We start from the raw sequence: 72089 nt of genomic DNA, 5'->3' as shown, positions 1-72089 counted from the left end.
GCCATAGGTCAAGACGGCCAAAATCAAGTCGTCCCACTGGCATTTGCTTTTGTGGAGAGTGAGAACATTGAAAGTTGGACATGGTTCTTCAGGCAGTTGAAAATATCAGTTGTTAAGGAGAAGCCCAATGTGTGCATCCTTCATGACAGGCATGCAGGTATACTCAGTGCGATAAGGACACTGACAAACCCAAGCCCTGAGGAACAAGTTCCATGGCAGGACTTGCAGAGCCGTTGGTGCATGCGCCATCTCGGGGCTAATTTCTTCTCGCAGTTTAGAAATAAGAACCTGATGAATCTGTTCAAAAAACTCTGCAAGCAGAACCAGTTATGGAAGTATAATTTGATACGCGACAGACTTAATGTGTGCACGCAGAGACACGTGAGGGACAGGAAAGCTGCAAGAGATGCAGCGGTGAGGGCACATGTTGAAGCAGTAGCTGCACAGTTGGCAACAGGAACAGCGGCCGTGGAGGAGGAGGCTGTTGGGCTATGTGACCTGCCAGGCTTTGACCCACCTGGTACTAGGAGAAGGCTCGGGAGGTCGATTAAAACCTTCGAGCAGTGGATAGAGCATGAGCCTCTGCAGAGGTGGTCTTTGCTACATGACACACATGGATCAAGGTACGGTGTCATGACAACGAACCTCGCGGAAACATACAACTTTGTCCTCAGAGGAAACCGGGCATTGCCACTTACAGCCATCGTTGAGGGTATTTTCTATGGCACCGTCAAGTATTTCAGAGACAGACGTCAAATAGCAGAGCAGCATATCTTGAACAACCCAAATACACGATACTGTGAAAGAGTCACGAAGTACATGGACAACAAGATGCAAAAAGCTAGGTCACACACTGTAGTCGCCATCGGTAATCAAGAAAGAAGGTTTGAGGTCCGCTTAGCCAACAACAAATTCGGATGTGCAAATGAGTTGAGGACGCATGAGGTGAAAATTGGCAATGAAGCCTAGCCAACGTGTGAGTGCACATGCAATAAACCGAAATTGCTTCACCTACCTTGCTCACATGTACTTGCTGCTTGCGGGCAGCTTAGAATGGACGCAATATCGTTTGTGTCTCCATATTTTCTGAAAGAGGCTGTCCTCAATACCTGGACAGGTGAGCTGATGGGTTTTCGATCAATGGGTAATTTCAACAGCGTCAACCCCGCCGAAAGGCGTTACATTCCAAACCCAGAGCATATGCGTACAAGTAGAGGCAGACGGCAGTGTCAGCGCATCCGAAATGATATGGATGAATCTGAAGCAGGAGGTCCGACTAGGCAATGCATTCTATGCAATGAATTTGGCCATAGGGACACTAATTGTCCCACTTTCGTCACTGGGCGTGGACGAGGCAACCGGGGAAGAAGAGGAGGTAGAGGTAGTAGAGGAGTAAGGGCGAGAGGAAGAAGCTAAGCTAGCACTAGTTTGTTCGGAATTTATATTAAGTGTGCTGTGGCACTATGTTCTGAATTTGTATTAAGTGTAGCACTATGTTCTGAATTTGTATTAAGTGTGGCACTATGTTCTGAATTTTTATTAAGTGTGGCACTATGTTCTAAATTTTTATTAAGTGTGGCACTATGTTCTAAATTTTTATTAAGTGTGGCACTATGTTCTGAATTTGTAATAAGTGTGACAGTATGTTCTGAATTTTTATTAAGTGTGGCACTATGTTATGAATTTTTATTAAGTGTGGCACTTTGTTCTGAATTTTTATTAAGTGTGACACTATATTCTGAATTTTGTATGTGCAGGAATGTCGGGATTGTGGTTGCTGAATGGGGACATTGATAGGGGTCATCGTGCTGCGATATGGTATGAGCGCAAGCTTGAGCCTCTGGTCACTCGCACTCCTAAGGAAAACTGGAAGATACACTCAGGATGGCTTCAGCGGTACGTGCTTTATTAATTTGCACACTGACATGCATATTAATGGTTGAAATGGGAGACACTAACTGAAAAGTTCTCTGATGAAGGTTGAAATGGGCCGACCTTTTACCTTTCGCGCGTCTGGTTGAGTCTATCCCGGGTGAGAAACGCGTCGCCATCGATGGGTCTTTGCTGAGCTGCTTAGTGGACCGTTGGAGGCCAGAGACCCACACGTTTCACTTCAGATGGGGAGAGATGGCTCCTACTCTGGAGGATGTGTCACTTTTGCTGTGGCTTTTCGGCAAGGTGATGTTCACGGAGAACCATGTCACCACTATTAGCGCCCTCTACATCCCTATGGCACTCGAGATAGCGAGCGCTCAGACGGCGGATCAGATCAGACAGAGGAGTTGGGGTTCGGCGGTGTTAGCGGCTACATACCGAGGTATGTGCAACGGTTGCCAGCTTACATCGAGAAAGCCAGCCCTTCTTGGATGCCCTCTATTCCTACAGCTGTGGTCGTGGGAGAGGTTCTCTATAGGGCGACCAGATGTACGTGTTCATGAGCCTATAGACGCCATGTTTGATGTTGACGGCATCGACATGCCTACTTTCGGTCTGTGTTGGACTCGTCGCAAGGTATGCACCGTGTTGTAGTTTAATGCAACTTTTTCTGCACAAGAGATCGATCGATGCTAGCGGCTACTAACTTTTATTCTCTGCAGAGACGCTTTGCTAGTGATCAGACCAGGAAGGCATACACAGCATTGAACGAGCAGTTCGATGCGTACACCGGGGTCATCTGGCAGCCCTACACGGAAGCAGCCATACAAGCGAGATACCCTGCTGGTATGTCTGTGCTATGCACAAGGGACCGAGATTACTGGATGACAAAATCGAATATCATCTTCGATGTCTTCGTCGAGGAGATGGCACAGCAGAGGGTTATGAGGCAATTTGGTCTTCTGCAGTTGGAGCTACCTCCCCCTATAGAGAACCCGGTGCCAGCACACATCCACAGGTATTAACCAGTTTTTTAGTGTTGCATTTTCTTTCATAGTACTCCATTCGAAGCTTTAGGTAATTGTTGAACACACACCACAATTTTAGGACGACAAGGAAGGGCATGAACAGGACAACTGCTGACTGGCTAGTTAGACTAGAGCCGTATGTTATAGAATGGGAGACAGCAAACACAAATCTATGGCACGAGAATCACAATTTCGATCTCGATGAATTCAATCTCTATTTGCGGCGCTACATGACCGGAACACGGTTACGCATTGTTGAGTACTCCCACCCAGAGGAGTTACCGGATCCTACTCCGTCGGATATGTACCCGAGCTATGATACTTCGGGCTCTAGGCAGTACGCGGTAAGATATTTTTTCTTTACGTAATGTTGTCACATACTTTGACGTGCAAGAGACAAACATTATTAATCGTCATGGAAATTTGCAGGCTACCTTGACACGCGAATTGTACGACGACGTGACCACCTTTGGACGATCACTATCGTCTGGACCTCTTCTTCATCATCGTCCAGTGGTACAGCCCTTCTTAGAAAGAATTCAGAATAAGATACGGACTGTGTACGAGGCTATCACGTGCACCCGGAGAACCGATGTTGTTCAGCACGAGCAGGAGCAGCCGCGTCACTCCATGCACCGACATCAACCACGTCCACGCCTAGCACAGCAACTGACAACCAGGCCACCCCGTCCTGACCAACCTGGCAGTTCTACGTGGCACCCGCAGCACTATGGTCCCACGTCGAGCTTCGTGTTTTCTCCACAGCCACAGCAACACGGTCCCTCGTCGAGCTTCGTGTTTTCTCCACAGCCACAGCAGCACGGTCCCTCGTCTAGTTTCGTGTTTCAGCCAGAGCAGACGTCATACCCAGCAGGTATGTGTCTTCATATTTATTGTTTTCAATATTAATTGACGCGACCTCATTCTTCATGATGAAACGTTCCATCGCGTAGGGGCCTATGGATATCAGGCGTCTATGTCGGCATCACATGATACGTGGGGGAGTGATCAACATCCCGAGGACAACATACAGGCTCAGATGTCGCAGCACACCCAGTGGATGAACATGTTTTCGACTCCTCCACAAGGCCCCACACAGGATACACAGCATGACCAGGGAGAGTCTGAGATTCCTCCTCGTCACATTAGGGCACCCGACAGGTTGGGATGGTCCCCGATTCCAGATCCGCCTCCCCGCCAGGCCAGACGTCGTCACTGACGCTTCTATGTATCAGTAGAGACATTACCATCTATTTCTGTGTAAGACTTATGTCTATTCTATGTATGAGACAAATGACTATGTACTTATGTACAGGACATATGCCTACTCTATTTTAGTACTCTGTTATCGGAACTACAAGATCATATGTAGATAGAACATAATATTCATACAACGAGACATTGCAAACAATTAGATAGAACTACATCTAAATTAAATGGTACGTAACTGAACTCACAACATACAGCATAAAAACTACATGAAGTCATCATCGTCATATGTTCGCGCCAACTTTTTCCCGCCATATGTTCGCGCCAACTTTTTTCCGCCACCCGTTTCCCGCCACCCGTTTCCCTCCTCCCATTTCCCGCCCCGTTTCCCGCCACCCGTTTCCCGCCACCCGTTTCCCGCGACCCGTTTCCCTCCTCCCATTTCCCGCCAACCCTTTCCCGCCATACCGCAGTCGTTCTTTCCCGCCATTTTCTCCTCTCTACCTATAAAACCCCCTTCAGACGGAGCTGGATAAGCATTGCAGTGTGCTGGTGGTGAAGTTGGGGCACTGTGGTGGAGGTGAAGCTGTTGTTCGTCGTTCTTCGTTGGAGCCGGAGCACCGGCAGTTTGGTGGCCGCCGTTCGTCGTTCATCCTTCGCACGCACGCTTCAAGGGTATATTTCAGCCCACATTTTATTTTTCGTAGGTGCTCCGGTAGTATTTGTTAATATATTTAGATGTCAACTAATTAGTTGTGTAAAAATGTGTAGTTGCTCCGGTAATAATCCGTCCTATATGTGGATGTCAAGTATTTAGGAGTGTCAGTATATGTAGGAGTCCAGAAAAAAGGTCCGTAATATAGGCAGTCCAGTCAAATATATTAATCTGTCAATATTTGTAGTTGCTACGGCAAATATTCGTAATATAATTGTAGGTGGGTGAATTGTATTAGTTGCTCCGTTAATATTCTGTAATATATAGCTTCGTAATATATAGACATGTCTAATATTTGTTAGTGGGGATATTAAGGGGTAGGGTAGGTACTCAATGCGATTTGTGTGTTGCAGATGGCTGAGGGTACTCAGTGGGTGCTTAGCCCTATTGTTCATGTCCAAGGCTTGTCTCCAAGTGTTGTGCAAGTTAGTGAAGTGGACCTCACTTTTGATTGGTTGAAGACTAAATTCATGTTGAAGCAAGGGTTGAAGGAAGACGATTTTGTGTACTACGTCAGCAGGAAGCATTCAGATGGCCCTGGGGAAAGAAAATTGATTGACATAACTGATGATGGCAAGATTCAAGAAATGCTGAGCGAATGGGAATGGAAAAGGGTTGTTCAGTTGCATTGCTACAGGAAACCGAGTTATATGTGATGAATTTGTCATTCGAGATCCGCCTCCCCGGCAGGCCAGACGTCGTCATTGCAGCTCCTATGTATCAGTAGAGACATTACCATCTATTTCTGTGTGAGACTTATGTCTATTCTATGTATGAGACAAATGACTATGTACTTATGTACGAGACATATGCCTACTCTACAAGATCATATTTAGATAGAACATAATATTCATACAACGAGACATTACAAACAACTAGATAGAACTACATCTAAATTAAATGGCACGTAACTGAACTCACAACATACAACATAAAAACTACATGAAGTCATCATCGTCATCCTCGATCGATGCAGAACTCTTGCCCTTCGACGATGAAGAACTCTTGCCCTTCGACGATGCAGAAACCTTGCCCTTCGATGATGAAGAACTCTTGCCCTTCGACGATGCAGAAACCTTGCCCTTCGATGATGAAGAACTCTTGCCCTTCGACGATGCAGAACCCGGAAGCGGCGGCATGAAGATATCATCTTCGTCCTCGCTCTCCTCAGTCCATAAACATGGATTATTTGTTGCAATCCTTCTGAAAGTTTCACTCTTCGGCACCACTACCTTCTTCCACCTGTCATGCAACCTAAGAAGTTCTTTACGTACCTCCTCATAGGTCCTTTCAGGCCACCCAGACCTACGTAATTGGTGAGCCAACTCATTCATTATGGTGTCACTACCGGTGAGTTCGTCCCATGGAACTATCCTATTATCCATCCTGAAATCGGTAGCTAGCCTCAGAAGAGTCCTGCTCATCCCAGGGTGAAAACTACGATCGAAAGGATAATGGGACATCTCAACTACACTACACTGCAATGCTTATCCAGCTCCGTCTGAAGGGGGTTTTTATAGGTAGAGACGAGAAAATGGCGGGAAAGAACGACTGCGGTATGGCGGGAAAGGTTGGCGGGAAATGGGAGGAGGGAAACGGGTGGCGGGAAATTGGTTGGCGGGAAATGGGTGGCGGGAAATGGGTGGCGGGAAAGGGTTGGCGGGAAATGGGTGGCGGGAAATGGGTGGCGGGAAAAGCGCAGTTTGGAAATGTCGATAACTTCCAAAACAAATGTTCATCACAATGGAAAAAGGTTCCCGCCTTTCAAAAAATGCATGCAATTTTTTTGGAAAATATGAAAAGAAATGGTTCGTGCCACTAAATGAATGTACGTCACCTTTGCTGAAAATATTCTCGTGTTTTCAAAAAATATCCATGACATTGTAAAAAATGGTACTCCCTTCATCCCATAATATAAGATGATATTACAATCAATATACTCACATATCACGTGGGTTAACAAATGTTTAGATGGATCATGACATTTTAAGAAAATATTCGCGTGTTTCTAAAAAAAGTTTGTGAAAATTTCAGAAAAGCATTTTAAAAAATGTTGTGTGGTTTAAAAAAAGGTATTTCCATTAAAAATGTATTTGAAGAAATGTTACCATGTATTCATAACGTGTTAAAATATATACTTTTAAAAAATATCATCATGTATTATTAAAAATAGGCATGCACCAGTCGGCCCACAGCAGGCCAACTGAGCATAGTCCCACTGCAGGCCTATCGGTGTACTGCAGGCCGACTGGACCCTGTCGGCCAACTGCAGGCCGACTGGGCTTGATCTGGTGGCCGACGGCCCAATCGGCCAGCAGCAAACTAATGGGCCACCAGTCGGCCTGCTGTGGGCCGACTGGGCTCAGTCGGCCTGCAGTAGGCCGATGGTGTATTATTTTTGAAAATTCTTTTTTTTTGCGTATTATTTCTGTAATTTAAAAAAGATGTATTATTTAAAAAAAATTAGCTCCAATACATAGGGATTTTCCATAAAGCCCCACGCTCACTTTTTTTTTGACGGAAATGCTAACAGCGTTCATTAAAGGGTACGTAGAAGAAATGGGATTCCAGGTTATACACGTTGAGTCGAAGTACAGTAGCCGAACACCAGGCACCAGAAAGGAAGCCCTACTAGGTTAATCTGGCTCTAATGGTCTATGGACCGGGTTGAAGACTCTGGAGCGCATAGCCGTAGGCCTTGTGCCAGAGCCCCATGTCGTTCCTAATCTGGAGCAGGACCTGCGCCGGCGTGCAGCTTGCGTTCCTTCAACGTGTTCGACCATACAAGTGGAAAGAATTCTGTAGGAGCCGCACAAAACAGTTTTTCTGCTATTAAGAGCAGGCTGTGGTCATTGTGTTTGGAATGGAGATACAGAATCACATATGCATACAGTGTTATACTCAAATCCTGACCATTTTGTGATAAGCATATATAGAAAATGATGCTTGGGTTAGATCCTACACGTAAGAGTGTCAAATCCTTTAAAAAATAGACAATGCTTGTCGGGATCCCTAATCTGTGGCTGCTTAACATCGCCTCGCGAACAAGATGGCCTTAGTTGCAGCGCACGATTGAGGAGGAGCCTTGGCGAGAGTTCAGCATCAAAGATGCAAGCGAAATCCTGCCATTCTTCCATGCCAGTCACTAGATCCATCCAATAGACGAGCAATGGCCTCCTTCATCATGCTCCTTTCTTCAACTAGGGAATATTATATCACATGAGTAATTGTTAGGCTGTAAATGTTGGTCATTTATAAAGGGTGTGGCTAGGTCTCATCGACTGAGACTTAACCAAATCTAAGTCAAGTAGATAACATATAAGAAAGAAAAAAATGTACGAATCTTCGCGTGGGATCCCACGAATATAGTGTCGACTGAGACTTGGTTAAGTCTTAGTCGATCGAGATTTAGCAATCCCGCTTCTAAAACTCTAACTTCTCCTTATTTGATAAATGAGGCAAATCCTACAGCTCCGCTTCAGAAAAATAAGATTCATCCTCTGAGGATGAAAACTCTACTCTATTTTAGATGGATTAGTGGCTTCCGTAAGGTCGCAGCTGCCAAGTGGCGCCACACCTCTTTGCCTATGTCCACACGTGAGCCGCTCAATCCTGCACAACCAGGGAAGGTGTGGGAGATGGCTTGTGCCTAGTGGAGAGCCGTTCGCCCGGACATCCACGTTGATGCACGTTGTGAGTTCATGTTGTTGTCTAGCCTACTCACTGAACCACGGCGATCACCGGAGATAAGGAAGAAACAAGAAAAAGAGAGGACACGAGGTTTCCCGGCGCACAAACGCCTCCGGCCGCACGAACAGCCCTTTGTATTTCTGGCGAGCTCGAACTCTGACAGACACACACCACCCCACCGTGAGTGCACATACACTCCCAGAGGCTACATCATCTCTCTAGCTCTCTCCACACTCTACACAACACCACCAGCCACTTAAATATGCAAGGCCACGCACAGCCTAGCCGCCTCCATCGGCCACTAACAGCACTTACTAACTACCACGACGCCACACCTCCATGCACTAACCAACTCAGCTAGCATGCATACTAGAAGCGCTCACGCCCAGCCTTGTAGCTAGCCCACTAACTAACCAGCCATGCATGTAGATGGAATCCCGGCCGCTACTCACGCACGAACGTGACTCGGCCAGGTCGCTGCATGAGGCCGTGATCAAGATTAGTGCTAACAATTTCCCTCATAATCTTGACCGGTTCGCCATCGTCGAAGTTCTTGCTGCTGCCGTTGTTGTCGTCGTCACGAGCGTGACCCAGCCCGCGGACCCGACCTGGCGCACCGACGCCAGTCGCACCGTGCTCCGTCACGACTCCGGCGACACACGCCGAACTCCTTCTCCTCCGGCGACACACGCCTGACGTCCCTCGACGCCCCGCACGCCCCGCGCGCACCCGACGCGCCCGACCGCCCCAGTGCGTCCCGCACGTCCCGCGCGCACCCGACGAGCCCGACCACACCAGTGCGTCCCGCACGCCCCGCGCGCAACAGACGCGCCTGACGAGCTCGACCATACCAGTGCGCTCACCGCGCGCCCGGGGTCCCGATGCGCCCGACGCGTCCTGTGCGCACCCATAACACGCACCGGTCGCGCCCGGCTCGTCGCCGCGGCTTATTGCCCTGCACCGCCGCGGCCTCCATGCCGCCATGCAGTGCCTCCACGCCGCCACGCCGTGTTGCGCCGCCGCGCCACCACGCAGCGCCTCGGCGGCCTCCGCGGTCGCCGCACGTACGACGTCACCGCCCGCCGTCTCCGCCACGCGCCATGACAGCCACAGCGCCGCCCACCTCCATGGGCCGACACACGGCCCGGAGCTCCGCCACGCAGCTGCCGGCGAGCGCCGCCATCGCTGCCACGCCTCCGGCACGGCAAGCACGCCAAGGACACCAAGCTCATGATACCAAATGTTGTTGTCTAGCCTACTCACTGAACCACGGCGATCACCGGAGACAAGGAAGAAACAAGAAAAAGAGAGGACACGAGGTTTCCCGGCGCACAAACGCCTCCGGCCGCACGAACAGCCCCTTGTATTTCTGGCGAGCTCGAACTCTGCCAGACACACACCACCCCACCGTGAGCGCACATACACTCCCAGAGGCTACATCATCTCTCTCTAGCTCTCTCCACACTCTACACAACACCACCAGCCACTTAAATATGCAAGGCCACGCACAGCCTAGCCGCCTCCATCGGCCACTAACAGCACTTACTAACTACCACGACGCCACACCTCCATGCACTAACCAACTCAGCTAGCATGCATACTAGAAGCGCTCACGCCCAGCCTTGTAGCTAGCCCACTAACTAACCAGCCATGCATGTAGATGGAATCCCGGCCGCTACTCACGCACGAACGTGACTCGGCCAGGTCGCTGCATGAGGCCGTGATCAAGATTAGTGCTAACAGTTCACATGGTGGAGCAGAAAGACACTATTCCGCTTCAATATCACTCCGTAAATGCTCTAGTATGGGCGTGGGAAGATGACCGTTGCTTCTCGGCTCGAATGGCCTACTGGGCTCTTTTTGGTGGACGTGTGGCAGCAGCAAGAGCAGATAAAATTTCGCGCTCACGTGCACCCATGACATGCAAGATGTTCGCTTGGTTAGCCCTGCAGGATAGGTGATGAACTTCCCCGAAAAAAAAAAAGGTGATGAACTGTGATTTGCCGTAATGGTGGTCTTCTAAGATTTCATACTAGTCACAAGTACACTTTGGACGCGATGAAACGATGTGGTCTTCAATAAGGTCCCCTCTCTACAAGTGTGGCGTCGCGGTGCATCAATGATGAGGGTATCAACTGGAGTACCGCATCTCTGCTTATTAGTGTAAAGCAACTTTGCTTCTATGCATGAACACGGTACAATGACGGGTGCTTATAAACACGCACAAACATTCATCCTTATAAACGCACACACCCTCTCCACATGAACACCTACAAGATACAAAGCCGCACTACATCTTGAGATTGCTGAAATCACCGCAGGCACCTCATGGTCAATGGAAACATCTACTCATTTGCTTATTGCATTAATAACATTTCCCAGCATTTCTTAAACAACTTGGGCTAGATATAACCTACTCTTGGGCAATGAAGTAAGGCAGCCGATACAAATGTTTTTTTTTAGGGAAGGCCTAGCTTTATTAAGAATTAATAATGAGTACATCGTTCACAAGCTCGCTGACAATGAAGTCAGGGGGCTCTTCCAACCAACTAGATAAAGTCTTATTACAATAAGAAAATTTAGCTAGCACATGCGCCGCTTTATTCGTCGAACGAAAGCAATGTTTATAGTTGAGCTTCCCAATCATTGATGCAACATCCAGGCACTCTGCAAAAATCGCCGAAGCCTCATCCCACCATCTCAATTTGTGACGTCCGGATAATTAGGCTACAGTAATCCCACGTTAACAATGCCACGTCACCACGGTTACTGTTGTTAATCTCGCGTTAGTTCGAAACCGATTCAAATTCAAAGTTCAAATTCAAGTTAATCAAGAAAAGTTTTCAAACAATAAAACTAAAATGTTCGGGTTGTACCAAATAATGCATAGGTAATTATGGTAGAGAAACCACCCTTTTATAAAATATTTAAATACTCAGATGTGAATGAAACATCAGCATAACCAATTTAATAAATGCCTTTTATTATTTATAAAATGTTAAACTATTTTATTTAGCTCCTCAAATTAATGTTGCAGTAATAAATATAGTAATTCTAATTTAGAAACCATTTGTGTATTTTATAAAACTATAACCATTAAAAAAATAAAAGAAAATAGGAAAGGAAAAATAAATAAAAAGTAAAGAAAAAATAGCAAAAGAAAAGAAAACAAAAGGGCTCCCCTAGTCCATACTGGGCCAAATGGCCCAGCTGGCCGCCGAACCAACCGGCCCAGGCCGGCCCCCACTCCCCTATAACCCATACTGAAACCCTAACCCCACCGACACCCACTCCCCCCCTCCTCCCCCACTCGCTCTCTCCCTCTCCCCCCGATCTGGATCGAGATCGGGGGCACGACCTCCACGCGCCCGACACCGCCGTCCTCTCCGCCGTCGCCCGTCGTCACCGCAACCTCGCCGGCCTGCCTCCTCCTCCTCGCCGGTTTGCCTCCTCCACGTCGCCGTCATCCTCGACCCCCGCTGCCGAACCCTACGGCCCCCTGTGAGCCGCTACCCCCCCCCCTCTCCTCTCTCCTCTGCCTTGTTCCCGGCCGACGCGCGCCCTCCCCTGCTCAACGCACGACGCGCCGTCGTGCGCGCACGCGCCCGCCCTCATCTAGCGCCACCATGCCGCTCCCCCGCACACTGCTCGGGGCGCGCCCACCCGCGCCCCGTGGCCGCTCCCTGCCTCGCCCACGGCCACCGCTGCCACGCTCCGCCTGCGCCCACGCACCACCCGGCCCACGCGCCGCGCGCCCCGCCAGCCTCCCCGCGCCCATGCCGGCTCCACCCCGCAGCCGCCGCCTGCGCTGCCGCTCGCGCTAGCGTTTGCTCACCGCCGCTGCCCGAGGCCCCCGCTTCGACGCTGCTCGACGCTCCTCCCGCGCCCTCCCTTGGCCTCGCCCGCCGCATCCCTACAACCGGCCGACCGCGCTCGTCTCCGCCAGCACCGCTGTCGCCCGTGCAGCCCGCTCCTCGCGCGACCCCCGTTGTCCTCTGCTGCAGTCCGCCGCTCGGCCGGCCTCGCCGCAGCCCCGGCGCCGGCGCCCATCTACGCCACGCGGCCTTTGCCCCGACGGGCACCCGCACCCACACGCCCGATAGCCTGAACCGCTAAGGCCCCCTGGCCACTGACAGTGGGGCCCCACCCCCCTCGGAGCGATTTATAAAATAATAAAAATAATAATAAAATTTAATTAATTAATTAATTAACTAAATTAATTAATCATAATTAGATTAATCTAATCAATGATTAACCTAATTAACTGTTAGTTAATTAATCAGTCAATGACAGGCGGGACCCCCATGTCAGTTTGATCCAGTCAACACCTTTGTTGACTGCTGACGTCATGATGACGTCAGCAATCACTATTTTGGATAATGTTGATTTAAAATAATTAAATAAATTCTAAAAATGATTTAAATCTTTTAAAATTAATATAAAATAAACCGTAGCTCGGATGGGAAAACTTTGTACATGAAAGTTGCTCAGAACGACGAGACGAATCCGGATACATAGCCCGTTCATCCGCCACACATCGCTAGCATAGTGAACACGCAACTTTTCCCCTCCGGTTCCTTTGTCCGAAAATGCGAAACACCGGGAATACTTTCCCGGATGTTTCCCCCCTTCGCCGGTATCACCTAGCACTGCGTTAGGGCACACCTAGCACCGCGTTTGTCATGTTATGCTTTGTGATGCTTTGATTGCTCTGTTATTTATTGTGTTCCCCCCTCCATTACTTCTTTCCGGTAGACCCTGAGACCGCTGCCGGTACCCCTGTGATCGACTACATCGACGACGAACCCTTCTCTTGCCAGAGCAACCAGGCAAGCCCCCCCCCTTGATCACCAGATATCGCCTATTCCTTCTCTCTACTGCTTGCATTAGAGTAGTGTAGCATGTTACTGCTTTCGGTTAATCCTATTCTGCTGCATAGCCTGTCATTGTTGCTACAGTTGTTACCCTTACCGGCAATCCTAAATGCTTAGTATAGGATGCTAGTATTCCATTAGTGGCCCTAGACTCTTGTCCGTCTGCCATGCTATACTACTGGGCCATGATCACTTCGGGCGGTGATCACGGGCATATGCTATATACTTTATACTGTTACATTACTTATGATACTGTTCGGAAATGGGAGCTGAAGGGGCAGGTGGCTCCATCCCGGTAGAGGTGGGCCTGGGTTCCCGACGGCCCCCGACTGTTACATTGTGGCGGAGCGACAGGGCAGGTTGAGACCACCTAGGAGAGAGGTGGGACTGGCCCTGGTCGGCATTCGCGGTTACTTTAAAATAACACGCTTAACGAGATCTTGGTATTTGATCTGAGTTGGGTCGTTGACCTTATACGCACTAACCGCCACGTGGGACAAGATATGGGCAACCGACGTCGTGGTATCAGCCGAAGCTCTTTTTGACGTCAGCGACTGAGCGGCGCGCGCCGGATTGGACTGGAACGCCTGCACTTGTATTAAGGGGGCTAGGTCTGCTTCCAGCCGCGTTCGCAACGTGCGGGTGTGCAATGGGCGATGGGCCCAGACCCCTGCGCGCATAGGATTTAGACCGGCGTGCTGATCTCTCTGTTGAGCCTAGATGGGGCTGCGACGTGTTGATCTCCCGAGGCTGGACATGACCCAGGAAAGTGTGCCCGGCCAGAGGGATCGGGCATGTTGGGTAATGTGGTGCACCCCTGCAGGGAAGTTGATCTATTCGAATAGCCGTGTCCATGGTAACAGGCGACCTGGAGTTGTACCTTGACCTTATGACAACTAGAACCGGATACTTAATAAAACACACCCTTCCAAGTGCGAGATATAACCCGGTGATCGCTCTCACACAGGGCGACGAGGGGAGGATCGCCGGGTAGGATTATGCTATGCGATGATACTTGGTGAACTTGCCATCTACTCTCTTCTACATGCTGCAAGATGGAGGCTGCCAGAAGCGTAGTCTTCGATAGGATTAGCTATCCCCCTCTTATTCTGGCATTCTGCAGTTCAGTCCATCGATATTGCCCCTTTACACAGATACCCATGCATAAGTAGTGTAGATCCTTGCTTGCGAGTACTTTGGATGAGTACTCACGGTTGCTTTTCTCCCCCTTTCCCCCTTTCCTTTCTTCCTGGTTGTCGCAACCAGATGCTGGAGCCCAGGAGCCAGATGCCACCGTCGACGACGACTCCTACTACACCGGAGGTGCCTACTACTATGTGCAGGCCGCTGACGATGACCAGGAGTATTTTAGGAGGATCCCAGGCAGGAGCCCTGCGCCTCTTTCGATCTGTATCCCAGTTTGTGCTAGCCATCTTATGACAACTTGTTTAACTTATGTCTGTACTCAGATATTGTTGCTTCCGCTGACTCGTCTATGATCGAGCACTTGTATTCGAGCCCTCGAGGCCCCTGGCTTGTATTATGATGCTTGTATGACTTATGTATGTTTTTAGAGTTGTGTTGTGATATCTTCCCGTGAGTCCCTGATCTTGATCGTACACGTTTGCGTGCATGATTAGTGTACGGTCAAATCGGGGACGTCACACAATTGCCCGGTGCAAAAATCAATCACAATTTGTGAGTCAGATTCCGCCTCTACCCCATTAAACCCCAAAGAATTTGCCAAAGAGATGTCATCACGCATTGCCATCGCCTCTGTTGTGGTGGCATTCGCTGCATAGTTAATATACTTACACTGTGCCGCAATAAAGCCTCCCTTTTCATCTCTTAGTATTGCAGTAGCTCTCATCTTCAAAATAGGCAGCGTCAACATTTACTTTAACAAAATTGATATCAGGTTTAGTCCATGTGCTCTCCGTAGACTGGCATGTCTTAGGACAAGTGCTCTGGTGATTGCTTCCAATGCCTAGCACTGAAAGGGGCCATCTGCTTGGAGGGGGGCATGATTCATTATGGGTAATCCTCGGGCGAACCCACCATAAATACCAGCATCCAATTGCTATTACTTGTTTAGTATCAAGGCTTGGGCAAATCGGGATCACTCTGTCTGGACTTAACAAGATGTGTTCAAGTATAGCCGAACCTGCTCAGTCAATCTGTACTGCGGCTGCAATGATTTCTGTCAACCCCAATCGCTTCCACATCTCCTTAGCATTTGATGAGGACATCAATACCATTGTTACACCCACAACCCCTGCTACTATACATACTGGACCGATTACTAGAGCTCGCGCACGCCAATTAAATTACCAGGTACTTCCGTTTCTTGGTAATGATTCTAATGTTCATGAGAATATGATGCTGCCTAAATTGGATACATTTGTTTTGCTTACAAATGAAGGGCCTAGCTTGGAGAAGGATGAACATTGGAGCAAGAACAAGCATGGAGTTGATGGCATGCGCAAGGGAGACAAGAACAGAGTTTCAAGTGATGATTTCAGGACTTTGAATCCACCATAATGAGTGCATGAAGCCTTGGACGAAATATACAAGATGCCACTTCATAATTTTTGTCCAGAGGCTATTCTAGGTGCTGCGTCACCTTATCTTGGGCCAGGCCCATGTAATTTCGAAATACTTCAATATAGGCTGTTTTTAGAGTCCGTATGTGTGGGGAAACAAGAGTTAGGGTGGGTTTCGGACCCCTCCTCCAAGGGCCACGAAATCCCCCCCCTCTTCCTCCATATATACAGCCCCTAGGGCATCATTTAGACTTTGGGTTTTGTTTAGATTAAAAGTTCGCCATAGCCGCAACTTCGCGTACTTCGTTAGTGTTCAACGACCAGACAAAGGCGTCACAGAACCCCACCTTTGATCAATAAAGCTTTCCTCTTATATTCGCAATATCCAAATTGCAATCTTAGTTTCTTGCTTGTTCTTCGTTTGCCTGCAGGAAACAGACCTTCGTGGTCAGGTTGATCATGCTCCGGCGTGGTCAATAACCTCTCGGAGTTGGTTTAGCGATTGCTAAGGCGCGACGTCCTCGCACGTTCGTAGTCGGATCGTCAAAGTCGACTTCCTCCAAAACGATAGCCACCATCTCATCGAAAGACGGGACACCTTTGCCTCTATCAAGTGGTATCAGATTTCCAGGTTGCTCGGTGAGATTTACAGTTTTTCGTAGTTAAGATCGAGTCTGTTCTTCATACCTATAGTCCACGAAAAAGCCAAAAAAAATATTAGGGTTAGTTCATCTTATCCGAACCAATCTGAGCCTTTGCATAATATTTTCTGTATTTGCTTTGTTGAATTTGCGGTTGCATCGTTGTGTCAAGTTGCTGGTCCTAGCGTCTAGTACTTTAGAGTTTCGAGTTCTATTCACAAGTTGTCACGCCGCCGCCGCACCATCGTCATCACCGCTGCCATATACCACCATTGTCATCACCGTTGCCATATACCACCATCATCATCACCGCTGCCATATACCACCATCGTCATCACCGCTGCCATATACCACCATCGTCATCGCCGCTACCATATACCACATATCCACCGCCATCACGCTAATCCGAGTCCACCTCCATCACAGATTCGCCACCAGTCCATGTTCCATTGCCCTGCAAATATCCGCCACCAGTCCGAGTTTCCACCAGATTCATCTCCGCCACCAGTCCTAGTCCGAGTCCAGTAATTATTGCTTTGTTCTCGATTTCCAGATCACGCGATACTCCGAGTCGTGACAGAGTAGGATTCCCCAACTTCCGAGCCATCCGCAGAAGAAAAATAGTTCCAGTTTAAAAAAAACTAAGTCTGGAAAATTCTGGCTAGGCAGTTTTTAGGACATTTGTAGACTTTTTCAAAAAAAATTGTTGCGGAGGAAAAAAAAGTGAAAAAAATAAAAAAAATCAGAGAGTGCTTCTCCCTTGTTTACGTGCAGCGCCGTGATTTTGTTAGTGTTCTAGGCTCGCGTCTCTACTATGGTCTAGCCTAGGACCAGCACAGTACCGTCGTTGAGCATTTATTCAACTTTGCATCTCTGAATTGATTATTGCTGACCCTTTTTGCTACCATATTATAAGCCTTCCCAGCTCCACATACATCTACATCGTGCGTTTGACTCTCCCTGGTAATCGCTCTATCCAAGCTTTGAGAGTTTCGACTACATCGGTTGCCGATCACCGCCTGCTGCTGGGTAAGAACTGGTAAGAATTTGAGATTTGCTTGACGGATTTGTGACACCCACCACCACCACCACTTGTTAGTAGTCTATAGGATCATATTTTTGTGTGTTTCTATTGCTGCTAACCATGCCAGGATCACAAGCTGACGAGATTGACTGGGAGAACTTAACGAACAAGGAGCTTCATGATAAGTTTCAGCAAATGATGACTCAACAGGTGCAAGATGTGCTGAACAATTTTGAAGAGGCCATGGAGAAGATCACTGGCCTTGAGAAGACGTTCGAAACAAAGCTCGATAACAGATTTAATGAACTGCTTTCGCGTCTTCCACCACCGACTGCACCTGCCGCACCTCTGCAACAACAACAACAACAACAACAACGACGACTACCTCCACGTCGGGAAACAGCCCTCCGCCGAGCGAGTCGTGTCCCTCTTCAGCCTGGCCAAACTGCTGGTGCTGCTGTTGATACTTCTGTGGTCCTGCTGCTGATGTGGAGGAGGATGATTATGCGGGAGATTACGAGGATGAGGTTGATCAAAATCAGAACTACGTGCAACCACCAGCGCCACAACCACCAGGTCGTCCACACGCAAATAATGGAAATGTTAGGGCTCCCCCTCAGGTACGAGATCATGACCATCTCCCTAAACTGAAATTGAATATTACACCATTTGAGGGTAGATACGTTCCTGATATATATCTTACTTGGGAGTTAGAAACTGAACAATGATTTACATGTTTACAATATCCTGAGGAGAGACGTGTTCCTGCTGCTGTTTGTGCTTTCACTAGCTTTGCATGTGTTTGGTGGTCTGAACATTGTAGATTATATCCTGTTCCAGCTACTTGGGCTGCTTTGAAAACTGCTATGCGTACTCGTTGGGTTCCACCATATTATCAACGTGAATTACTTCAAAAATTGCAGCGCTTAAGACAAGGAAAAAATTCTGTAGAAGAATATTATCAAGAATTACAAACTGGCTTGATTAGATGTGGTATTGTTGAGGAGAATGAAGCTATGCTTGCATGTTTTATGGGTGGATTAAATAGAGATATTCAGACCATTCTAGAGTATAAGGATTATAATAATATCACTCGTTTATTCCATCTTGCTTGTAAAGCTGAACGTGAAGTGCAGGATCGACAGGCATTGGCGCGAATTAACTTTTCTGCAGGTCGACCTTCATCATGGACACCACGTGCATCATCTACTTCCACTGCACCATCACCTCCTTCAGGTGCCACCTCCAACCGTGATACAAGAAAGCAGGCACAACCACCACTATCTGCCAAGAGCACACCTGCCGGGCCTGCACAGAGCTCTTCTTCTTCCATGGCGTCAACAGGGCACACAAGTGATATTATTTGCCGTCGTTGTAAGGGAAGAGGACATTTTGCGAGAGAATGCAAATCTCAGCGTGTGATGATTGCTACTGAGGATGGTGGGTATGAGTCCGCTAGTGACTATGATGAGGAGACTTTGGCTCTTATTACACATGAAGAACACGGTGGAGATGATTCTGATCATGAGACGCAAAATACATGGCTGCTGAAGATGCTGGCAGGTATGAATGTTTAGTTGCTCAACGTGTTTTGAGTGTGCAGGTTACACAAGTTGAGCAAAATCAGAGGCATAATTTGTTCCATACAAAGGGAGTTGTGAAGGAACGTTCTATTCGCGTCATCATAGATGGAGGGAGCTGCAACAACTTGGCTAGCATGGAGATGGTGGAGAAGCTATCTCTCACCACAAGACCACATCCACATCCTTACTACATCCAATGGTTCAACAACAGCGGCAAGGTTAAGGTAACACGTACTGTTCGGGTGCATTTTAGTATCTCTACATATGCTGATTATGTTGATTGTGATGTGGTACCTATGCAAACATGTTCCTTATTACTTGGTAGACCATGGCAATTTGATAAAAATTCTGTACACCATGGTAGAAACAATCAGTATACTCTTGTTCATAAGGATACAAATATTACTCTGCTTCCTATGACTCCTGGTTCCATTTTGAAAGATGATATTCATAGAGCTAATAAAGCAAAACAGGAGAAAAATAAGAGTGAAAATCAGATTGTGGCAAAATAATTTGAGCAACAAATGAAGCCTAATAATAAACCATCTAGTGTTGCTTCTGAAATTAAATTGAAAAGTGCATGTTTACTTGTCACCAAATCTGATATTGATGAGCTAGTTTTTAGCAAATCTGTTTGCTATGATTTTGTGTGCAAAGAGGCATTATTTTCATTCAAGGACGTGCCTTCCTCTTTGCCCCTGCAGTCACTAACATTTTGCAGGAGTTCACTGACGTCTTCCCACAAGACGTGCCACCGGGATTACCACCTATTCGAGGGATTGAGCATCAAATTGACTTAATTCCCGGTGCATCGCTACCTAACCGTGCACCATACCGTACCAATCCAGAGGAGACGAAGGAGATTATGCGTCAAGTACAGGAGCTGCTCGACAAAGGTTATATACGCGAATCTCTTAGTCCTTGTGTTGTTCCTATTATACTAGTGCCTAAAAAGGATGGTACGTCGCGTATGTGTGTTGATTGTAGAGGCATTAATAATATTACTATTCGTTATCGTCATCCTATTCCTAGGCTAGATGATATGCTTGATGAATTGAGTGGCTCTACAATATTCTCCTAAGTTGATTTGCGTAGTGGATACCATCAAATTCGTATGAAATTGGGAGATGAATGGAAAACAGCATTTAAAACTAAGTTTGGTTTATATGAGTGGTTAGTCATGCCTTTTGGGTTAACTAATGCACCTAGTACTTTCATGAGACTAATGAACGAAGTTTTACGTGCTTTCATTGGACGATTTGTGGTAATCTATTTTGATGATATACTGATTTATAGCAAATCTTTGGAAGAACATTTGGAACATTTACGTGTTGTTTTTATTGCTCTACGCGAAGCACGTTTGTTTGGTAACCTTGGGAAGTGCACCTTTTGCACCGACCGAGTATCTTTTCTTGGCTATGTTGTTACTCCACAGGGAATTCAAGTTGATAAAGCCAAGATTGAAGCTATTGAGAGTTGGCCGCAGCCCAAAACGGTCACACAAGTGCGGAGTTTTCTTGGACTCGCTGGTTTCTATAGGCGTTTTGTGAGAGATTTTAGCACCATTGCTGCACCTCTCAACGAGCTTACAAAGAAGGATGTGCCTTTTGTTTGGGGTACCGCACAGGAGGAAGCCTTCACGGTATTAAAAGATAAGTTGACACATGCTCCTTTCCTCCAACTTCCTGATTTTAATAAGACTTTTGAGCTTGAATGTGATGCTAGTGGAATTGGATTAGGAGGTGTGTTATTACAAGATGGCAAACCTGTTGCATACTTTTCTGAAAAATTGAGTGGGCCTAGTCTGAACTATTCTACTTATGATAAAGAATTATATGCTCTTGTCCGGACTTTAGAAACATGGCAACATTATTTATGACCCAAAAAATTTGTTATACATTCTGATCATGAATCTTTGAAACACATTAAAAGTCAAGCAAAACTGAACCGTAGAGATGCTAAATGGGTTGAATTCATTGAGACTTTCCCTTATGTCATTAAACACAAGAAGGGTAAAGAAAATGTTATTGCTGATGCATTGTCTCGTCGTTATACTATGCTTTCACAACTTGACTTTAAAATATTTGGTTTGGAGACCATCAAAGATCAATATGCATGATGCTGAATTTAAAGATGTATTGCAGAATTGTAAAGAAGGTAGAACATGGAACAAGTTCGTCGTTAACGATGGATTTGTGTTTCGTGCTAACAAGCTATGCATTCCAGCTAGCTCCGTTCGTCTTTTGTTGTTGCAGGAGGCGCATGGAGGAGGACTAATGGGACACTTTGGCGTGAAGAAGACGGAGGATATACTTGCTACACATTTCTTTTGGCCAAAGATGAGACGGGATGTTGAGCGTTTTGTTGCTCGCTGCACTACATGTCAAAAAGCTAAGTCACGACTCAATCCTCATGGTTTACATATGCCTTTGCCTGTACCTAGTGTTCCTTGGGAGGATATATCTATGGACTTTGTTTTAGGTTTACCTTGAAAAAAGAAGGGGAGGCATAGCATATTTGTTGTCGTGGATAGGTTCTCGAAAATGGCACACTTTATACCATGTCATAAAAGCGATGATGCTGTTAATGTTGCTGATTTGTTCTTTCGTGAAATTATTCGCTTGCATGGTGTGCCAAATACTATCGTTTCAGATCGTGATACTAAATTTCTTAGTCACTTTTGGAGATGTTTATGGGCTAAGTTGGGGACTAAATTGCTTTTTAGTACTACTTGTCACCCCCAAACTGATGGTCAAACTGAAGTAGTCAATAGAACATTGTCTACTATGCTTAGGGTTGTTTTGAAGAATAATAAGAAAATGTGGGAAGAATGCTTGCCTCATATTGAATTTGCTTATAATCGTTCGTTGCATTCTACTACTAAGATGTGCCCTTTTGAAATTGTGTATGGTTTCCTACCTCGTGCACCCATTGATTTGTTGCCTCTTCCATCTTCGGAGAAGGTTAATTTTGATGCTAAACAACGTGTTGAATTGATCTTAAAAATGCATGAGTTAACTAAGGAAAACATTGAGCGTATGAATGCTAAATATAAACTTGCTGGAGATAAGGGTAGAAAACATGTTGTCTTTGCACCTGGAGATCTTGTTTGGTTACATTTGCGTAAGGATAAGTTTCCTAATTTGCGCAAATCAAAGCTAATGCCACATGCTGATGGTCCTTTTAAGGTGTTAGAGAAAATAAATGATAATGCATATAAACTTGAGCTGCCTGCAGATTTTGGGGTTAGTCCCACTTTTAACATTACAGATTTGAAGCCTTATTTGGGTGAGGAAGATGAGCTTCCGTCGAGGACGACTTCATTTCAAGAAGAGGAGGATGATGAGGACATCAATACCATTGTTACACCCACAACCCCTGCTACTATACATACTGGACCGATTACTAGAGCTCGCGCACGCCAATTAAATTACCAGGTACTTTCGTTTCTTGGTAATGATTCTAATGTTCATGAGAATATGATGTTGCCTAAATTGGATACATTTGTTTTGCTTACAAATGAAGGGCCTAGCTTGCAGAAGGATGAACATTGGAGCAAGAACAAGCATGGAGTTGATGGCATGCGCAAGGGAGACAAAAACAGAGTTTCAAGTGATGATTTCAGGACTTTGAAGCCACCATAATGAGTGCATGAAGCCTTAGACGAAATATACAAGATGCCACTTCATAATTTTCGTCCAGAGGCTATTCTAGGTGCTGCGTCACCTTATTTTGGGCCAGGCCCATGTAATTTCGAAATACTTCAATATAGGTTGTTTTTAGAGTCCGTATGTGTGGGGAAACAAGAGTTAGGGTGGGTTTCGGACCCCTCCTCCAAGGGCCACAAAATCCCCCCCCCCCTCTTCCTCCATATATACAGCCCCTAGGGCATCGTTTAGACTTTGGGTTTTGTTTAGATTAAAAGTTCGCCATAGCCGCAACTTCGCGTACTTCGCTTGTGTTCAACGACCAGACAAAGGCGTCACAGAACCCCACCTTGATCAATAAAGCTTTCCTTTTATATTCGCAATATCCAGATTGCAATCTTAGTTTCTTGCTTGTTCTTCGTTTGCCTGCAGGAAACAGACCTTCGTGGTCAGGTTGATCGTGCTCCGGCGTGGTCAATAACCTCTCGGAGTTGGTTTAGCGATTGCTAAGGCGCGATGTCCTCGCACGTTCGTAGTCGGATCGTCAAAGTCGACTTCCTCCAAAACGATAGCCACCATCTCATTGAAAGACGGGACACCTTTGCCTCTATCAGCATTAGAACACAGAAATAGAATATGGGTTATGTCTTCTGCTCCTTGATGGCAAACTGGACATGCCCCATCCGATCCGACGTGCCTGTTATTGAGTATCGATCTTAAAGGGATGATTCCATGTAGTATCCGCCAACAGAAGATTTGGACTTTACGTGGGAAGTTCTCTTTGTCTTCGAGCTTTTATTCCTCAATCCACTTATTCTGTAGCTTCCAGACTGATCTCCATACTGATGGTCCTGTGGAGCTTCCCGGGTGAAGAGACCTATTTGCATGGCCTCCAAAAATATGTGACCACTGCACATGGTAAGCGCTTCGAACTGAAAAGAACCCTCTCCTATCCGGGTGCCATGCAATGTAATCGTCAAAGGCTTGGTAGTGTATTGGTATTTGTAATATCCTGCGAACATCCACTGGGTTGAAACATTGCCTTATGAGCTCTTCATCCCACATCCCAATATTTGGGTCAATGAGTTCATTGACCATTGTTATTAAGGTGTGTCCTCTCGGGCTAATAATTCTTCTATCCGGAATGGACGGAATCCATGGATCGGACCAAATATGAATATTCTCACATGTACCAATCCGTCAAATGTATCCACGTTTGAACACCTCAAGCCCTTTCATTATACTTTGCCACGTAAATGATGATCCATTCTTCAAAGTAGCTTCAAGGAGACTAGTATTAGGGTAATATTTCGCTTCCAGAACTCTCGCACATAGCGAGTTTGGGACTGTGATTAATCTCCAACATTGTTTAGCTAGCATAGCATGGTTGAAGCAGTATAGATCCCTGAATCCCATACCTCCTTCACTCTTGGGATAACAAAGTTTCCACCATGAAAACCAATGCATCTTTCTATTCTCTTCATCATCTCCCCACCAGAACTGTGCAATAATATCAGTAATCTCTTTGCAAATTCCTTTTGGTAGGGAAAAGAGTGACATAGCAAAGACAGGGATAGCTTGGGCTACTGCTTTTAACAGAATTTCTTTACCTCCTGTTGACAATTGTTTCTCCATCCATCCAATTAGCCTCTGTTTAATTCTCTCACAAAAGTGTTTAAAACAGTCACTTCTGTCCGCACCCACCATTGCAGGGAGTCCGAGATACTTGTCGGATAGTGCCTCAGTATCAATATATAGCTCCTGACAAATCTCTGATCTAGAAATAACATTAGTATTCGGACTGAAGAAAATACTTGATTTTGCCAAACTTACCAATTGTCCTGAATTTTGGCAATAGGTATCTAGCACTTGCTGTAAGGAAGCTGCATTTAACACATCTGCTTTCATGAGAATAAGAGCGTCATCAGCAAATAAAAGGTGTGATACTGATGGTGCATTTCTGCACACTCTAATTCCCTCAATGCCACCAGCTTCTTCTTCAAACTGCAACATGCTAGATAAACCTTCTGCGCATAAGAGAAATAAGTAGGGAGAGAGAGGATCTCCCTGTCTTATATCTCTCGTAGGAATAAAAATCTCAGTCTCTTGAGAATTAAATCTCACCTTGTACCTCACAGAATTGATGCAAGACATCATCTCTATCCACTCGCTATGGAATCCCAGCTTTTGCATCATAGAAATACCCATTCCACACGATTATAAGCCTTATGCATATCCAATTTCACAGCACATAAGCCTGACTGTCCTGCTCTCTTGTTTTTAATCTTATGCACGCACTCATACGCAATGAGGATATTGTCAGTGATTAGTCTCCCAGGAACAAAAGCACTCTGAGTTGGTGAGATAATTTCAAGTAAAATACTTTTTAGGCGTAAGGCAAGCATCTTAGAAATAATTTTATAGAGAACATTGCATAAGCTTATAGGTCTGTATTGAGTTACCACTTCTGGATTATCAACCTTGGGTATCAACACAATCGATGTATCATTCCATTCTGCTGGAATTTTCCTGGAGTTTGTAGCAATCAAAACCTCTTGTGTGATCTCGTCACCAAAAAGAGCCCAATACTTCTTAAAGAAAACTGCATGGAGTCCATCTGGTCCCGGGGCCTTCAAATCCCAATACTAAAAACAGCTTTACGAACATCATCAAGGGTAAAAGGGGCCAAGAGCATTGAATTCATATGTTCGGTTACCTTAGTTTCAACTTTCGCCAATAATGCCGGGTCAGTTTGGTTCACCTCAGACGTGAATAAGTTCTCAAAATAACTCCGGATATGTGGGTTCAAATTAGCATTGCCTTCCAGCCATTCACCATCATTATTTTTTAACTTTTTAATGAAGTTCTTCTTCCTTCTTGCTGATGCGTACGCCTGAAAAAAGCTTGTGTTGCGGTCACCCTTGTGTAACCAATTTACTCTTGACCTTTGCATGCACTGGATCTCTTCCAGCTCCAAAAGGTACTCGATCAACTCTGCGAGTTCTTTCTTCTTGGCCTCGTTATCATCGTTCATCGGACCCGTGATCACCTGTTCGAACTCTCTCTGCGCCTTCCGCGGCCTTTTCCTTGGTCGCTTCAAAACTCGTTGATCCCAGTCATGAAATTTATCATGCATGCGATTCAACTTACTGTATATACAGTCCGCATTAGGCTCCGCCCCAACACTGGACCATGCTTCCTGTACTATATCATCAAAGTTTTTTTCCCTGAGCCAACTAGCCTCAAATCTCTGTGGTCGTGCTGCACTTGTTTGACTTGGCTGTATATAATATTCAGTGTTCAACAAAAGTGGTCTGTTGTCTGAGTGATTGTACTGCAAATGTTCCACTGCAGCATGGGGGAAAAGCTGAGACCAAGCTTCACTCCCTAGTCCCCTGTCTAGTCTTTCTCTGATTCTACCCCTCAGCCATGTAAATTGATCTCCTACATAACCAAGGTCTCTTAGCTCGCAGTCCTGTATTGTCTGGTTGAACGCATGCATATATTGCTGTGGCCTAGGATTACCTCCCTCCTTCTCATGCAAGTAACGTATCTTATTTAGGTCCCCCATGAGCAGCCATGGCAGATTATGAGCTTGATGTAGTAGCCTCATGCGGTCCCAAGTTTTATATTTATTCTCCCAACGAAATTCACCATACATCCCAGTCATCCTCCAGGTCTGGCTGCCTTCCTGAATTTTCACATCGATGAACGTAGGATTCAGCCCCAATCACTGAATATTAACCTCCTTCTTCCAGAGTAATAACAATCCACCTTTCCTCCCATCACTAGCACAAACAAATTTTTGATCCATCTTGAGTCTCCTCCTCAAGCACTCTGCCGGATAGCTATCAAGATGTGTCTCCGACAAGAACATCACGTCGGGATTACATGCCCGCTGGACGTCCAGCAAAGCGCGAACTGCCGGGGCATTCCCGAGCCCCCGACAGTTCCAACATAATAGTTTCATTGCTCCAGCGATCACCCTTGGAGCGCCGCCAAATAAAATCACAATCTCGTCAAAACCTATCCCTCACTGCCGGCAAGCCGGGGAGAGACAGAGAGAGAAAACCTGCCGACGGAGGGAGAGAAAAACCTGCCGCTGCCAAAGCAGACGGAGGGACAAAGAGTATGCCCACAGTCACTTCGTCGGGGCAGAGAAATAAAACCCTAGCCGCCAGGCCGAGGGTGCCAAAAACCTCACGTGGTAGTCATGCAGCCTTCAACATGGAGTCAAAGAGCGTAGACGTGCACACGGAGGGATGGTTGACGCCAGCGTTGTGGCAGCGCCACAGCCGGCGCGGCGTCCAGACCTAGGTCTGAAAGTCAACTGGATTGGGTGGTTAGCGATCCGGATGTTACAAGGCTACTCCCTCCATTTCTAAATATAAGATTTCAATATGGACTACATACGGATGTACTCCCTCCGTTCCTAAATATTTGTCTTTTAGAGATTTCAAATGGACTATCACATACGGATATATATAGACATATTTTAGAGTGTAGATTCACTCATTTTGCTCCGTATGTAGTCACTTGTTAAAATATCTAAAAAGACAAATATTTAGGAACGGAAGGAGTATATAGACATACTTTAGAGTGTAAATTTACTCATTTAGTTTCATATGTAGTAGTTCATATTGAAATCTCTAAAAAGACATAAATTTAGGAACGTTGTAAAATCTATTCACACAGTTCTGTAACCACCCCAGATGCTAAGACAGCCCATCTCCAGGTAATCAATTTCAACGTCCCCATTTCGCCCGCCCGCCAACAGAAGTCTACTGCTACATGTTTTTGTGTTATATATAGCACCTAGCGCATGAACAATCGATTATACTAGCCAATCTTCAGGACTGAGTGATAGTACACTAGCATTATGAACCTCCCACACAATTTTACTTGACTACTTGGTGATTTGAAATCAAGTTAACAAACATATCATATCTTTTGGTTGCCATAGTTAATCGGGAATATGAATTTTAGATTCATAGACCATAACACCAAGAGCCCAGAGACAGTTTAACATAAAGGTCTGCATTAAATTCAGGAAGTACAACAAAATACATCCAATTTTCTGTTCTAGCACCCACGCTGAGAAAAAAGAAGAAATGGCGCAAATTCTTAGCATGGCTGCTTGTCCGAACGGAAGCACACAAGATCACTCTTCCATTGCATCACCATCAGCGACCTCTGGCTTCAGCTTCAGCTGCGTGATCTTTGTAGACAATACCTCTGCAAACAAGAGAAGGGATATCAAACTTCACAACGCTCAAGCATCACTATGTATGTAGCCTGTGACATCAATCAGTCACTTACCGGTATGCCCCTTGTTGAAGCTGTATCCCTTCGAGCTGACAAAAGTCCTTGGGTTTGGTAACTCGTGGTTTCTCAAGTACTCTGTGTTCCCCTGGAATTATTTAACAAGAAACTAGATTAGCAAAGCAGTGAGGCTAAAAAATGCACACTATCAGTTCCAACTAAAATAATAATAGTATATTCCAGCACTTTAATCAATGCTAATGCATTCAACTAGTACTTTCTGAATACAATAGGTAGCGACACCTCAACTGCATATCCCCTGCTGCTAGTTACATACCCTGACATCTTATAATTTTCCCAAAAACTCTAGCACATGGTAGAAGAAACTATGCAGTGGCATAGATAATTATGTTGAGAATTTGACTTACTACTCCCTCCGTTCCTAAATATAAGTCTTTTTAGAGATTGCAACATGGACTACATACGGAGCAAAATGAGTGAATCTACACCCTAAACTACGTCTATATACATCCGTATGTAGTCCATACTGAAATCTCTAAAAAGACTTATATTTAGGAACAGAGGGTTTTACAATGAGAAATGTATGTCAGCCATGTGCAATGAAGGGCCAAAACAGGAAGTAGGTTGGAAGCTCATTATTTACTTTCAAAAAAATAATGAATAGTGTTTGTCATCTCAGGTAACAGAACAAAAGTTACATAATTACATACCTTGGTTATCACACAAACATCCACGTTGCTGCCACTTCCCAAGTCATTGAAGATACCAGCACGGATTGCCTCGGCTACAAGTGCAATTCCCTCCTCCCTCTGCAGGATAAAGTAATCGGTTGGTACATCTCGTTACAAAAAATGATACACAAAGAACAAGCACTGTGATCTGCTAAAGCAAAGTCACCACCCGTGCAATACTAAGATATCCACATAGTCAAGTGCACGAACTGTTGCGTTTGTTCACTTACTGTGAGGCCTTCTCTGTACTTCGACTCAAACACTGACATTGCAGCAAGGGATCCAGAACCCATCGTGGCAAAAGGAAGAGTATCGGTGGAACCATGCGGATAAACCTGGGGATTCAAAAAAGTTACCAAAACTAGCCTGAATTTCTCTTATCAGAAGACCGTCAAACAATTATACTCACAGTGTGTAGATGTGGTCCAGTGACATCTACTCCGCCAAGAACAAGAGCAGCACTGACATGACCTTGGTAGTTAAAAAGGTGTGTCTTCAGTAGTGTAAGAGCGGTTACAACTCTTGACTCACGGCTAGTAGCATAACGGTGAAGTTGTAGCTGGGAGCTGACCATATCTGGAGTAAAAGCACACATCATGATGTTTGTGTGATAGATTCAGAGAAAAATACAAGGAAACAAATGAAGATTGATTTGGTTTCTTTCTGTCAGTAACTTCTTTCTTACCTGTCACAGCCTCTGTGTCAGCAGCAGTTCCAGCACCACAGCAATATATGTTTGGTGCCATAAAATGAATTTTCTCGCAGTTCTTATCAGCAACTATAGGACCCTCGGTTGCCCTTGTGTCTGCGCCAAGAACAACTCCATCCTAGATACAAAACATGGTTCATCAACCCCTTGTTTTCAGTAATTTATTCATGGAGAAACCACAAAATGATGCCAGATTGAAGCCATATGGCTCGATTCTCCATCCATTGTCAGTTAGAAAGAACTACTGTGAGGGTCAGAGATTGGCATGCAAGCTTCCATTAATTTTCGTCATACTCACTTACTCTAAAACGAAAATTTACCATCGACAGAACATGGGAATGTGCTGCAACATAAGGTAAACAGATAATCCGAAGTAATTTCTCCCAGAGTCCGTCTAATTTGCAAAGAGTGTTGTCGTCAAGAAAATCTTAAGCGGTAGCTGGTAACATCACATACTAAACTGCCCCTCTGTTTCCGGCTTCAAAAGCGAGTAAGTGGAGAAGAGCAGTGGCTCACCGCAAACACGAGGCCGACGATGGTAGTCCCGGTCTTCCTGAACCCGGGCATCTTGAGGCCATTCTTCTCCAGCATGGCGTTCCTGCGGCACAGGTCGAAGCTGAAGCCGCCCTTGGTAGGGAGTTCCATCGATCCGGCCATCCTGCGCCCAAGCACACCACCAAACAGAAAACAAATCAAGATCGCGCCGAACCAGTCCCACCGAATCAACCGCAACCCGCGGCCGTATCCCCACTCCCCTGGCCTAGGTTTCACACTACCGCCACGGTCGTCCCCGATCTAGCGAGCGACGGGCCCGAAACGAGACTAATCGGAAGGAGAAATCGCGACCGCGGAAACCCTAGAAACCCTTCTCGCGGCGATATATTTGCGGCGGCGCAAGGGCGAACTGAGCTCGCAGAAGCGCGCGTACTGAGGGATCGAGTGGCGGCGGAATCGGGGGCGGGGCCGTACCTGATCTCGGATCGTGAGTGAGTCGGAGATGAGGACGGGGGGGGGGGGGGGGGGGGGGGGGGGGGGGGGGGCAGCTTGCTTCCTGTTCCTGTGCTTCGAGTTTCTTTTTGCGCTTCGGTAGGGGTATTTTCAGGAGTTGGAGTTGGATTGGGGGAGAAGAAAGGAAGGGACGGCGGCGCCAATATTCTTGCTGGGCTCGATGGAGATGGAATTGTTATCGGAGTCATAAATGTCCGGCCCATGTAATGTCGGCCTAATGGACCGTCGCACGTGGGCCTTTATGAGAGGGCGGTAGTTTGTTTTTTAGAGATAAGAGAGGGCGGTAGTAAGCATTTGGGTTTTCTCGCGGCAGATCCTATTTACCGTCCACGTACGTCCAATAGTCGCACCTTCCGAAATCACTAACTGACGAGTACTTTTTTTAAAGATCACTTTCACCTTCCCAGACGGCGACAGGTGACATGATGCATGTGCATCACTTGTCTTAACTTGAGAGTTTTTCCCTTTTTCATAAATTCGTTTATTTAAAATATTTTATCTCTTAAATCGTGTGTTCAAATCTTTCTAAGACCATGTCTCTCGCGGAAACAAAAACATGTCTCTCATGAAAGTAAATCCGTGCATCTCACGGAAACAAAAAGAAAAAGGAAATGACTTTTTTTGCACAAAAAATTGAATTTATTTTGTCCAAAAGCTAAAAAAGACAGGTGAAAAAACAAAATGCCAAAAAACCCAAAAAAACCATCTAAGATCTAACCACCCCAAGTCACCCTTGGGAGGCTCCCGAACGAGTGCTCCTATATTAATTAGTTGCTCTCCGCAGCTTCGCTTTAGTGAGCGACGCGACATGGGCCGACCCATTTCGAGCGAGCAACCGGTTTCTGAACCTGTTTTTTTCCCTGTATTGTTTTTTACTGTTTTTTCTGGTTTTCTTCATGCTTTTTTATTTTCTGTTTTTTCTGTTTTATTTTACCTCTCCTTTGCTTTCTCCTTTTTTCATAGATGTAAAATTTTCAAAAAATGACCAGAATTTCAAATTTTATTAAAACTTTTAGAAAATCTTCAAATTTTAAAATTTGTTCATGTTTTCAGAAATTGTTCGTGTTTTCCCAAATTACGTTCATATTTTCCTAAACAAGGTCAACACAATGGGAAAGAATATTCGCCGTACATTAAAAAATGTTTACTGTGCATAAAAATGTTCAACGTGTAAAGAAAAAATGTTCAATGTGCATTTGACAAAAGGTTCGCCATATATTTAAAGAATGTTCAATGTCTATTTAAATAATGTTCACTGTATACTAAGAAAATGTTCAGTGTGTATTCTAAATTCACTTTCTTAAAAAATGTTCACATCTCAAATAAATTGTCCAGAATTCGAAATTTGTTCACAATTTTTTTCAAAAATTTGTTAGCATTTTTTAAATTATGTTCACATTTTAAAATTGTGTTCATGTTTTAAAAATTTTGTTTGAATTTTGAAGTTTGTTCATGATTTCAAACATTATTGGCATTTTAGAAAAAATCTTCACACTTTTCCCAGAAATGGTCAAAAAATATATATCATTGCATTTAGTTCCTAAAATGTCCGCGTTGCTTATTAATTACTAACACTGAGATGCTCAATTGGTAAGGAACATTCACTCTCGGGCGTGGGATATCGAGTTCGACTCCTTCACAGGGTGTTGTTTTTTTGTGGATTTTAGTAGTCACACAGCATGGCTCACTATGGCGCCACTGAATGGGCCGGCCCATTTGAATCGAGCAGGTTTTGGAGGATCTTAGTAGTCAAACAACATGGCTCGCTATGGCCCCATCGAATGGGCTGGCCTATTTGAATCACGTAGTGCGCAAAAAGCTTGTGTTTAAGATTCACGAGCGTCAGCTAGGGGCTTTCTTTTCTCACCAACAAAATTTAGTGGCAATTCACTGTGTTCTACCTGTTTTCTACCATGTTCAACTCTCTCGTTCTTCCCGTGAAAAAAACTCTCTCTCCTCATGGTGAAACTTGAAAAGAAAAGAAAATTTATCACGATCACACAAAGCTCAAATAATTCAAACAAAAAACTAGTCAATAACTGCAGTTGTTTGAAGCTATATTTGTTGCTTTTGTCATTGTTAGGGTTTAATCATGGTCAAGATTCAGATGTGCACATCAGAATCATAGTGGTGATCGGCGATGATGGCAAAATGACATACACATACCAATGATTGGTTACGGAAAAGATGGGGCAACGAGGGGAGGTATTATCATCATAAGGGTTTATGGTAGAGGTCAGGGTTCATATATGCTCATTACCTAGGGGTAGCGATCTGTTGGGAAACGTAGCAGAAAACAAAAATTTTGCACCTACAACCACCCAAGATCATATGAAGATGCATAAACGGGTTGGGATCATGATTGTTACCGTCATCGAGTTGTGGCGGAAGAAGAATGTGTCAGTGTAGATTGTACTTGGAGTCCCTCGAACAGTCGATGAATGATCCCTCGTACCTCCCACGAACAGTCCCTCGAACCGAAGACAAAACACACAACATCTCTACTTTGTTGCAAGCGTGCATCCTTCACGATCCGGCAGCGCTTCGCAGCCCAGAGCTAATCGTTACCGGGGAACTGGAGGGAGGAGATTAGAACCATAATGGGCTTCTAATTATGAGGACAAGAGGATTGGCCTAGCTCTAATTAGTCATCTAGGACCAGCAAGAACTAGAAGGACTAGAGAAGGCTTCGAAATTTTTGTCTTGAAAGGAGCAAAATCCCCTAGTATATATAGGTCGGAGGGAGAGGGAGGGCTGCCACCAAGGGGAAAGGAGTCTCCCTTGGTGCGCCGGCCTAGGGGAGGAGGAGTCTGACTCCTCCCCTTCCCCAATTTGGTCTCTTTCCTTAGGGAAGGAGGCACTTTTCCACTTGGGCCTTTTTGGCCTTTTAATGCCCATTGAAATATCTTCCCAGCGATAATAAAGTTATTTTCGTGCGTAGGACCAACCAGGCAAGCAAAAGACAATTGTGCCAAAAAGGCAAGTAAAAGGATATAGAGAAGTGAGAAAAAGGCCTTTCTATACGATGAAAAGGCACTTGTGGAAAAAAGACAAGCAAAAAGACAAAGAGAAATGAGAAAAGACCATTTCTATGCAACGAAAAGGCACTTGTATCAATGCCATAAAAACCTAACACATCATATATATATAGAGAGAGAGAGGGTGCGTAGCTACCACCATGCATAGAAAATTGCCTCTCAATGCGTTAATAGGGTAGGAGGTTTGCCTTATTGTGGTCTTGTAGCTATGTAGAATGATATCTACTATGTACTAAAAGCACAATACAGATCAAAATAGAAAATAGGCTATTAAAAAGATCAGACCATTTATTTGATACATCAATGAACCACAACCAATATATCTTGCTAATCCAATTTCAGACATCGGACACTAAAGAAAAACTAAATTAGCAACATATGCCATCATGTAAAATGGACCTTTATTTCCAGTGAATTTTTTTATTTCCCATAAAAAAGCCTTTTCTAACAACTTTCCTAAAATGAGATTGTGAGTTCGAATGATAACTGAACAGGTGGCGTTTTTTTTTTGAAGGAAACACACAAATGACTTGCACGCGCCATTTACTCCTTTTTAATGGTACATCTCCTTTGTAGGTTATCTACAAGTCTATGTACATGGTCTTACTAATAGAAACACTCCATGTGGGGGGGGGGGGGGGGGGGGGGATAATGTAAGAGTTGTGTTGTTGGTTCTTCAGCTAGAAAGAAGAATCTCATAGTATAGGCTTGGTTGCCCTCCAAGAATTTCATAAGAAAAATGTATTCCTTTATACGAAATTGTTCCATTCCTATAGCCACAAAAGTACCCCCTCTGTAAAGAAATATAAGAGTGTTTAAATATCTACTTATATATTTTTTTAAGAGGGAGTATTATTGTAGTTTAAATCCTCCCGGTCCCTTAGATTCATGTAAGAGATTGAGTCCCATAAAATCCTTTAAAGTTTTGAGTTTAAATGGGGTTGAAACTACCCATGATTTAAAAAACTGTAAAGGGGAATTTGGCATGAAAATGTTTTTGTTCTTAATTAGCAAAAGAACGACTACGTTGCCTCGGACTGGAGAAATTTTGATACCTCGCGTTTTGTATTCTCTAGAATTTGTAGAAAAGGGGAATGTTTGTAGGAAACTAGTCCATTCTCTTTCCCTATAAAATTCCTGTAGAACGTGGCATAAAATCCGTACTTTATATTTTGACTTCCTTTCACAGGGTCGAAAAAGAAAATCCTTATTTGGGAGTTTTGAATTTCAAAAACTTTTTGGCGCAGGGATCCAGCCCCGTGAGCTCGTTGCTCGCTGGCGCGCAACATGCCCGGAACTGTGGGTGCAGGCATCACGAGAAACTATGGCGCTGGCATTCATGATAACCCAGTTGAGCAAGCAACATCGCTGTAGTACATGGGCACTGACCAAGATTCCCCCCTCACAGAGGCAGCAACAGTAGTCGATAAAAGCCAAACTTAGCATTCCTGCGCCGTTCCAAAAATCAACACCTTACGAGTTACGACACTGCACTAGATGCATGATCCTAACAGTGCAAGTCAGGCCTGCTCGATGATAGCAACATGACACGATGATAGCCAGGAGATCCGGGAAATTTATACAGATCGATAGCAGAAAGTCTAGCTAGCTTGCAAAAAGGGTAGAAAACATTCCGATTGAGAGCGACATGCATTTCTCCCTAAATAAATGGCTCAGCACTCGGCCGCTCCCCTCTTCCGGCTCACCGCCGCTCGTAGCTGCCAACAACAAGGAACGACAATAAGCAAGATGAATCAGCTTCAAGTATGTGGAGAAAGCATGTTGAGCGTTTCCGGTTGTACTGACCGAGGACGCGTTCAGATCCGAGCTCCGCAGCACGCGCAGCCTCTTCGCGGTGGCGATGAACATGCTGCAACAACGTCCAGAGATCGTCGTCAGTAAGTTCAGAGCAAGAGGAGAAATTTGTTTGTTTTGCGACTGAGACAGAAATCTCTCGCTTGGTTTGTTTCAAGGGGAAGATCGATCGAACTCACTCCCATGGCACGTCCCCGACCAGCATCTGGTCGCCCTCGTCGTCCTCGTACACCAGAGTGTACTCGCCGCTGCCGTCCAGCAGCCCCGTGATCGCCGCGTGCTTCTCCCCCGCCGCGCAGGAGCTCTCGTCCCTTTGAGCTGCGGCGCAAGCAGAGCGGACAGAGCACAGTTAGCGCAACGATCGACCAAAGCGCACGCAGGCACGCAGTTTCGCTCGTGGAACGGAAGTGCCGATTTGCGTGTGTACGTACCAGCGAGGAGACCCTGGAAGAGGTGGTCGACGGCGTCGGCGAGCTTGCCGTAGCTGCCGTGCGCCTTAAGGTCCACCTTCCGGCCGATGGGGACGCCGTCCATGTTGATCTTCACGAACCGGCCCTTGTAGATGCTGCAATCAGCCTTGCCGCCCGCGCCGTGGTGTGGCTCGGCGGCTGGCGGTTTGGACGAGGAGGAGGCAAGGTTGCGCCGGAAGGAGCGCACCGGAGGCCATCCCACGACCGGAGCGGCGGCCGCCGGCCTGCTGCACGTTTCAGAGACAGAGACAGGTAATATGGATCAGTAAAATCTTAATTATGTTCCACTTGCACGCATTGGCATCTCCACTAGTACTAGTACATACAGTTAACAGATAAATTTTGGAGTTGCTAGTGGCAGTGACAGTTTCTTGGAAGAAAAGGTGAAATTGGCCCGACAAGCACAAGGAACAGCAAGGTAAAATCTCATATTTACTCCAGCAGATTGGAGGAACTACTCTACTATACCAAGGAAAACCAAACCAAACCAAACCTTGGCTTGGAGCCGTTGTTTCTTCCCTTTGCTCCAGCACCAGCAGCACCACGGCGGCCTCCCTTCTCCTCCAAGCCTGAGACGAACAACAAAAGTCAAAGCATGAAGCTTCGAAGAAAGAAGAGGAATTAAGGAGCAAGAAGCAAGCATGCATGGCGCAGGAGCTACCTTCTTGGCCTGGTGATCCGGAGAAGTAGCCAGGCAGGCCGAGGCTCAGCTCAAGCCCCCTCTCTTCCTCATCCTTCGACCCTTTCCAAGCCATCTCTCTCTCTCTCTCCCCCTCTCTCTTTCAACCCTCTTTTGAAGAACTGGTTGCTAGACAGACACAGCAGCCTCACAAGTCACAGGAGCCAGCTCTCTCTCTCTCTCTCTCTCTCTCTCTGTTGAGTCTGAAGCAGCAGGAAATGGGGGAGCTATATATAGAGGGAGGACAAGCTGGTGCTGCGCCCGAGAAGCAGGCACAGACCGGAAAGGCCAAGCGAGGCTTGGAGAAGGGACAAGGATGGAGTACTACATTTCCACACACACTCTCTCTCTCTACTCTACAGAGTATCTGCACTCGATTGCTATCTCCACTCCCGATGCCTCATTGCTCCTGCTCTGCCCCTCTCTCTCACACACACTCTCTCTCTCTGTAGCGGAGGAGAGAGAAGTATACGCCAACTCCTTCTGTCTTCGTATCTTTTTCATATGCTTCCATGAAAGATCACCTTTTGAAAATTCTGGCAGCCTTACTCTCTCTCTTCTCTTGTATGCGTTGCCTTTTCCACTCTCTATCTAGCGATGCAGTAAAGGAGCTGTAGGTGTGCAGTGCAGAGACGGGAATAAGCCAGGGAGGGATTCCAGGGCTGCGACAGAGCCCGGGAAAGGCAACGGGAGAAAGCATCTACGCTGCTCGCGCAGGAGGGCGCAGCAAGCGAAGCCAGCCAAGCACACACACAAATCACACCCTATGCCCTCTGCCCCTCTCTCTCTCATCTTCAATTCTTGTCATAGGTTTTATGAGTTAAAAAAATACATGTTCCTAACCGTTTTGGAACGACCATTCTTCTACGGAGCATACATGCATTTGCCAAGATAGTAGCCCCTCGTGTACTCATGATCATTGACAAAATAGTTGCAAGATGGAGCTTCTCTGGCAACAAGTCTTTTGAACAATGGTTATCTCTAAAGGAAACTAAGGTCATTATAAGAGCCAAGCAATCCAAGGTATGAATGCCAAAGCCCATAGATCCTCTGATGCAACTGATCCAAGAATGATGGTTGGATTTCTGAAATACCCTTTGTACTGATTATTTCCATCCCGTGGGACAATTTTTCCATGCCCATGCATGCAACCAATTGACCAAAGTATCACTAGCCATATTTGTTCTTTACGCAAACCCATGAGCCCATTGGTGTCTTCATCATTGGCCCTCCTCGCGTACTTCGGTCCGTAGATCTTGATCATGGCTTTGTGAATCTTCGAACGGCCTTGAGGATTGTATCTTTCCCAATTCGAACATAGTGATCAATGGTGTCGGTCGAGGATTGTATCTTTCCCAATTCGAACATAGTGATCAATGGTGTCGGTCGAGGACCCACAGGCAAGCACTCGAAGAGCCGCATCACACTTCAACAAGGGACTCGCACTAATTTCTTTCGATGCACTCATTCTCAATTTAAACCAAGGATCATGACCCTCAACAACTTTACAATGGTGTTGATGAGACTTCCGTGCATCCGAAATCACCATCGAAAATACTTCTTCGGGTATGTTCCATTGGGCGCAAAGTAATCCTTCATAAATTTGGTATGGCCTTCTTCTCTATCACAATTGATATACATTGCGGCGGAACTGAGGTCTTAGTCTCGATCTCCTAAAGTCCTCGTGAACGATAACGACAATGGTCGTCCCAAAATCATCGTCATCTTCTTCCTCCTCCTCGGACGAAGATTCATCGAATAACATTTTGATGTTGGGTACAGTACCCTAGATGCCCTATCTTCATGAATCGGAGGTGTATTCGAGGAGGAACATCAAGAACACAAAGAATAAGGGGGTTAACGTGGAGAAATCAAAGAGGAAAACACTTATTAGACAAGATCCACACCAAGTACTCCTCAAATCATAAGCAATATACGAGGTGCATCAAGATCCAAGAACAACAAGGGAAATAAAAATACAAGGGTAGTTCATCCAAATCTCTAGGAGAGATGGGGCTTGAATTCCACATGGGGGTCTTCTCCATGGATGGAGGTCTTGTACTCATGGATCCTTCACCCTCTTGGTGGACTTGTACTCCTTGGAATCTTTGCCCTCTTGGTGGTTTTGTACTCCAATGGAGACTTCTCTCTCCAAGAGGAATCCCACAAGGGGTGATACATCATCTAAGATCTATTGTCTGGATTCTATTCTTAGCTAACCCTAAAAAAGAGGTGTGAGAAGACTGTTTATAGTCCTAGGCAGGAAGGGGTAAGTGGGGAGAGAAGAGAGAGGGGATACATGGGTCGTGGCCCCACTCTGCGTGCACGCATGCGGTAGTACATGTTATCGGTAGTACCGAGTTCATGGCCGGCAGTACCAGCTAATGCGGCAATAGGCGGTAGTGTCAGACTAGTGTCATCCAAGTGCTTCCCAAAGCAGGAGTTTTATTTTGGGGGAGGGGGGGGGGGGCGGGGGCCCGATAGTTGGTGCGGAAGTGGGCGCGGCGCGGTAGTACCACTTGGGTCCCTGAGCGGTAGTGACATGCGTGCGGGCGGTAGTACCACTTACTTCCCGCAACTTCTTCTTCCTTATCTTCCATGCTTCCTTCGCGGATGGTGTAGGTATGCACTTATGCTTGGACTCCTCCTCGTCATCCATGAAGATGGATAAATCCAATGCTTGCAACAACACTTATTAGAGTTTTGTACAAAACTCTAAAATGAATTATGAAAATAAATACATAGGTAATATGTTGATGAAATGTATCATAACTTTTACAAAGTTTCCATCAGATATTTTAACCTCATTTGTTGGTCATTAGGCCGTAGTAGTTCTTGCATCGATTTGCAACAACATGCAATCGAGTCGGTATCTCTGTGATCAAATTTTCAGCACAATCCTGAATAATCAGTGTTTAACAATTTAACCACAATTCTCAAGGATTACACTTTACTTGACCATACTTTTCTACATCTTATAACTTGTATGACATTCATACCTGAATTGGAATTCTAGTCCTTTTCTCTTTTGCCTTTATATTTCTTATAGTTTTACTTCCAATATTTCTCCTACTCATAGAAGAAGCAGCCAACTTTGAGAGTGGCGTGAGCCCGGAACTTTCCTAGGCATGCAAGTGTCACTACATCATTTGGATTTGTTCTTTCTCTTTAAGTTATCACCATCAACACATGACTGGTGTTCTTCCGGTTCTTATGCATTTCAGTCTTAGACATAGTTGAGTGCTTCACCAGAACTTGCAAACAAAACACTTCTTTAGATATCATATATCCTTTAACCTTTGTTTGTTTCTGAAAAAAAATCAGTTCCAAGAATATCACATAACTATCCCAAACATCTTGAAGTTCATGTTTCTCGGAAGCAATCAGACCATAATGTTATTCTAGTCTTTTGGATCAATGGACGTGAGTCTCGTCATCCATATCATCAGTAGGACAGTATTGCAAGCATGCAGTGGGATAAAATCCTTCTTGGCACTCTAGAGGACGATCCTCTCACTACATCTACCAATCATAAAGATTCAACTAGATAAATAACAACTAATCAATTTCAACAGGAAAGGTGGAACCGTGAGCCATTATTTCTACAACTATAATGCAAACTACACATAGAAATTGTTCATAATTAATTTGCACTAGTGGTTAACCTAATTTAATATAAAGTGTGCTCCCACTCAAATCAATATCTCTCATAATTGAAAGTGAGTGATTCAAGATCCTGATCTGATTCACATCCATTGATGTGGACATCACTGATGACCTGAACTTCAACCGGTGGGCAAACTTGTTGATCATATCTCCATGCGAATCTTGTTCATCTTTCGATGCTTTGTGCTCCGAGTGTTGGGAAACATAGTAAAACAAAAAAAATCTCCCTACAATCACCCAGGAACACTATGAAGATGCAATGAATGGTTTGGATCAGATCATTACCGACTCCGAGTTGTAGCGGAAGAAGACGAGTCGGTGTATATCGTACTTGAAGTCCCTCGAACCGTAGATGAATGATCCCTCGAACCGCTCATGAACAGTCCCTCGCACGGAAGACCGAAATCACGCCGCTCCACAGTTTGCGAGCGTACGGTCTACATGATCTGGCAGCGCTTCGCCGTTCAAAGCTAATCGTCGCCGAAGAATTAGAGGAAGGATATTAGAACCACACTGGGCTTCTAATTATGAGGATTAGAGGATCCAGGTCTAGCTCTAATTAGATCAACTAGGACCAACTAGAACTGGAATAGAGAACTAGAGGAGGCTCCAAAACTTGTATGTCCAAAAGTGCCAAAACCCTCTAGTATATATAGGTTGGATAAGAGGGGACGAGTGCCACAGGGGGGGATTCCTTCCCATTGGCCGGCCAAGGAGGAGGATTTTCCCTACAATTCGTCCTCCCCCTTGCTTCTCCAAGAAGCTAAGGGGGGCGCCTCCACTATTGGGCCCAAGTGGCCCAATATCTTTCCACCACTTGGCATTTTAAGGCCCATTGATGGTTAATTAAATATAAAATTCTCCTACCTATTACTAGAGCCTTTTGTTATTAATTTAACATCTCCAAAAACATTTTTCAATATATTATTTATCGGTATTGCCCGGTATTGCCCGGTAAACCCCGAAACCCTTCGAGTGACCCCAAAACGCTTCTGGTTCCTCTCAAAACTATTTCGAATATTACTGAAACTATTTCATAAATATTTCCTAATTACTCATATCCTACTAACACTCAGAAGATCGTGATTACCTTAAGCTTGTGACCCTGTCGGTTCGGTAAAACATAGACATGAACAAAATCCCTTTCGTTCAATGACCGATAGCGGAACCGTGGACATCTATATAGATCCCTGTGAGTATATGAATGACATTCGAGTGAACCTTAGGTTATCATGTGCTATTCCATTTGCTTCGCGGTACTTTAAAAAACCCTAGGTGAGATATATTGGTATCCCTTGAGTCATCCACATGCTCACTATACCTGTCTCCTCGTTACCAGTTTTGTTCTTCTTTCTCGTTGACATGTTCCGGCATCCCCGTGACATAGTCACCTATATCTGGCCAGACGATGATGGGTGCTATCACACCGAGAGGGCCCGAAGAATTTCTCTCCATCGCCGAAGGAGCAAATCCCACTCTTGAGCTATCTAGTCCCTTGTGAGACTTTCTGATGAACCTATAAGTTGTCATTATGATCACCGTGTTACAGATGACGTTTGAGCAACCCCAAAGTTCATCGTACGGTAAGAAGTAACTACGATACTCTCATGGTCTAAGGAACTAAATCACACATTAAAACTCCATGTTATAAAAATTGACTTCCGACGATTGTATCTCAAAGTATAACAAAAAAGTTGGGTCAGTTCACTATGATCGTTCTTCTAACATCATATTCTCAATGTGTTTTTTGAGAATATCGTTACACTTAACGATATCTCAAGATCCGGAAAACATGATCACAAACAACACTTGAGCTAGTCTTAGAGGCCAAATTAGGAATCGGATTTTACCATTTATCATTCCACACGTGCATATGAGTTTTCTACCGAATCACATATTCCAGGATCATAGCAGTTATAGCATAGAATATAAAATCTTAATTATAAACATGGAAATATAATAATACAATATTATTGCCTCTAGGGACTATTTCCAACAGACTCCTGCTCGCACTAGAGTCAATAATCTAGTTAGCACATTTTCATTTACACAAACGGAATTCGGTGTTTGTCCATGCTTTGCTTGTGGTATAGCCTTCGTCCTATCAGATGTTGACAACTTCAGATCCGTGTGTATCATTTGCATTTCAGTGCATCTATAATGCTTTCGCAAGAATTCAAAATTTGTGTGAAATTGACTTTGTATATATTGAATCACTAGCAAGACCTTTGATTCCTTAGACTAAGCCATAGAACCACTATTATGAATAGAGTTCCATTGGCACAATCATCTAGAAACCATACCAAGTTCATATATGAACCTTTGATTCATCACCCTCTATTGTTGCTTCTAAGCGACAATATACCCGACCTTCTATTATAGAATTCACCACAGTAACTTTCTTGGATCAATTACAACTTACTGTGCCACCATAAATGATGAGGACATCAATACCATTGTTACACCCACAGCCCCTACTGCTACATATACTGGAGCAATTACTAGAGCTCGCGCATGCCAATTAAATTATTACGTACTTTCATTTCTTGGTAATGATTCTAATGTTCATGAGAATATGATGCTGCCTAAATTGGATACATTTGTTTTGCCTACAAATGAAGGGCCTGGCATGGACAAGAGGGATGATCACTTGAGCAAGATCAAGCATGGAGATGATGGCATGCGCAAGGGAAACAAGACTGGAGTTTCAAGTGATGATTTTAGGACTTTGAAGCCACCATAATGAGTGTATGAAGGCTTGGACGAAATATACAAGATGCCACTTCCTAAATTTCGTCCAGAGGCTATTATAGGTGCTGCGTCGCCTTATTATTGGGCCAGGCCCATGTAATTTTGAAATACTAGAGTATAGGCAGTTTTTAGAGTCCGTATGTGTGGGGAAACAAGAGATAGGGTTGGTTTCGAACCCCTTCCCCAAGGGCCATGAAATTCCCCCCTCTTCCTCCATATATACAGCCCTTAGGGCGTTGTTTAGACTTTGGGTTTTGTTTACATTAAAAGTTCACCATAGCTGCAACTTCACGTACTTCGTTTGTGTTCAACGACCAGACCAAGACGTCACAGAACCCCACCTTGATCAATAAAGCTTTCCTCTTTTATTTAATATCTAGATTGCAATTTCAGTTTCTTGCTTGTTCTTCGTTTGCTTGCAGGAAATAGACCCTCGCGGTCAGGTTGATTGTGCTCTGGCATGGTCAATAACCTCTCGGAGTTGGTTAAGAGATTGCTAAGGCGCGACGTCCTCGCACGTTCGTAGTCGGATCGTCAAAGTCTACTCCATCGAAAACTATAGCCGCCATCTCATCGAAAGACGGGACACCATTGCCTCTATCAAGTGGTATAAGATTTCCAGGTTGCTCGGTGAGATTTTACAGTTTTTCGTAGTTTAGATCGAGTATGTTCTTCATACCTATAGTCCACGAAAAAGTGAAAAAATAGGGTTAGTTCATCCTATCTAAACCAAACCGAGCCTTTTCATAATCTCTTTAGAGTTTCTGCTTTGTTGAATTTGCGGTTGCATCATCGTGTCGAGTTGTTGGTCTTAGCGTCTAGTCCTTTAGAGTTTCGAGTTCTATTCACAGTTTGTCATGCCGCCGCCACACCACCTTCATCACTACCATATACCACCACCCCACCGTATACATCGCCGCTGCCATATACCACCACCCCACCATATACATCACCGCTGCCATATACCACCACCCCCATCGTATACATCGCCGCTGCCATATACAACCACCAATCCGAGTACACATACACCACCGCCATATATCACCACCAATCCGAGTCTACATATACCACCGCCATATACCACCACCAATCCGAGTCCACATATACTACCGCCATATACCATCACCAATCCGAGTCCACATATACCACTGTCATATACCATCATCAATCCGAGTTCCACCAGATTCATCTCTGCCACCATTCCTAGACCGAGTCCAGTATTTGTTGCTTTGTTTTTCGATTTCCAGATCACGCCATACTACTAGTCGTGACCAAGTCGGACTTCCCAACTTTAGTGCCACCCATACAAGAAAAATAGTTCCAGTTAAAAAAAACTAAGTTTGGAAAATTCTGGCTAGGCAGTTTTTAGACCATTTGTAGACTTTTTCGAAAAAAATTGTTGCAGAGCAGAAAAAAAGTGCAAAAAAAGTGAAAAAGGGAGAAAAAAAGAGATTTAGAGTGTGCTCCTCCCTTGTTTACGTGCAGCGCCGTGATTTTGTTAGTGTTCTAGGCTCGCGCCTCTAGTACGGTCTAGCCTAGGACCAGCACAGTACCGTCGTTGAGCATTTATTCACCTTTGCATATCTAAATTGATTATTGCTGACCCTTTTTTGCTACCATATTATAAGTCTTCCCAGCTCCACATACATCTACGTCGTGCATTTGACTCTCCCTGTTAATCACTCTATCCAAGCTTTGAGAGTTTTGACTACAACGGTTGCCGATCACCACCTGCTGCTGGGTAAGAACTGGTAAGAATTTGAGATTTGCTTGACGGATTTGTGACACACTGCCACTTTCTAGTAGTCTGTAGGATCATATTCTTGTGTGTTTCTATAGCTGCTAACCATGGCAGGACCATAAGCCAACGAGATTGACTGGGAGAACATGACGAAGAAGGAGATTCATGATAAATTTCAGCAAATGTTGAGTCAACAGGTGGAAGATGTCATGGCCAGCTTTGGAAAGGCACTGGAGAGGATTGCTGACGTTGAGAAAACAATTGACACCAAGTTGGATGCCAAGTTCGATGAAGTACTCGCGCGTCTTCCACAACCACCACCTGCATGCGCTACACCATTACAACAACAACAACCACCACCTCCACGTCGCAAAATAGCCCTCCGTCGAGCGGGCCGTGTTCCTCTCGATCCAGGACAAAATTCTGGTGTCGCCGCTACTGTTGTTGATGCTTTTGTAGCTCCTGCTGCTACTGCAGAGGTGGAGGACTATTACAAGGATGAGGTTGATCAAAATCAGAACTACGTGCAACCACCAGCACCACCACCAGCAGGTCGACCTCGGGCATATAATCCCAACGGTAGGGCTGCAGCACCACCTCGGGTATGAGATTATGACCATATTCCTAAACTAAAATTGAATATTCCACCATTTGAGGGTAGATACATTCCTGATGTATATCTTACTTGGGAGTTAGAAACTGAACAACGTTTCACATGCTTACAATATCCTGAGGAGAGACGTGTTGCTGCCGCTGTTTGTGATTCACTAGTTTTGCTTCTGCTTGGTGGTCTGAACATTGTAGATTATATCATGATAATATCCCTACTACCTGGGCTGCTTTGAAAACTGCTATGCGTACTCGTTGGGTTCCACCATATTATCAACGTGAATTACTTCAAAAACTACAGCGTTTGAGACAAGGAAAAAATTCTGTAGAGGAGTATTATCAGGAATTACAAACTGGCATGATTAGGTGTGGTATTGTTGAGGATAATGAAGCTATGCTTGCACGTTTTCTAGGTGGATTAAATAAAGAGATTCAGACCATTCTAGAGTATAAGAAGTATAATAATATAACTCTTTTATTTCATCTTGCTAGCAAAGCTGAACGTGAAGTGCAGGATCGACAGACATTGGCGCGAACTAATTTTTCTGCAGGTCGATCTTCATCATGGACAACACATACATCCTCTACTCCCACACGTCCTACTGCAGCACCGCTGACTTCAGCCGCCAATTCCAACCAAGATACAAGAAAACAGGCACCACCACCACCATCTGCCAAGAGTGGACCTTCCGGTCCCGCACAGAGCTCTTCTTCATCCATGGCATCAACAGGGCACACAAGTGATATTATTTGTCATCGCTGTAAGGGAAGAGGTCATTATGCGAGAGAATGCAAATCTCAGCGTGTGATGATTGCTACTGAGGATGGTGGGTATGAGTCCGCTAGTGACTATGATGAGGAGACTTTGGCTCTTATTACAAGTGAAGAACATGGTGGATATGATTCTGATCATGAGACGCAATACATGGCTGCTGAAGATGCTGGCAGGTATGAAAGTTTAGTTCCTCAACGTGTTTTGAGTGTGCAGGTCACACAAGCTGAGCAAAATCAGAGGCATAATTTGTTCCATACAAAGGGAGTTGTGAAGGAACGTTCTGTCCATGTCATTATTGATGGAGGGAGTTGCAACAACTTGGCTAGCATGGAGATGGTGGAGAAGCTATCTCTCACCACAAGACCACATCCACATCCTTATTACATCCAATGGTTCAACAACAGCGGCAAGGTTAAGGTAACACGTATTGTTCGTGTGCATTTTAGTATCTCTACATATGATGATTATGTTGATTGTGATGTGGTACCTATGCAAGCATGTTCCTTATTACTTGGTAGACCATGGCAATTTGATAAAAATTCTGTACACCATGGAAGAAACAACCAGTATACACTTGTTCATAAGGATAAACATATTACTTTGCTTCCTATGTCTCCTGATTCCATTTTGAAAGATGATATTAATAGAGCTAATAAAGCAAAACAGGAGAAAAATAAGAGTGAAAATCAGATTGTGGCAAAAGAATTTGAGCAAAAAATGAAGCCTAATAATAAACCATCTAGTGTTGCTTCCGAAATTAAATTGAAAAGTGCATGTTTACTTGCCACCAAATTTGATATTGATGAGCTAGATTTCAGCAAATCTGTTTGCTATGCTTTGGTGTGCAGGCATTATTTTCATTCGAGGACGTGCCTTCCTCTTTGCCTCCTGCTGTCACTAACATTTTGCAGGAGTTCACTGACGTCTTTTCACAAGACGTGCCACCGGGATTACCGCCTATTCGAGGGATTGAGCATCAGATTGACTTAATTCCCGGTGCTTCGCTGCTAAACCATGCGCCATACCATACCAATCCAGAGGAGATGAAGGAGATTATGCATCAAGTACAGGAGCTTCTCGACAAAGGTTATATACGCAAATATGTGCTGTTCCTATTATACTAGTGCCAAAAGAGGATGGTACATCGCGTATGTGTGTTGATTGTAGAGGCATTAATAATATTACTATTCGTTATCGTCATCCTATTCCTAGGCTAGATGATATGCGTGATGAACTGAGTGGCTCTACAACATTCTTCAAAGTTGATTTGCGTAGTGGATACCATCAAATTCGTATGAAATTGGGAGATGAATGGAAAACAACATTTAAAACAAAGTTTGGTTTATATGAGTGGTTAGTCATGCCTTTTGGGTTATGTCGTGGAATTGTCACGGCAGATGTCCTCGTGCAAGGACTTAGTCGTCGAGCCATCGCAACTAGGAAGCTTAAAGGGGTTAAACGGGACAAAGGACACGAGGATTATACTAGTTCGGCCCCTTATGGTGAAGGTAAAAGCCTACTCCAGTTGAGGTGGAATTACTTAGGGTTTCGATGACCAGGGAGCTAAACCCCTATGCCTGGCTATCGATCTGATCTTACCTGTCCTGAACTGCCGCTGGGTCGTCCCTTTATATAGAGAGGTTAACGCCCAGCGGCTCTCAGAGTCTCGGCCGTCTTATAAACAGTGTCCGGCTCGGACTCTTAATTATTCTTGCCTTACACTACAAGTCATGCCTTAACGACGGTTTATCACTACGGGCCTTAAGCCGCCTCTAGGCCTTAGGCCCATTATTGAACCGCCATCCTCAAGCTTGATATTGGGCTTCAGGTGATGATCGTCATGACATAACCCGGCCCCTCCTGGGCGGGTGACTCCAGTAGTTATATCGCCAACATTAGGCCCCAGATTGATTTGAACCGGTTCATGTCAATCTTCAACACCTTAATAAAAAATCTTTTGGCTTCTGTCTGCACAAAGGCTATAACCCGCCATGACGTCATCTTCTGGATTCTTTGTAACCCGCCGTGACGTCATCCGCCATTAACGCACGTTCTGCCCAACGTATCTCAATGGATCCTTGTCTTAATAACTATCCCGAAAATCGAGGCGTCTCTGCAGCTAGATAATCATGTCTTCAGCCTCCTCGTTTCTCGCGCCCATTCATCAGCCGTCCCTTATAAGTAGGCCCGGCCCTTAGGTCTTCGTCATTCTTCCCTTTCCATCGTCTTCCTCCTCTCGACGCCTCAGAGCCCGAGCTCCGCCGCCGCCGCCGCGCATCCCGTCTGCACCAACCAAGGCCGCTGCATCGACCTGTCTTGACCAGAGAACCGCGGCGCACCTCCGCTGCTCATCAGCCCCAGTAAGTCCTCGCCGTCCCGTATATTAGATCCGCATTAGGGTTCGCGAGTTCTTATGTGTTCTTCGTGGTTCCTCGCGATTCCTTCGCAGTTCTTCCACAACGGCCTCCTTTGATCCAAGAGTAGTGCATAACTTCGGCGGTAGTCGTTTCACACCCATTTTCAATACTAGCAGTTCCCTTTTGCTTGCAAAAAGACCTCATTTAGAGCTTGAACTTCTTTGTATCAGTTTTTAGGTCTAGAAATTTTTCTTTTCTGGACGACCGTTTGATCCAAAATAATCCCTGCAATCTGTGAAACTTGTTTGTGCAACACTTAGGCAGAAAACTGCATCTGTTAGCCATGGCGGCTCATATCGCCGGCTTAAAAGAGGCCATGCTTTGCGAAATTTCCGGATCATTCATAATAGAGTTAAATAACTTAATTGCTCATGATATCCACGGCGGCTTAAATAACCTGACACAATTAGCCATATATCATTAGGCCCCTGCATAAGCCGCCATCTTGAATACTGAACTGAAATCTTCCTCCGGCTTAAATTTGAACCGGAAATTTTATTTTGTCATAGGCTGCCCTCTTTCACAATGCCGCCTAAGGCTCCCAAAGCACCCATCACATGCAACTGGGTTAGATCCAACGTCACTGACAGCATCTTAGCTAATTTTGTAAAGATGGGTTATCTGCCAAGGAAAGAGATCATGTCTTATCGTGCTCCTGACCCGTCAGAAGAGAAACCTCATCCCAAGGAGGGGGAAGTTGTCATTTTCACTGATCACATGAAACGGGGTTTCGCTCCACCCGGCTCCAAATTTTTCAGAGATATCCTGCATTTTTTTGATCTGCGACCTCAAGACATCGGACCCAACTCCGTGTCAAACATCTGCAACTTCCAAGTATTCTGTGAGGTGTACCTCGGAGAAGAACCCAACTTGCTACTCTTTAGGGAGTTATTTTATCTGAACCGCCAGAATGAATGTGCCAACGGGCCTAGCTTGGAACTCGGTGGAATCTCAGTCCAACGACGGAGAGATTGTCTCTTCCCTTATGCTGAGCCGCCAAGCCACCCGAAAGATTGGAACCAGACATGGTTCTACTGCCAAGACACTTCTCCGGCTGATGAGAACCCTCTGCCCGGCTTTCGCGCCCTGCGTCTGGAGTCAAATCACCCCTTGCAAGACAAATTATCTCAAGCTGAACGTCAACCACTTACTCCCACCATCAACAAAATCAAAGCTCTTCTGGGGAACGGCCTAAATAGCATTGATCTGGTCCGGGTCTGGATTGCCTGGCGGGTGATTCCTTTAAGCCGCCGCCCCGGCTTGATGTGTGATTACACGGGCCAGAAGGATGATCCTCTTCGGCACAGTCCAGACGACTTACCTGAGGACGTCATTGATGATACAACCAAGTCTCTTCTGAACGAGAGCTTGGCAGACTGCGGGAGAGTGGGCTTAAGCCCTTTTTGCAAGGCTAACCCGGCTCCAGCGGTAAACCATTGACCTGAATACTTCACCTTCCATTTTAACGATTTTGTCATAACTCACTAACCTTTGTTGTATTTTACAGGCTAATGATAAATTCTGGAAGGTCAAGTATGACCATGAAGTTGCCAAGAAAGCCAGAAAAGTTAAGAAAGCCGCCAGGAAAGCCGCTCCCCGTAAGAAGGGGAATAAAACTAGCACCTCGGACCTGCTTCATGTGGAAGACACCTCCGAGTCAGAGGTAGCTCTTGACTCTTTAGGCTCCTTTTTAACCATCTTATTGACACAGATTATCAGCAGGAGGACACCGGAGCGAGTCATGAAGTGAATGAAGAGGTAACTATAATTTCCTCCGACTCCGAGCCTTTGCCGAGACAGAAAGTCCGAAGAGTAACCCGGAAAGTAAGATTTCCACATCCTTTAGCTTATCAAGATCCTCAATTTCTTTTGAAGCGACAGATTTATGAGAGTCGGAGGCAGCCCCGGACCAGCAAAGATGCAGACCTCTCCTCCGGCTTACCCGAAGCATTAAGGAAGCGCCGGACGGAGGTTATCTCCGACTTATATTCTTTGTATCCTTTGGCGGGTGTCACTTGTCAACCACTCAATTCTTCTGACTCAAACTACCAGGGAACTTCGCCTTCCTCCGGTGACTCAATGCAGTCCAGCTTGCCGGCTTTCAAAACCGCTCCCGGGTAATGATGATCAGTTTATTTTGTGCTTATCTTACTCATGTTTTTGCACTAACCCTTTGACTTGCAGTGTACAAGTGAAACCCAGCAAGAGGGCGAAGAAAAATAAGCCGGCCGAAGAGCCGGTCCTGGCTGAGCCAGAACTCAGAACGGCTGCTCCTGATGCCTCTGCTGATGAGCCGCTGGTTGTACCATCTCCGGATGCCATCACTGCTCCAACTGTTGAACAAGCTATGGAAGGTTCTGAGAACCCGGAGATCCCCAGCCCGGCTCATCCAGATGATCCGGACATTGAAATCACCCGGACTGAGTTTGTCGAACCGGGACGACCTACCGTGCTGGCCAAGTGCTCTGCCAAGGAAGAACTTCTGGAGCACCGCCGGGCCAAGCTGGACATCACTGATTATGCTCATCTGAGCATTGAAGATATTGTCTCTGGCTATGTGAATCAAGTGCACAACAGCCGGGATCTGGAGATTAACATGGTGAAACAAATACAGCAAAAATCTGAGGTATAACTCTCTTTCTTATTCCATAGTTATACTTACCATGCCAGCCCCCAAGTCTATTACTTATGATAAAATATGTTGTAGACTTAATACCGGCTTAGTAATCACTGCAAGAAAACCGGCTTACCTGGTAGCACTCAAGGTCCGGTTTAATCAGCATATCTGAACCGGTCCTTAACTTGTTTTAATCAAGTAGTTGAACAACAATATGCATTAGCCCCCAAGTGCCAAGTACCTTTGCTTGCAAAGTGCTTGGGACTTATTTGCATGAACCGCCACTGTAAATAGAGCTCTTCAGCATACATTAGCCCCCAAGTGCCAAGTGTCTTTGCTTGCAAAGTGCTTGGAACTTAATGCTGCATTATAATCACCCTAACTGTGACCCGGAATTTATACAGGCCGCCTTCAACCTTTGAATCGGATATCTATGATTTAAAGAACCGCCTGAAGACTCAAGAAAATGAAACTCAAAAGGCCAACTCCAAGTTTGAATTCAGTGTATCTGCTCAAGAGAAACTGAAGAAGAAGTTTGAAGCAGAGAGAAAAGCCTGGGCGGATGAAAAGACGGCTTTGCTCAGCCGGGCCGAACAAGCGGAGGCCACTCTTGCTGAAACAGCCGCCGAGCTATCCGGCTTAAAACGCCATGTTTCTCAGATGGTCTCCGCAATCTTTGGTAAGTTACTCTATAAGTGTTTAGCTAGTTTACATCTTTTCCAAAGAGCATCTCAATTGTCATCAGCTTACCTGACTTTGCAATGCAGGTCCCAGGAGCTCCAATCTTAATCAAAACGTGCTGACAAAATTGAAGGCGGTTTATACCTTGGTGGAACAACTTTACACCGGGTCACAACGTGCCTTAGCCGTTGTGGCTCTGTCAAATGAAGTTCCCACTCACCTGGCGAATGTACTCAGGCGGCTTGCCGTACTTCCTCAACGCTTCCAAGAGTTGAGACGAGCTTCTGCAAGAGCCGGAGCCATAGCCGCTCTGAGCCGGGCCAAGGCGTTTCTACCGGAACTAGACCCGGCTGACATCGCCCTTGGGTATCCCAGTCTAAAGGAGGATGGCACCCCATTTGACCAGAAAGACTTCGCCGCTTGCGTGAATAGCGTACGCCCTGTGGCCACACTGATTGGTAATGACACAGATCTTACCAAATATCAACCGAGCTATGACACGGAGAATCAGAGGATCCCAACACCACGTTATGAAGCAATCAGCCTGATTCCGCCAACTCGTAAGCATACCTTCGCCCCTGAAGTCGACCCGGCCGGGTTAATTGATGATGAAGCTCAATTTGAAGCCTTGAGTGGCATTGACTGGAAATCATCAACCTTCCAGGACATGGAAACAGCCGGAGGAGCGGAAAGGGATGAACCGGAAGCTTCAGCCCAACAGCACCTTTGAGCTCTCAGGCGGCTCATGGTTATGTCTTACAAAACAAGGCCTCACCTTTTGGACTCGGGGAGTCATGTAATAGAGTAGGACAAATACTTAATTTTGTCGTGTCATTGCGCACGTGTGTAGCGCTCAACACTGTTTAAGCTGCCCCTTTATATGCTTCCGGGTTATGCTTGATCCTCTGTTTTCCTTATGTTTAAAGAGCTGTCTTTAATTGTCATGTATAGAAAACAAATCACAAGTCCCTTGGCGGCTTACCGCATGGAGAGTCATATATTTTACATATAACCCGGAATATGAATCAAAATCATAATAAACCGGTTCTCGGTTATATCTTTGAGATAACCATAACAGCATACCTGTGATCCTTCAAGTACACTTCCGGTTTATTTAACCCGAATAATGAGGTTGAGAACTCAACTCCGGTTCACCAGCACATACAATGTTTATTATGTGCTATCAACGTTTAATGATCAAAAGTTAAACCGGTGGAATAAAAAACACCCTTGAACACCTTTAATGTGATCAAAAGAACTTGTTTGCAACAAAGAGACTTCAAAAATTTGGAGGCTTCTGATTCGAATACGACCAGAGAACCGTCCCAAAGGGGTTAAGCTAAGATTCAAATACGATCATATAGCCCCCAGTGGCTTTGGCGTTGCCGATCAAGAGGGTACCGACAGCTATGTTCTCTTTGGTTCGAATACGACCTATGTTTGAATAGGAAGCCCCCAAATGACCTTGAAAGTTGTTTAACGACGCTGATTCGAATATGATCCACGTCGGTTCCCAAAGGGGGTTGAGCTATGATTCAAATATGATCAAGAAACTCTCCAGTGAGCTCGGCAATATGCCAATCAAGTGGGTATCGACAGCTATGTTCTCTTTGGTTCGAATACGACCTATGTTTGAACAGGAAGCCCCCAAGTGATCATATATTTAACGGCTAGATTCGAATACGATCATAAGCCGGATCAGCCTCCAAGTAATCATGTGATATCATAATTAAAATAACAATGACACATTTACCTTTGGAGGGGAAAAAGGACAGAGGTCCTGCTTTATTATTCATCATAATATATACATGGCTATAGAAATATGTACATTATGAGAGCCGTTGGCTCAAGTGTAATACGGCCGAAGATGAGCAATATTCCACGGCCGGCGGGTCTCCTCCTCCGACTTACGTGAATCTTTGTGCTCTCGAACATCGATGAGGTAGTATGACCCGTTGTGCAAGTTCTTGCTGACCACAAAGGGCCCTTCCCAAGGTGGGGATAGCTTGTGTGCATCTGTTTGATCCTGGATGAGCCGGAGCACCAAATCACCTTCCTGAAAGGTCCTGGACTTAACCCGGCGGCTGTGATAGCGGCGCAAGTCTTGTTGATAAATCGCCGAGCAAGCTGCTGCTACGTCACGTTGTTCGTCCAACAAGTCAAGAGCATCTTGACGCGCTTGCTCATTGTCTGCCTCGACATAAGCCGCCACTCGAGGTGAGTCATGACAGATGTCGCTAGGGAGAACCGCCTCAGCTCCATAGACCATGAAGAAAGGCGTGTAACGTGTAGACCTGTTAGGAGTAGTATTGATGCTCCATAACACAGAGGGTAACTCCTCCACCCAACAACCCGGCGTCCGTTGCAAAGGGACCAAAAGCCGGGGCTTGATGCCTTTCAAGATTTCCTGATTGGCTCTCTCAGCTTGACCATTGGATTGGGGGTGAGCTACTGATGAAACATCAAGCCGAATATGCTCTCGTTGGCAAAATTCTTCCATGGCGCCTTTAGACAGATTGGTACCATTGTAAGTTATAATGCTGTGTGGAAAACCAAAGCGAAATATCACCTTTTTCATGAACTGATTCGCCGTGGCTGCATCACATTTACTAACTGGCTCTGCCTCAACCCACTTTGTGAACTTGTCAACCGCCACCAAGAGATGGGTCTTCTTATCTTTGGACCTTTTGAAAGGTCCAACCATATCAAACCCCCAGACTGCAAACGGCCAAGTGATTGGAATCATCCTCAACTCTTGAGCCGGCACGTGAGCACGTCTTGAGAACTTCTGACAACCGTCACATTTATTGACTAAGTCCTCTGCATCAGCATGAGCCATCAGCCAATAAAAACCGTGACGAAAAGCTTTGGCCACAAGGGATTTTGAGCCGGCATGATGGCCACAATCCCCCTCGTGAATCTCTCGTAAAATTTCTTGTCCTTCCTCAAGGGAAACACAACGCTGAAAAGCCCCAGTGACACTGCGATGATGCAACTCGCCATTTACAATTATCATTGACTTAGACCGCTGGGTTATCTGTCTGGCCACATCCTCAGGCAATTCTCCTCGGGTCATGTAAGCCAAGTATGGCACTGTCCAATTTGGGATAACGTGAAGAGCCGCCACCAACTGTGCTTCTGGGTCAGGAACAACCAAGTCTTCCTCTGTAGGCAACTTGACAGAAGGGTTATGCAGAATATCCAAGAAAGTATTAGGCGGCACCGGCTTACGCTGAGAGCCCAACCGGCTTAAGGCATCAGCCGCCTCGTTCTTTCTGCGGTCAATGTGCTCCACTTGATAACCCTGAAAATGCCCGGCGATGGCATCAACTTCTCGGTGATAAGCCGCCATGAGGGGGTCCTTGGAATCCCGCTTGCCTGATACCTGTTGAGCCACCAAATCTGAGTCGCCAAAGCATCTCACCCGGCTTAAGCTCATCTCCTTAGCCATCCGAAGACCATGGAGCAAGGCCTCATACTCAGCTGCATTGTTAGTACAGGGAAACATCAACCGTAGCACATAACGAAATTTGTCACCTCGAGGCGAAGCTAAAATGACTCCAGCCCCCGAGCCCTCCAACTGCCTGGACCCGTCGAAGTGAATAGTCCAGTATGTGTTATCTGGTCTCTCCTCAGGCATCTGCAGTTCTGTCCAGTCGTTGATGAAGTCTACCAATGCTTGAGATTTGATAGCAGTGCGGGCACATACTTTAAATCATGAGGCCCAAGTTCAATGGCCCACTTAGCAACTCTTCTGGTGGCTTCTCTGTTTTGGATGATATCTCCTAGAGGAGCAGAACTAACCACAATGATGGGGTGGCCCTGGAAATAATGCTTAAGCTTCCGGCTTGCCATGAACACCCCATAAACAAGCTTCTGCCAATGTGGATACCGTTGCTTGGACTCAATGAGTACTTCACTGACATAGTAAACCGGCCGCTGAACTGGATGTTCCTTACCCGCCTCCTTGCGCTCCACCACGACAGCCACACTGACGGCTTGTGTGTTAGCGGCTACATACAACAATAAGGGCTCCTTATCGACAGGCGCAGCAAGGACTGGCGGCTCGGCTAACTGTCTTTTCAAATCCTCAAAAGCAGCATTAGCAGCATCACTCCAGACAAAGTCGTCTATTTTCTTCATCATCTGATACAGTGGTATGGCCTTTTCGCCCAACCGGCTTATAAATCGACTCAAAGCAGCGATGCGACCCGCCAGACGCTGGACGTCATTTATGCACGCCGGCTTAGCCAGAGAGGTGATTGCCTTGATCTTCTCCGGGTTAGCTTCAATGCCTCTGTGAGAAACCAGAAAACCCAAGAGCTTGCCTGCAGGAACACCAAAAACACACTTGGCCGGGTTAAGCATCATCTTGTAGACCCGGAGATTATCAAAGGTCTCTCTCAGATCATCTATCAAGGTCTCCTCTCTGGATTTGACCACAATATCATCCACATAGGCATGAACGTTGCGCCCAATCTGATTACGAAGACAATTCTACACGCAACGTTGGTAAGTCGCCTGTGCACTCTTGAGCCCAAAAGGCATAGACACATAACAGAAGGCTCCAAAGGGAGTAATGAATGCCGTCTTCTCTTGGTCCTTAACAACCATTTTGATCTGATGGTAACCAGAGTACGCATCCAAAAAACTCAAACACTCACAACCCGCCGTAGCATCAATAATTTGATCAATACGAGGGAGAGCAAAAGGATCAGCCGGACAAGCCTTGTTTAAATCCGTATAATCCACACACATACGCCAGGTGCCGTTCTTCTTGAGTACGAGCACCGGGTTAGCTAACCATTCTGGATGAAAGACTTCCACAATGAAACCGGCCGCCAAGAGCCGAGCTACTTCCTCACCAATGGCCTTCCGCCTCTCCTCATTAAACCGCCGGAGGAATTGCCTGACTGGCTTAAATTTTGGATCAATATTGAGAGTGTGCTCAGCGAGTTCTCTCGGTACACCCGGCATGTCAGAAGGTTTCCATGCAAAGATGTCCCGGTTCTCACGGATGAACTCGATGAGCGCGCCTTCGTATTTAGGATCCAGATTGGCGCTAATGCTGAACTGCTTAGATGAGTCACCTGGAACAAAGTCAACAAGCTTAGTATCATCGGAATTCTTAAATTTCATTACCGGCTCATGCTCCGTGGTTGGCTTTTTCAGAGACGTCATATCTGCCGGGTCAACATTATCCTTATAAAACTTCAACTCCTCTGTTGCACAAACAGATTCAGCGTAAGCAGCGTCACCTTCCTCGCACTCCAAAGCTACTTTTCGGCTGCCATGAACCGTAATGGTCCCGTTGTGACCCGGCATCTTGAGCTGCAAATATACGTAACACGGTCGTGCCATGAACTTGGCGTAAGCCGGCTGCCCAAATAAAGCATGGTACGGGCTTCTTATTTTGACCACCTCAAAAGTCAGTTTTCCGCCCTATAGTTGTACTCATCTCCAAAGGCTACTTCCAGCTTGATCTTACCAACTGGATACGCCGACTTACCGGGCACCACCCCATGGAAAATAGTGTTGGACTGGTTGAGGTTTTTATCAGTTAATCCCATACGACAGAAGGTCTCATAATAGAGGATGTTGATGCTACTGCCTCCGTCCATGAGCACTTTAGTGAATTTATACCCACCAACCTGAGGAGCCACCACCAAGGCCAGGTGACCCGGATTATCAACCCGGGGTGGATGATCTTCCCTACTCCATACAATAGGCTGCTCAGACCATCGCAAGTAACGTGGAACCGCCGGCTCAACAGCGTTCACAGCCCTCTTATGAAGCTTCTGGTCTCGCTTGCACAAACTGGTCGTAAACACATGATACTGTCCACTATTGAGCTGCTTTGGATTGGTCTGGTATCCCCCTGCTGCTGCTGTTGATTACCCCGGTCAGATTGCTGGTTAAAACCACCTTGGTTACCTTGAAAATTCTGAAAATTGGAATTTGAACCGCCGCCTGGGCCATGAAAGCCGCCGCCTCCTGAGCCGCCGCCCTGTGCATTGTTACCGTTGAACATGTTGGAATTCTTGAAAGCTTTCATGATCGCGCAGTCTTTCCATAGATGAGTGGTCGGCTTCTCCCTAGAGCCATGCCTTGGGCAGGGCTCATTTAACAATTGCTCAAGCGTCGGGCCTGACCCGCCAGACCGGGGAGGCTGTCTCCCCTTACGTCGGTGATTGTTACCCTGCGTGTTGGTGTTGGCCACAAACTCCATATCGTCATCGGCCTTACGCTTATTACCTCCCTGACTCGTCGGGTTATGCTGAGGGCCCTTGCCGTTGCCATTCTTCTTTCCCTTCCCTGTCTTTTCCTCATCAGACGCGGGATCCTTGGTACTATCAGAGTCGGCGTACTTGACCAGAGCCGCCATCAGCGTACCCACATCGTTGCAATCGTGCTTGAGCCGCCCAAGCTTCATCTTCAGGGGCGCAAAACGACAATTTTGCTCCAACATCAAGACCGCAGAGCCAGCATCCATCTTATCAGACGAATGTATTATCTCTTTGACCCGGCGTACCCAATGGGTTGTAGACTCGCCTTCTTGCTGCTTGCAGTTAGTCAAATCCACAATTGACATAGATTGCCTACATGTATCTTTGAAGTTTTGGATGAACCGGGCTTTTAGCTCTGCCCATGACCCGATGGAATTGGGTGGCAGCCCCTTCCACCAAGTGCGGGCAGTCCCATCCAACATCATGGTGAAGTATTTGGCCATTGCCGCTTCGCTGACCTCCAGCAACTCCATAGCCATCTTGTAGCTCTCAATCCATGCTCCGGGCTGTAAATCAGCCGTGTAATTAGGTACCTTCCTAGGTCCTTTGAAATCCTTGGGCAAACGTTCGTTACGGAGAGCCGGCACCAGACAAGGGACACCTCCGGTCCTCGTAGCTATGCTCGCCTCGATAGACGCCATCGGATAAACCGGGAGGGGCTGGTAAGCTGTCAGCTGAGCCGCTTGTTCAGCCTCTTGACGTGCTCTGTCTTGGTCTGCCGCATTAAAGGCTCCATTATGCGCCGGGCCATGGCCAGCTGGCAAGTCACGGCGCCGGACGTTGCTTGAGCCGGTCGCTGAAACCATGTGTCTGCTATAACTTGGGCTCCGGTTTGGACGAGGAGTTGAATGAATCCTGTCCCGGCTATATGAATATGCCTCCTGTTGTGCCAGAGCCGTCTGAAGAAGTTCTCTGACCCTGCGGGTTTCGACCGCCGTTGGAGAGTCACCCTCGACTGGGAGAGCCGCCAGTCGCGCCGCTGCAGCGATCATGTTTTCCAACGGATTAGAATAATGACCCGGTGGTATTGGCACGTATTGAGGTAGGGCAGTATTCACACGGGGAGGCCCCATCACTTGCGGCTGAACCGGTGTTCTAGCCCCGGTTGCTGTGATTTCTAGCGGGTTACTGGGCCCTGCACCGGGCATGTTGAAGAGGTTTCGAGGATCATAAACCGGAGGGAGCCGAGATTGAGCCTTCTGATGCCTCCTTCTCATGATCTCATTGGATGCGTTCTGATCCATCGTGAGCCGGAAAGACTGCGCCTGAATCAGTTGAGTCTGGGCGTCCAGAGCCGCCCGTTCTGCAGCCATCCTGATTCCTTCCGCTGCCAGATCTTCCTTGGCTCGTGCTATATCCAGCTTTAACTGTGCCACCTCCGCATCATGTTGAGCTTGATCCGCTGGGACGACCGTGGCGGTTAGCAGGACAGTCATCTTATCCGTGAGATCCATCAGCACCTGAGCCGGTGAGTGCGCAGGGCCTCCTGCCCCAGCGGCGGAGTTTTGCACAAGTTGCATGCCGGCCATGAAGATTCCAACCCGGCTTGGCGGCTCAAAAGGGTCCAGAATACTGTTGCCATCGGAACAACCCCCGAGCCTGCTGTCTTGAAGTAGATACAACGAGTCCGTCTCACCTGTGGATGATTCATCCTCAGAGCAGATGGCCGTCTCGTCGCTAGATCTAGATCCTTCAGAGAGTCCTCCGTGGATGCATCCCACGAAAGCATGCTTCAAGGCGGGCAGAACCCGGGCGGGTCTCGCACGCTGAGCCGTCTCGATGAGGTCGGTGCCGATGTCCGGCTCAGGGCCCGGCTCGCCAATCTTGCCAATGAAAACGTGGATTCCGCCGAAGGGGACCCGGTACCCGTACTCGATTGAGCCAGCGTCGGGGCCCCAGCCCGCGTCGTTGATGTAGAGCTTGCCGCGACGACTCTTGGTCATCCGGCCCACAGCGTATCCCTTGAGCCCTTCGAAGCTGCCCTTCAAGAACTCAAATCCACCGTGCGCTAGCCCCACGGTGGGCGCCAACTGTCGTGGAATTGTCACGGCAGATGTCCTCGTGCAAGGACTTAGTCGTGGAGCCATCGCAACTAGGAAGCTTAAAGGGGTTAAACGGGACAAAGGACACGAGGATTATACTGGTTCGGCCCCTTACGGTGAAGGTAAAAGCCTACTCCAGTTGAGGTGGAATTACTTAGGGTTTCGATGACCAGGGAGCTAAACCGCTATGCCTGGCTATCGATCTGATCTTACTTGTCCTGAACCGCCGCTGGGTCATCCCTTTATATAGAGAGGTTAACGCCCAGCGGCTCTCAGAGTCTCGGCCGACTTATAAACAGTGTCCGGCTCGGACTCTTAACTATTCTTGCCTTACACTACAAGTCATGCCTTAACGGCGGTTTATCACTACGTGCCTTAAGCCGCCTCTAGGCCTTAGGCCCATTACTGAACCGCCATCCTCAAGCTTGATATTGGGCTTCAGGTGATGATCGTCATGACATAACCCGGCCCCTCCTGGGCGGGTGACTCCAGTAGTTATATCCCCAACAGGTTACCTAATGCTCCTAGTACTTTCATGAGATTAATGAACGGAGTTTTGCGTGCTTTCATTGGATGATTTGTGGTAGTCTATTTTGATGATATACTGATTTATAGCAAATCTTTGGAAGAACATTTGGAACATTTACGTGTTGTTTTTATTGCTCTACGTGATGCACGTTTGTTTGGTAACCTTGGGAAGTGCACCTTTTGCACCGACCGAGTATATTTTCTTGGCTATGTTGTTACTCCATAGGGAATTGAAGTTGGTAAAGCCAAGATTGAAGCTATTGAGAGTTGGCCGCAACCCAAAACGGTCACACAAGTGAGGAGTTTTCTCGGACTCGCTGGTTTCTATAGGCGTTTTGTGAGAGATTTTAGCACCATTGCTGCACCTCTCAATGAGCTTACAAAGAAGGATGCCCCGTTTTTTTGGGGTACCGCACAGGAAGAAGCCTTCACGGTATTGAAAGATAACTTGACACATGCTCCTTTACTCCAACTTCCTGATTTTAATAAGTCTTTTGAGCTTGAATGTGATGCTAGTGGAATTGGATTAGGAGGTGTGTTATTACAAGATGGCAAACCTGTTGCATACTTTTCTGAAAAATTGAGTGGGCCTAGTCTGAATTATTCTACTTATGATAAAGAATTATATGCTCTTGTTCGGACTTTAGAAACATGGCAACATTATTTATGGCCCAAAGAATTAGTTATACATTCTGATTATGAATCTTTGAAACATATTAAAAGTCAAGCTAAACTGAATCGTAGACATGCTAAATGGGTTGAATTCATTGAGACTTTCCCTTATGTCATTAAACACAAGAAGGGTAAAGAAAATTTTATTGTTGATGCATTGTCTCGTCGCTATACTATGCTTTCACAACTTGACTTCAAAATATTTGGTTTGGAGACCATCAAAGATCAATATGTGCATGATGCTGATTTTAAAGATGTAATGCAGAATTGTAAAGAAGGAAGAACATGGAACAAGTTCGTCGTTAATGATGGATTTGTGTTCCGTGCTAACAAGCTATGCTTTCTAGCTAGCTCCGTTTGTCTTTTGTTGTTGTAGGAGGAGCATGGAGGAGGATTAAAGGGACACTTTGGCATGAAGAAGACGGAGGACGTACTTGCTACAGATTTCTTTGGCCAAAGATGAGACAGGATGTTGAGCATTTTGTTGCTCGCCGCACTACATGTCAAAAAGCTAAGTCACGACTCAATCCTCATGGTTTATATATGCCTTTGCCTGTACCTAGTGTTCCTTGGGAGGATATATCTATGGACTTTGTTTTAGGTTTACCTCCAACAAAGAAGGGGAGGGATGGCATTTTTTGTCGTGGATAGATTCTCGAAAATGGCACACTTTATACCATGTCATAAAAGCGATGATGCTGTTAATGTTGCTGATTTGTTCTGTCATGAAATTATTCGCTTGCATGGTGTGCCAAATTCTATTGTTTCAGATCGTGATACTAAATTTCTTAGCCACTTTTGGAGATGTTTATGGGCTAAGTTGGGGACTAAACTACTTTTTAGTACTACTTGTCACCCCCAAACTGATGGACAAACTGAAGTAGTAAATAGAACATTGTCTACTATGCTTAGGGCTGTTTTGAAGAATAATAAGAAAATGTGGGAAGAATGCTTGCCTCATATTGAATTTGCTTATAATCATTCATTGCATTCTACTACTAAGATGTGCCCTTTTGAAATTGTGTATGGTTTCCTACCTCGTGCACCTATTGATTTGTTGCCTCTTCCATCTTCGGAGAAGGTTAATTTTGATGCTAAACAATGTGTTGAATTGATTTTAAAAATGCATGAGTTAACTAAGGAAAACATTGAGCGTATGAATGCTAAATATAAACTTGCTGGAGATAAGGGTAGAAAACATGTTGTGTTTGCACCTACAGATCTTGTTTGGTTACATTTGCGTAAGGATAGATTTCCTGATTTGCGCAAATCAAAGCTAATGCCACATGCTGATGCTCCTTTTAGGGTGTTAGAGAAAAAAATGATAATGCATATAAACTTGAGCTGCCTGCAGATTTTGGGGTTAGTCCCACTTTTAACATTGCAGATTTGAAGCCTTATTTGGGTGAGGAAGATGAGCTTCCGTCGAGGACGACTTCATTTCAAGAAGGGGAGGATGATGAGGACATCAATACCATTGTTACACCCGCATCCCTTACTGCTACATATACTGGACCAATTACTAGAGCTCGCGCACGCCAATTAAATTATCAGGTACTTTCGTTTCTTGGTAATGATTCTAATGTTCATGAGAATATGATGCTGTCTAAATTGGATACGTTTGTTCTGCTTACAAATGAAGGGCCTAGAATGGACAAGAGGGATGATCACTTGAGCAAGATCAAGCATGGAGATGATGGCATGCGCAAGGGAAACAAGACTGGAGTTTCAAGTGATGATTTCAGGACTTTGAAGCCACCATAATGAGTGTATGAAGGCTTGGACAAAATATACAAGATGCCACTTCCTAAATTTTGTCCAGAGGCTATTAGGTGTTGCGTCACCTTATTATTGGGCCAGACCCATGTAATTTTGAAATACTAGAGTATAGGCAGTTTTTAGAGTTCGTATGTGTGGGAAAACAAGAGATAGGGTTGGTTTCGGACCCCTTCCCCAAGGGCCACGAAATTCCCCCCTCTTCCTCCATATATACAACCCTTAGGGCATCGTTTAGAATTTGGGTTTTGTTTAGATTAAAAGTTCGCCATAGCTGCAACTTCGTGTACCTCGTTGTGTTCAACGACCAGACCAAGACATCACAGAACCCCACATTGATCAATAAAGCTTTCCTCTTTTATTCGCAATATCCAGATTGCAATTTCAGTTTCTTGCTTGTTTTTCATTTCTTGCAGGAAATAGACTCTCGTGGTCAGGTTGATCGTGCTCCGGCGTGGTCAATAACCTCTCGGAGTTGGTTTAGCGATTGCTTAGCCGCGACGTCCTCGCACGTTCGTAGTCGGATCGTCAAAGTTCTACTCCATCAAAATCAATAGCCGCGATCTCATTGAAAGATGGGACACCATTGCCTCTATCAATAAACTATTTAATTTAAATAAAAAATTGCTTGGATCACCGATGAAGATTTTATCGATACTACTTACAATGAGCCTTGCATTGATGTAACTCCTTACAAACATCTCTTCATTTTCTCTGTATGCGAGAAACATGTCGTCAATACTTAACTACATTTTCACTTTTGTCCTATGATCAACAATTTGATCATTTTGGTAACTTTACCCACAACTTAATTGGAGTACTGGACATATCTGGTTGTTTACATACCATGGAATATATTTAACACGAGTGTGAATGAAATCATGTATTTTTCTCATCAGTATTTCCTAATAACGATTCTTGCTTAAAACCCCTTCCATGTGACTTTGACAAGAAACTCTTCTTGGCGTATTTTCAAACTAAACTTCTTCAGCATCTTGTCAATATGTATTTTGACTAAGCCCAATTTAGACACTACTATCTCCATAGATTATTATGCCTAATACCAAGGATATATTGCCAAGTACTTTATTGAAAAGTAGTTTCAATAAAGTCTTAATTCATCTCCAGAAATTTATATAATTTTTGATCAACAATGTGTCATGCACACACAATGTTAAGAATTATTATCATGCTCCCACTTACTTTCTTATAAATACAAGTATCTTTGCTTTCCACGATGGAATCAAATTATTTGACCATTTCATCAGAACAAAGATTCTAACTCCATTATGCTTGCTTCAGTCCATTATAGGATCTCTTAAAGTTTGCACACTTACTAGCATCCTCTGGATTGACAAAATTACTTTGGACCGTATCACTTATACAACCTTGGTTCTATTTCCATATTATGGAAATCATTTTGACATCCATTTATTATATCTCATCGCTGAAATATTTAGTAATTGCTGGAACCCGAACTAACTTTAAGAATTGGTAAGATGAGACAATCTCATCATAGTCAATTCCTTGATCTTGTCATAAACTATTAGTAAGAAGTCAAGCATTATAAAACATTTTTATATTTGTCAGTTTATAGATCCATTACTATTCTAGACTCTAAGTCTTCAGGAGGGTTCACCGAGTTCTAAACTTGAATTATGTGTATGGATACTATCTCCGATTATGTTGGCATATAGCCAATTTCCAGAGTCTGGGCACATCAACGCTTCTTTGTGTATTATAGATTCATTGATTGTTCAACAATACCGTCTGTACATCATGAAGATTTGCACAAGTTTGTCCAACCTATATAGTTTAGTTGCAAGTTCAAGCGAAGTCTCTATATCTCATGTAGAGGCTTTCGTATCGATCATAGTAGGAAATCTTGAAATTACTTCCAGTGTTTGTTTTCTTTGACCTGATGACGAAGAATCTATAATCTCTTCGAGTTGCACTATCCTCCCATTCACTCTTTTAAAGAAAACATTTTCATCAAAATTTACCGCACTCTGTGGCAAAACACTTTGCAGCGTAGTGATAAAGGAATACCCAATCATTTGGGATAACAAACAAACTATGATGTAGTGTGGAACCCTAATGGCCGATCTTTCATGACTTGGATGGGAATTACCGAAGAACACGATGAACACAAGAGAGGAAAACACTCAAATCAACAAGATCCAATCACACATGCGCTAAATCCACATACACAAAGGGGAGATACAAGATCCAAAGTCAACAAGGGAGGATACATGTTAACTTGTTCATCCCAATCCATGAGGAAAGAGCGTCAGTGGCAGATGTTTCATGGCCAGGTTGTCGTTGCCACCACCGATCTGGATTGCCACCAGGTAATCTTCCAACCAGATCTCTGGCTTGGATTCGCCAGTAAACTTGCTGATCCCCGTGGCCAACCTAAAGTTGCTGGGAATCTCTGCTGCCCGTATGTACCGGCTGAAACACTCGGGACCTGAGGGTACGGAACCACTTGCAATGTCGGCATCTTGGATTTCTCGCAAAGCCTGGCCCCTGTCAACCAGGTTCTGAGTGAGAATGGATCTTGCGTTGAACTGCGGGTCTCGGGTGTCTCTGATGTCGCTTGAAGCTACGTCGGTATTTCCCCAAAGAGGAAGGGATGATGCAGCACATCGGCGGTAGGTATTTCCTTCAGATATGAAACCAAGGTTATCGAACCAGTAGGAGAACCAAGCAACACAACGTAAACATCCCCTGCACACAAATAACAACACCTCGCAACCCGACGTGTTAAAGGGGTTGTCAATCCCTTTCGGATGACGGCGGCAGAAATTGCGTGTTGACGGGAGAAAGTTGTAATAGATTGAATAAATAGATCGCAAATAAAATAAAGTGCAGCAAAGTATTTTTGTATTTTTGGTTTAATAGATCTGAATAAAAAGTGCAAATAAAATAGATCGCAAAGCAAATATATGAGAAAGAAGACCCGGGGGCTGTAGATTTCACTAGTGGCTTCTCTCGAGAAAGATAGCAAACGGTGGGTAAACAAATTACTGTTGGGCAATTGATAGAACTTCAAATAATTATGACAGTATCCAGGCAATGATCATTACATAAGCATCACATCCAAGATTAGTAGACCGACTCCTGCCTGCATCTACTACTATTACTCCACACATCGACCGCTATCCAGCATGCATCTAGTGTATTAAGTTCATGGAAAAACAGAGTAATGCAATGAGAACGATGAAATGATGTAGACAAGATCCGTCTATCCATGGCGGTAGATATAGATCCCATATTTTTATCCTTAGTAGCAACGATACATACGTGTCGGTTCCCTTTTTGTCACTGGGATCAAGCACTGTAAGATCGAACCCACTATCGGGCACCTCTTCCCATTGCAAGATAAATAGATCAAGTTTGCCAAACAAAACCCAAATATCGGAGAAGAAATACGAGGCTATAAGACATCATGCATGTAAGAGATCAAAGAAACTCAAATAACTTTCATGGATATAAAAAGATATAACTGATCATAAACTCCAAGTTCATCAGATCCCAACAAACACACCGCAAAAAGAGTTACATCATATGGATCTCCAAGAGACCATTGTATTGAGAATTCAGTGTGAGAGAGAAAGCCATCTAGCTACTAACTACGGACCCGAAGGTCTACAAAGAACTACTCACGCATCATCGGAGAGGCACCAATGGAAGTGGTGAACCCCTCCGTGATGGTGTCTACATTGGATCTGGTGGTTCTCGACTCTGCGGCGGCTGGATGAATATTTCGTTGACTCCCCTAGGGTTTCTGGAATATTGGGGTATTTATAGGGCAAAGAGGCGGCCCGGGGGGCAACCGAGGTGGGCACAACCCACCAGGGCGCGCCTGGACCTCCTGGCGCGCCCTGGTGGGTTGTCCCCTCCTCGGGACTCCCCCCAGGTGCAACTAGGGCCCGTTGTGTTCCTTCTGGCCCATAAAAAATCATCGTGGAGTTTCGTGGCATTTGGGCTCCGTCTGATATTGATTTCCTGCAATGGAAAAAACAGCAACTGGCACTTGGCACTATGTCAATAAGTTAGTACCAAAAATGATATAAAATGACTATAAAATGATTATAAAACATCCAAGATTGATAATAAAATAGCATGGAACAATAAAAAATTATAGATACGTTGGAGACGTATCAGCATCCCCAAGCTTAACTCCTACTCGTCCTCGAGTAGATAAGTGATAAAAACAGAAATTTTGATGTGGAGTGTTGTTTACCAAGTCATATCATATTCTTTTCTTTATAGCATGGACATTTGGAATTTTTATGTGATTCAAAGCAATAGTCTAGTTTTGACATAATAATTTAGATACTCAAGCATATCAACAAGCAACCATGTCTTTCAAAATATCAATGCTAAAATAAGTTATCCCTAGCCCATCATGCTCAAACATTGACTCATTCATGAAACACACTCGAATATTAGCTACACACAATACTTAAGCATGATCATATTGCCTCCTAGTTGGTGCTTTTTATGAGAGAAGATGGAGACTCAAAATAAAAATAAAAATTGCATAAAGTAAAAGAAAGGCCCTTCGCGGAGGGAAGTGGGGATTTGTAGAGGTGCCAGAGCTCAAAGCGAAAAAATTAAAGATAAAAACATTTTGGGAGGTGTACCCATCCCACCAACGAAAACGACTCAGAGTTACGAACACTTTCCATGCTAGATATGCCATAGGCGGTTCCCAAATAGAAAATAAAGCTTATTCCTTTTTCCACCATTCTTTCACTTTCCATGGCTAACCGTATCCACGGGTGCCCTCCATACCAACACTTTCCAAGGAATTTATTATTGGACAACATAAAGTAAATTCATTTTTGCATTTTGGGACCGGGCATCCCTAAAACCTTTGCCTTACTCTCGTGCAATGACAAGTGAATAAACACTCATCGTGAGAATAACACATCCATCATGGAAAATATTAGCCACCCGTTACCATTCCGCGAGCAAAACAAACACACAAAAGAGAAGTTTATTTTGAAAATGAGAGATGGCACATGCAAATTTGCTTAGAACGACAAAAGAATACCGCATATAGGTAGATATAGTTGATACGTCTCCAACGTATCTATAATTTTTGATTGTTCCATGCTATTATATTATATGTTTTGGATGTTTAATGGGCTTTAATATGCTCTTTTATATTACTTTTGAGACTAACCTATTAACCGGAGGCCCAGTGCCAGTTTCTGTTTTTTTGCCTATTTTAGAGTTTTGCGGAGAAGGAATACCAAACGGAGTCCAAACGGAATGAAACCTTCGCGATGATCTTTCTTGGACCGAAAGCAAACCAGAAGACTTGGAGTTGAAGTCTGGAACGCCACGAGGTGGCCACGCGGCAGGAGGGCGCGCCCAGGGGGGTAGGCGCGCCCCCACCCTCCTCCCCCCCCCCCCCCCCGGTAGCTCCATCGACATACTTCTTTTGCCTATATATATACTCTTATACCCTAAAAACATCAGGAGGAGCCACGAAACCACTTTTCCATCGCCGCAACCTTCTGTACCCGTGAGACCCCATCTTGGGGCCTTTTCCAGCGATCTGCCAGAGGGGGAATCGATCATGGAGGGCTTCTACATCAACACCATAGCCTCTCCGATGAAGCGTGAGTAGTTTACCACAGACCTTCGGGTCCATAGTTATTAGCTAGATGGCTTCTTCTCTCTGTTTGATTCTCAATACAAAGTTCTCCTCGATGTTCTTGGAGATCTATTCGATGTAATACTCTTTTGCGGTGTGTTTGCCGAGATCCGATGAATTGTGGATTTATGAACAAGATTATCTATGAATATTATTTGGTTCTTCTCGGAATTCTTATATGCATGATTTGATATCTGTGCAAGTCTCTTCGAATTATTGGTTTAGTTTGGCCTACTAGATTGATCTTTCTTGCAATGGGAGAAGTGCTTAGCTGTGGGTTCAATCTTGCGGTGTCCTTTCCCAGTGACAGTAGGGGCAGCAAGGCACGTATTGTATTGTTGCCATCGAGGATAAAAGGATGGGGTTCATATCATATTGCTTGAGTTTATCCCTCTACATCATGTCATCTTGCTTAATGCATTACTCTGTTCTTATGAACTTAATACTCTAGATGTATGCTGGATAGCGGTCGATGTGTGGAGTAATAGTAGTAGATGCAGAATCATTTCGGTCTACTTGACACGGACGTGATGCCTATATTCATGATCATTGCCTTAGATATTCTCATAATTATGCGCTTTTCTATCAATTGCTCAACAGTAATTTGTTCACCCACCGTAATACATGCTATCTTGAGAGAAGCCACTAGTGAAACCTATGGCCCCCGGGTCTATTTTACATCATATTAGTTTCCCGTTAACCACTAAAACAGGAACCCCCCTTTAACAACACACCAATGCGTTGTCGTATGTCCATATATGTGTTGCTAAGGTCTACACCAACGAATTAGTATGCGTTGCCATTGGTGGCGTTGGAAGGATCTACAACAACGTATATAGGTGCGTTGGTAAACGACATGTAGAAGCGTTGTTAGGTAGCAACATATAAGGTTATGGCCCAACAACACTACATATGCGTTGGTGGTGACCCTACACAACATGATTCTAGAAGCTTCGTTAGATAGCATGACCAACTAATGATTTTCATATATTGCATCCAAAATTATTAGTTCAACACCAATAGTGCATAGGAGCCGCAATATAATAAACAATCCAATCTCATATATTAAATCAAATATGTGGCATTACAAAGAACATGGTCCAAAGATTACAAGAGGTGAAACTATCTAGTAGTAGGCCAATTCTTGACCTTGCCATCAACTATAATGTTTGTAACATTGATACTAAAAATTACATTCTAATTGACTTGTAGCCGAATTATTTGCCTCGGAATCAAAATCTTCTTAGCCTTGCAATCAAAATCTGAGTCATGCATCCTCAATTTATCTTGGTAATCTACAAAATAACAATATGAGGCGAGCAATTATAGTAAAGTAAATTAGATTAATATAGAAGTAAAATTTAAAGGAGCACCATACAAATGTTTTTTACCAAAACTTAGATTTGTACATAGAGGTGGGATAATTAATAATCTGGTTATAAAAACATCTACAACAATTATTAAACAACATGATTATGCCCTATATCCATGTACTAACTTTTTTTGCATCTCGCATAAATTCAAAACTATATGAACTATCATTATATAGTTTTAGTGTTCCAGTCTATTTTTTATAAAAAAGACCAAAATGCAGAAGTGGAAAGTGCAGATACTTGCAACATCAGTAGCATCGCTCTATAAAGAAATAACAAAATACGAACTAGCGAAAGGGTGATTGCCATGCTATGAAGTACAAACACAGAGACTCCGGGTCTTCACCCTTACTTTGTAAACCGAGGACATTCTATTTCTCTCTTAATTGTCATGCACATGTTCTGAATACCCATGGCTCTTTAAGATAAAAACTATGTATTAAAACACCGAGTACCTTTGACCAATCGTACGTAGCTATTCATTGTGAACAACCATCAGCTTGTGTTTACTACCAAAAATTATCCAAAATTATATTAATATTAATAGTGAGATGAATTCAGCAACCGACTAAATGATAAGTATTCTAGGTGACTAGTTATACCAACTATACACAATTCAATATTTCTATTTTCCAATGGTCTCTGCACTAATTAGCTTTGGGGCACATCACTCCTGTACTACCCATTCTTGGGACGATTTATTAGTCATGCTTGCTATGGTGTATTAGGAGAAATCTCAGTGCTATCAAATCAAAAATCTTTAAATAATCTACATTACACAAAACGTCATTGTTACCTGAGTACTACAAAGTCAAACATTAGAATTTCCTGATCCATGTAAAATTCTCAGAACCTGCAGAAGCAACAACACGAAAAAAAAACATCATCAGATTGGAACTGGAGTTATCAACACATGCATAGAAAGAAGACGTGCATAATGAAGTAACACACAGAAAGACGAAATAGCAAGAAAACTATGAACTGTCTACCCTAAGCCCCTGACTTGACCTTGAAGGAATGCATGATCTAATTAGTATAGACAAGAGCATGCCATAATTAGAATACAAGAGAGGACATCACAGAATAATTGATTAGCTGCGGGGTAAAAGAACATACGAGACTGAGCCTACCATAATAAGTCAGGTTTCCGTCTGATCTTGCAGCGTCACCCCAAGCAGAGATAAGGACTCAGACCACAAGCGGCATGAAAATGAGTAAGGATTGATCCACACACATAGCAGCAAGAAAATTAAAACCTAATGCATCACAAGAAATGAGTATTGAGTAAAAATGTACACAATCATTCTTCGTGAAAATTGTACGGTTAACTGCCGCCTCAAACCACGCCTCCAGTCCCTATGCATTATCATCACTTGAAACATCAATCGTCATGTTCCCATCTTACTAAAATTACATATCACATCTACATGCATCAGCCCATTCAAGTATAAGCTTGGCGAAAAAGGTTGTTGAACTGGCTTTTCTACATGGTTTTTGTCTTACACTTAACTGATTGTTATGAGGCTTAAAAGTAGCATTATGAGGCTTGAATGTAAATGAATTAGAACCATCATGAATAGCTGGGAGATCAAGGGATGAAGAATAGATGCCTTTTTGGTTGACCACGAAATTATGGTCATTTCCTTAGCAAACCTGCATTATATACAAAAACATGAGCACAATATTTACGTAGAGAGAGAGAGAGAGAGCAGGGGACACACTAAGCAAAATACCATACAGGTTCTGAACTTGTTGTCTCTCTGCAGAAATCATCTCTTGTTCATCGTTTGGGGTAGAAGAATCCTGCATTTATGTCAACAAAAAACTTATGTGTCAGTTAAACGGTTCCCTTCAGTGATGCGCGTAAAATAGGAAATCTTAGGTTTTAAATCAATATGTGCAGCTACGCAGGCAGGTA

General features: G+C 44.9%; 4 protein-coding genes across 9 annotated transcripts in view; 1 reads left to right on the top strand and 3 right to left on the bottom strand.

The window, feature by feature from the left end:
• Window positions 1–4260, top strand: part of LOC141042219 (uncharacterized) — a 6982-nt gene extending 2722 nt beyond the window's left edge. The window contains exons 2-7 of one of the 2 annotated variants that reach the window (XM_073509814.1): window positions 1758–1896; window positions 1980–2511; window positions 2598–2893; window positions 2983–3247; window positions 3333–3777; window positions 3857–4260. In XM_073509814.1, coding sequence (XP_073365915.1) covers window positions 1760–1896; window positions 1980–2511; window positions 2598–2893; window positions 2983–3247; window positions 3333–3777; window positions 3857–4122 — 1941 coding nt within the window. In that variant the 5' untranslated portion in view covers window positions 1758–1759 and the 3' untranslated portion in view covers window positions 4123–4260. Of the gene's footprint in view, window positions 1574–1757; window positions 1897–1979; window positions 2512–2597; window positions 2894–2982; window positions 3248–3332; window positions 3778–3856 lie in introns of those variants that run through there. The other variant, XM_073509812.1, reaches the window with a different exon arrangement.
• Window positions 4261–27792: 23532 nt separating this feature from the next.
• On the bottom strand, window positions 27793–30668 carry LOC109732036 (proteasome subunit beta type-7-B). Its single transcript, XM_045233332.2, has 8 exons — window positions 30522–30668; window positions 30069–30210; window positions 29529–29670; window positions 29253–29419; window positions 29074–29178; window positions 28823–28921; window positions 28149–28239; window positions 27793–28064 (listed from the first exon to the last, which is right to left on the bottom strand). The coding sequence occupies exons 2-8, from the start codon at window positions 30207–30209 to the stop codon at window positions 27991–27993; spliced, it is 819 nt and encodes a 272-aa protein (XP_045089267.1). The 5' UTR covers window position 30210; window positions 30522–30668; the 3' UTR covers window positions 27793–27990.
• A 4350-nt stretch (window positions 30669–35018) lies between these two features.
• LOC109732258 (auxin-responsive protein IAA16) lies at window positions 35019–36806 on the bottom strand. 2 transcript variants are annotated; one of them, XM_020291479.4, is made up of 6 exons: window positions 36545–36806; window positions 36377–36452; window positions 35845–36110; window positions 35593–35731; window positions 35405–35468; window positions 35019–35316 (listed from the first exon to the last, which is right to left on the bottom strand). In XM_020291479.4, exons 1-6 carry the CDS (start codon window positions 36636–36638, stop codon window positions 35272–35274), a joined length of 684 nt encoding a protein of 227 aa, XP_020147068.1. In that variant the 5' UTR covers window positions 36639–36806; the 3' UTR covers window positions 35019–35271. The 2 variants fall into 2 exon arrangements, with proteins under 2 accessions (XP_020147068.1, XP_020147119.1); XM_020291530.4 differs by having other exon boundaries at window positions 35845–36107.
• A 33033-nt stretch (window positions 36807–69839) lies between these two features.
• Window positions 69840–72089, bottom strand: part of LOC109732117 (uncharacterized) — a 2779-nt gene continuing 529 nt past the window's right edge. The window contains exons 2-5 of one of the 4 annotated variants that reach the window (XR_002225319.4): window positions 71910–71974; window positions 71302–71824; window positions 70968–71024; window positions 69840–70093 (exon numbers count right to left, since the gene is read on the bottom strand). Coding sequence is in view for 1 of the 4 variants with exons in the window: in XM_040400393.3 (XP_040256327.1) it covers window positions 70983–71024; window positions 71782–71824; window positions 71910–71974 (150 nt within the window). In the remaining 3 variants the exon portion in view is untranslated. Of the gene's footprint in view, window positions 70094–70967; window positions 71025–71301; window positions 71825–71904; window positions 71975–72089 lie in introns of all 4 variants that reach the window. The other 3 variants (XR_002225343.4, XR_012204049.1, XM_040400393.3) reach the window with 3 other exon arrangements.

The sequence above is a fragment of the Aegilops tauschii genome, chromosome 1, assembly GCF_002575655.3.
Source record: "Aegilops tauschii subsp. strangulata cultivar AL8/78 chromosome 1, Aet v6.0, whole genome shotgun sequence".
NCBI classification, from domain to species: Eukaryota; Viridiplantae; Streptophyta; class Magnoliopsida; order Poales; family Poaceae; genus Aegilops; species Aegilops tauschii.
This window is presented reverse-complemented; position numbering and strand designations above follow the sequence as displayed.

Coding starts and splice junctions, on each gene's coding strand:
- LOC109732036 (XM_045233332.2), bottom strand. CDS start 30,209: ATGGCCGGATCGATGGAACTCCCTACCAAGGGCGGCTTCAGCTTCGAC. Junction 29,420..29,528: donor TGACACAGAGGCTGTGACAG/GTAAGAAAGAAG, acceptor CTTTTACTCCAG/ATATGGTCAGCTCCCAGCTA. Junction 28,065..28,148: donor CTTCAACAAGGGGCATACCG/GTAAGTGACTGA, acceptor TCTTGTTTGCAG/AGGTATTGTCTACAAAGATC.
- LOC109732258 (XM_020291479.4), bottom strand. CDS start 36,638: ATGGCTTGGAAAGGGTCGAAGGATGAGGAAGAGAGGGGGCTTGAGCTG. Junction 36,111..36,376: donor AACAACGGCTCCAAGCCAAG/GTTTGGTTTGGT, acceptor TGAAACGTGCAG/CAGGCCGGCGGCCGCCGCTC. Junction 35,469..35,592: donor GTCGGGGACGTGCCATGGGA/GTGAGTTCGATC, acceptor ACGTTGTTGCAG/CATGTTCATCGCCACCGCGA.